Below are 72,089 nucleotides of genomic sequence, written 5' to 3' on the forward strand. Positions count from 1 at the left end.
GAAGCAGGTCAAAGACTGGGGCCCACAGCTGCCAAACAGCCGAACCTTCAAATCTTCTAACCTTCAAAAGTGGATTTAACCAAGGAGTCTTCAACTTTCACCTCTATAATGTTACTTGTTCCTCTTGTGAGGCAGGAAGCGGAGCTCTGGGCTGTTTACTGTCAAATGTTTCTCAGTTATTATCCCATTGTTGCTCCTAAAGCTTTTGCTTACTATACACTTTTCCTTTTAATGTTTAAATATTGTTTATTATTGTAAATTTACATAAACTGCCTTTTATTTAAGTAAATGACTTACTGGCTCTATTATGACTTAAATGGATTATCAGAACTGAATAGCAGAACAATTTCAGAGGCCATAAAGTGTGTAGAGCAAAGAATGAGGTTCCATATTCCCTGTTCAAATCTATTCATAGTAGCTCCCAGTTCCCTGGACAGATCAATTTCAGATTAAACAGTCAGATGGTATTTAGGTAAGCAGGTGTCTAAATTAGCATAACAAAACTACCTTCTCCCCTCCCTTCCCCTTTCTTAACACTATCCTTTAACCCCATGCCAAGATTGAACAGGGAAACAGCAATTTTTCTTCTGCTGACCTCCTTACCAATCACAGGGAAAAAAAAAAAATCAATGTCAACAACATTTGGCCTGAGAAGATTTTGACATTAATAAGCTCTAATATGTGAAAAGCTTTCCTATTATAGGAAAAGTGAATTCTTAACATTTTAAATATACCCACATATCATGCACACTTATAAAATATATAACATACATGAGAATTACAATACTAGTAGAAGGCCACAAAATTGTGTAAATTTTTCTAAAATAATACAAAATATTAATTAAAATTATTTAACATAATTAATTAACAAAAATCTAAAATAATACAAAATGACTATCTTTAAATCTGAGGTGTCCCCACAGGAATATATATATATTTTTTTCATTTTAAGAAGATTAATTGACCTGTACCCTTTTTCTCTATTAAATATTGTGTAAATCTTCTTGTTCCTTAGTGTATTAAAATAGCAATATAGCTAAAGCATAAAGTTTAACTTTGCACCCGGCCCTAAGGAGTGCTCAGAAACTCTGTTAGTCTCAGAATTTAGTGGCTTGGTAATTTTCATCAACCTTTTATTCACCAATGATATAAATATGAATATATCTGAGAATGTAAATCTTTGAAAAAGCCAAGTGCTCCACTAATGTTGTATAATGCCCATCTAATATTTATTCAAATTTCAGTCTTCCAACAGCCTGGTTTCTTTGGGGCCTAACCTAATTTCTTTCAGGCCTATGGACTTTACTAATTTGCATGGTTGTTTTAATGGCATATTTACAGATGAGTTTTTATTTGCACATAAGGACAAAAAGGTGAAGTGAAATTTAGTCCCAAGTGGAAACCTGTTAGGTTCCCTGAACATATGGCTCATTGGGCTGTTACTTCCTTTCTGAGATAATATTCCAAGATTTTTTAATATATACATCACTTTGACACCACTTATAAAGAAAGGATTTTGGCTTTGAAGATAGCTCCACCTGGGGCATATCTCTTAATAAAAAATCATGCAAACTCAAGCCTATGGCTTTATATATATTTCATGAATCTAGGAACAAGGCATAAACTGAAATCAATTGGTACAGAACTGGTACTTGGCTAACACTGTCCTAGGAACAGCTATTTCCGTTAGGTTTTGTAGATACTGCATTGAATGGTTAATTCACTCTAGAAGTGACTGTCTAAGCTCTTTTGCAAAAGATTGTGCATTTGGAACCTACTGAATTGCAATTATTTCTCTTGGTATATAAAGTGATGTTTGTCTCATTTGCTGAAAAGTGTGCAGTGCCAGTTTAAGACTTAAGGGGAAAATTGCAGTACTTTGAAAAAAAATGTAAATGCTCAAATGGTAGAAAGGGGGGAAAGGCTTGTTAAAATATGTGCCTATTTCCATTATGCTTAATTTACTATTCAAAACAAGTTTTTCCTAATAAGCTCTATTGTTTCTTTCTGTTTTGTAAAATTTAATATGTGTGAGACAAAAACCAGATTCAGAATGTGAATGAAGTCTGTTTAGTAATGGATCTTTATGTAGCTTATGGCTCAAGAAGAGACCCCAAAGCAAAACTATAGTTCAGAGAGAGATCCCAAAGCAAAATAAGATAGCAGTGGTCATTCTAAGAATATACTTTTGATTGAGCAGGATGCAATATCTCTTGCTCTTTCTTTCCTTTTTCTTTTTCCTTTTCTCTTTTTTCTAAAGGTAACTCACTTGGCAGCTTCCTCTCTAGGTCCAGTTCTGGTCACAAATCTATACAGTGAAGCATTGTGTCAGGTGTTTGAGGGTGTTGGGGGTTTTGGGGGGAGGGGAAGGTTTACTTAGGCTACATTATTTCCAGCTCTAGCTCTTTTTATCTTGGGATGTCACATAGGCCTCTCTACAACAGAAAGCCATGGCATTGTTTAAATTCCCAGGATTGTTATAATATTACCTCTTGCCCACAAAACAGTGCTTTCCTCAAGAGTTAGTATAGATTCTGGATTGCATGGTTATATAAGTTAAAAATGAAAGAAGACATCGCTAGAATATTGACTTGACTATGGGCCTTTTCTGACACCCAACCAATAACAAGAGAAAACTTTATTTTTTAGGAATCAACTTGGCCAAAATTCCAGGAGATCCCCATCCCCACTTTTCTTTGGTAATAATAAACAACAACAACAAAAAGTCACCACTTACTAAGCCAAGGAAAGCTATTGCTTGCTTTGAAAAATCCACCTGTAATCTTTTTGGATGTCTTTGTCCTTTCCCACATGGAGAGCTAAAATTATGATATTGAATATCTTGCAAGATATAGAGCCGGAAAGAATAAGTAAGAAATCCAGTTTTTCAATATGCCCCCCTAGTTAGAAATTTGGGGTTTTATAAAGGTCCCATACACCTATACTGAAAATGGGCAGGTGAATTATCTTTCTAATTGAGGGATAGCATATGAATGTCTTTAAGCACCTGGGGGCTATTTTCACCATTTATATTAAATATAAGAAAGATGTATTTAAATGCAGCAGGTCTGATAATATTTATCACACCAGTGGGTGCACAGACTTCTGGCACAGCCTCTATAATAAGAAGGCTACAGAAGAGAGAACCAGATCAGCACAAAAGGCAATTCATTCTAGGAATAGAAGGATATAGCTAATACTTTGAGCTGGAAATGAAAATAAAAAAGCAATAAGTAATCTCTAGAATTAGGGGATATTTAGTCAATGGAATATTGAGTCCCTTGCAGTTTTCCTTTTAAAATAATTGTTTTTAGCAAGCTGTGTCTGGTGAAGAATAAAACTTACTTTAACCATTTTACTTAGCTGTGAATATTTTCATTAAAATATTTGTCCTGTGTTGAGTGTGTTTTTCATAGAATGAAACAGGACACAGGAACTTGGGTAGGAGAAAAGACCAAAACTTAGAGCCTTAAAACTGAACTATTAGCCAGAATTCAGAACAAACTGCATGAATTTGCTAATCCCTGAACCATATCAAAATGGCATTTTTATAGAACTCCAAACTCAACCACCATTGCTTAAAATAAGTAACAAATAAATAAACCCATGGTGAATCAGTTCAAACATTAAATGAACATACATATTTCCTAAAACCATTGAACTAGAATAAAAATGTTCTCTGAACCAATCCATTTGATCTAAGTAATTGATGTAAAGTCATTTCATGATAGTCCTGTAGTTCAGGATAAGGTATGTCATTATGTCATCTACTTTCTTCACCAAACTATTTCTGAATAAATCTTATAAAAACTATTGTCTCTGGACAAACCAGTTTCTCCTTCTGCAGTTAAGTAGCATAAACAGCCAGTGATAAAGGGGCATCTTGTGTACCTAACTTTCAAGAATTTACTTAAAAGAGAGGCTAGCATGCTGGGATCCCAAAGTATCAATAAAGATGACAAAGCTTGTTTAATAAAAGTTTTGGGGTTGTTTTTTTTTGTTTTAAACCAAATCATAAGAAGCTCCAAAAGCATGATTCTTTCAAATGACAGCTTTGTGATTCCATTACAGACACACACACACACACACACACACACACCAGGGCCTATTGTATTGTTGTTGTTTTCTTTATGGCTTTACTATGGACATTTTGAAAGTTCTTTCTTTCCATGTCATTGAGATCTAGACAAAATCTGTTTCTATACCTCTGTATTGCTAGAGTTCAGGTAGGACAGTCAGCTTCCCTTATGGTTTTAAAGTCACAACTTATTTCATTTATTTCCAAATAAACTAAATATAAATTAGTATTGTGATTTCATAGTGAGTGCTCAGAACAGATATATTATGTTGACACGGAAATACTTGTTATAACTGATACTCTGTTTGCTGATGTGTTGTTGTAACACTCTGCTGTCAAGGAAAAAATAAAACCGCTTGTTTGATTCCTTTTGTTCCTTAAGGTCCAGTGAGCCATCAGAGGGTTCTCTAAAGCCTGGTCTATTTTCTAATGAAAAGTATAAATTCCATGCCACAAGATATATACTGTTGCCTAAAAATTATCAAGAAATTCCTATAGCTACTTCAGAAATTTTTTTTTCTGTAGCTTCCTTTCTGTTATATATGTATGTATCTCTTTACATATATCTTCACTTTTGATAGGGCTCATTAGAATTTTTTGTTTGTCCCAACTTGCTTTTATCATTTTTACATCAAGTGTTGTTTTGTTATGTCTTATAATCTTTTGGCTCACTGGCATGATGTCTTATACAACATGTTTTTTCCACATGCCTTCTCTCTTACCAGTATATGCTACCTTGTTTCTGTATCCCTAGCCAACAATGATGCTTCCCTCCTCTGAACTCTCCACAGCAAGGATTGTCACACAAGTATGACACTTAATCTATTGGGACCCTTCCTCCACCCTAAGTACCAGTGCCATTCCCTGGGAAAACACCTCGTGATTACTTTGTGTATGTTTTATCTATCTGCACATAAGTCCCCTCCCTTTACCTCCCCTCACCCCCCATATAATGAAAGCTCTGTGAGGGCAAGGATTGTTTTTTGTCATTGTATCTTCAGTGCACTGCACGGTGCCTTGGCATATGGTCAATATTTAATGTTTTTTGATTCATTGATTTCCTTTATGCTTGGGAGATAAGATAATCTTTTGACTCCAAAGTTTCCAACAATCCCAGTGTCAAGAAAGGTTGTCCTGTTTTCTTTTGGGGGAGGGGAATAGGGAGAAGCACACAGAAGATGGAAGAGTCTTAACCCAAGCCATTTATAAAGGCTTAACTGAAGGATCTAGAGAGAATGAGGAAATTCCACCTATAAAAGAAAATTGAAGGCATTGGAGATTGCAGTGGGAGAAGCTTTGTGTGTTACTTCTAGGAAGGGGAGTCCTTGACCCCTCCCATCTGTCCTGGCCCAGGTCCAATAAGCAGTGGTCATTTCCTCCTCGTTAACCTTTCACTGGGGTTCAGGGCTGGTCTCCAGGGTGAATGGAACTGTTGAAGACAAGGGACAGTTCTAGGAGGGAAGCGGGAGGCCCAGAGGGTGACTGGGGCCTGAAGCCACCCAGCTGGACTAGTCTCCGGACCTCTTCCACTGGCTCACTTCAATGTGGCGATTTTTCCCCCTCATTTGTTGCATTGTTTGCATTAATATGAATATCTTGTTCTGTTTGTTTTGTCTCCTGGGAGCCAATAAAGCTGTGAGGTTTTTCTTTACACCAAATGCAGCTCTACGGGCGATCAATCAATGGGTAGTCTTTGGATAATCTGTGAGAGTGAGAAGTCTAATAAAGCAGGCAACTAAAAAAGGAAAACAAAATCTATTTTCTGTTAGGTTAACTACGTCAGGATTAGTATGTTCCACTTCTGCTTTGGGGGTAAATATAAATGTTTTTACAAATGAAATTCAAATTTAAGAATCTAAGGGCCAGAAGATTAGAGAAAGGGGAACTGGAGTGATGTTGTTTAAAGGGTCTCTATAGTTATATATGTATCGAGCCTATACATACACATCCCATGTTTGTAATTGTTGTTTGGTTCTTGCATGAAAAGGAAATATAATGCTTGCTGGCCTCCCAAGCTTTTCTGGAATTTAAGATCATAATTAGATTCTCTTTGGCGGTAAGATTTTTTTCCTGCTCTTTTTCAGATAGTTTCCCAAGTTCCCAACCAGGAAAGGGAAAAACTAATAACAAGGCAAAAGAATGGTTTTAAACATTTAAAGTCATCGGTCCCCCTCACCCCACTCCAAATGACTTGTTTCCTTCAGCCGGAGGTGAAACTCTACCTTAGATATATAATATATTACTTCATATCATACCATATATATGCACATATATAAAAATGTGTGTATCCATATTTATGTGTGTATACATATATGTCTATGTATACACATATGAAACAAGGAGCTGCTGCTACTCCCTGAGCTGTATGTATGAGGGAGAAAGAAAAGAGGAGGATCCTTCCTAGCTCAGTACTGCAGGCAGCACTTCTCTTACCAGCACAATGCAGCCTAAATCATTTATAAACAGATCAAAATAACAATCTGAATTATCTAACATTAACAGCTGAACTGAAGAGCCTAAGATTATGTGATGAATTGTTAAATTGTAGTAGCATTGTTTTGGATTGCTAATTAAAAAAAAATAAGCAAACCCCATGACTCTGGATATGACAACTGAAAATACCCACAAATTATTTAATAAATGAAGCGTCTAACAACTTTAACACTTCCTGGTCGCCTTGTTAATAAATGTAATTTGAGGTAGATTTAAAAAATCTTCAATCTAAACAGTGAATTCATTACGCGCCATTCAGATCTCTAGATGCCTATGGACTTCTTGGAATTAGGTGTTAAATAGACAAAAGTGAACCAAACTGCCTTTAAAAGCACAGCATGACCATGTAATTCTTTTTCCAGTTTGTGGTAAAAAATGATGAAACTTCTTTCCAAGTAGCTATCACCCAGATTTAGTGTGAAAAGTAGTGTAATTGTAATTCACGCCATCAGGGTCTATCGCTGATAGACTATCAGCTGTTCTGTAGTTAGGAAGAGGCTTTCTTTTCAAATAGGAAAGCTGCCAAGTGCTCTGCGATACCTCCAGCAAGCTTATCGGATTGAGTTTGGAGCCAAAACAGCAGCTGCACACATATGCAAATTGGCAATTAATAGTATAACATTCTGCAAAAAAAAAATGTTTTTTTAAATTAAAAAAAATTTTTTTTTTTATTAAGGAAAATAGAGATAAGCTACCTGAACATTAACCTTAACAGTTAACAGGGAACTTCTCATCTGAATGACTGAGGATTAATTACCCTCTGGAGAGGACTTTGTCTTTATTACCTTCCCTCCTCCTACAGATCAAGTCTTTGTTGTGTGGTCCTGCCGAGTTTTCTCTGTTAAATAGAACATAACAATGAGATTTATAGGAGTGCAGAAAAAAAAAAAAAAGCACACCTTACGTTTTGTTTCCAAAAAAAGGTGGGGAGGTGGGGAGAGGGAAGAGGGAGAAAGATTATGTCATTTTCATTTATTGTACTTTTTATAAAGCAAAAGCTTCATTGCCTTTGAAAAAAAAAAAAAGGACATTTTGTACTAGATGTAATGATGTCTTTCCATTACAGCTCACATTATATACTCGATTAGTATCCCAAAGGCTACTGACTGTGTGTCTCTCCATCTCTCTCCAGAGCTATCTCTTTCTCTGTGTCTCTTATCTCCTCCCTCCCATTGACATAGATGCTGTTTGTGAGTTTCAGGCAGCAGTTTGCAGAAATTCAGCAAGGTTTATGTCGCCCAGCATGTATAAACACAGCACTCTCTGATGGGGGGTGGAGGGGAGGGTGAAGGGAAGGACCATAGGAATTTGTTAAATTCCATATCTTTTTCAAATCTTCTCCCTTATTCCCAGCTTCCACATGTATACACTCTACCTCATTGCTGCAACAGTGATATACAATAGTGCTTGGGATGGGTTTGAAAGCTTAAAGGCCCTGGGAAGGGCATTACGTTCTCTCAACTGTCTTTCCCCAATGCTTCGAGCTTTCACTCTCCCTCTCCCTTTTCCTCTCTCTCTCTAGCACGGGGGTGGGGTGATTAGCAAATGTTTCAGATAATCTGTGAATTCTTAATAGTCATATTTTCACGTATAAAGCTCTCCCTGTTTCTGGGATGTGGAAAAGCAGACAGATTCCAGAAACCATGTTGTTGATTTTTTGGTAGGTATTAATTTTCCTAGCCTACAGAAGTTTGAAATTTAGGTCATAACCTTTAGCCTCCATAGGGTAAGGGGATAAAAAAAGGTTTCTTTTCTTGGAAGTTTGACAAAAATTTTTGTTGTATGATGGCATGTGTTTCATCAGTGCGTAGTTTCTACTCTTATTTCTGCTCTTTCCCTTTGCTATTTGTGCTTCCAGTGGTTAATTTCCATTTTAGTACTCATTAATTGTATCTTTAGTTGAAAAACTTTCTTTTTCCTACACCCCAGTTACACTTCTTTTATAGTATGAGACATGATTTTGTTATGCTAACATTTCAGTTGAAAGACGATGTTATCTTGCCATCGATAATATAATAGGCTTGGAATCCTGTATGTCTCTAATAAGGGATCCAGTGGTTCCTTAAAATTAGAGTGATAATTCAAATATATTTATTTTTGTTTTCTGAAAAACACAAGGTCCTTGATGGTGATCCCTTAAATTTTTGCTGAAAAAAATTTTTCTTTATGATCCAGTCTCCATTTCCTGGCAAAGAATCCAAAGGCCTTGATTCCAAGAAAAAAGGTCTTTCCTGCATATAACTAACTTTAGGACAGCAGGTTGCATTTTCTAAATATTTATGATTCATGAAATTTTAGCAGAGAAGGGGGAAAATCTCCAGAAATACTTTCCTTATTGCTAAAATCTTATTTTCTTGGTCTGATTCCAATGGGAGCATCTTGTGTTTTCCTGAAGATTATAAAGGTATGGAAGAAAAAAAGTGTCAAGCCCTCACAAGATTTGAAGTTTTATTTACAATAAAAATATTCCCATTCTTGCCTTGCAATCCATCTTGTATACATTGTTAGCATTCCTCCCCTAGTTTCTAATTATGATATATATATGCATATATACACACATATGTATGTAGTGATATGGGATGATACAATCAGAAAATTGAAAAGTTTGGAGTCACACACACAAGAAATAGGAAAATATAACAATATTGTTATAAAAACTTTTATGGACAAACTTTAGGAAGTAAAAGTTAGAAATAAGTTTCATGTTATATCTACCTTTATAGTGAAATGGGACATTCCCCTTAGTTTGAGATGTCCTAAGGATCTTGGATTCCAACATGAAAATATAGTTATACTATGAAGCAAGGTTTCTGTTACATCTTTGTGCATAAACTAGGAATTATATTTAGTTTTCTAAAATTGTTAGCTGCTAAGGTTGAAAATTACAATTATATAATTATCTCCCTTAAAAGTCTTTCTGTCTTTAGATTATTTTGGTGCACTTTCAATTCCAGCACATTCAAAAATTCAAAAGCTCCTAAGTTTAAATTTTCACAATCTCAGGTTGGTTTAGATTAGCTATAATTATTGCATTACAGAGTTGATCTGGTACATACATATTAAAGCATGTAGGTGATACTTGAAAATATATAGCACTCCTCAACCTTACACATGTTGTTCACCCTAAAAATCTCTAAAGGAATAAGCTTTGCTTTATCTTTAGACTGTGAATCACCTTAAAACCTTCTGATGGATTTACAAGTACAGAATATTAAATTACTCTTGCACTACCCACCCTTCAATCTATCCCTTTATTCAAAAGTACAATAGTAATGCATTATGGAAACATTGTTGGTTTTGACTCATCACACACTATGTGTTGCCTGTCATGAGTGTTGTTAATAAGTTAAAATGAAGGATGATCAAAAGAGAGATTATTGTTTTCTTCACCATCTAGTATATGAAAGATTTTTTTTTTTAGCAATTTATATACTTCATAGACTCCTAAATGGGAGCAGTTATCTTAACTAATTAGACTAGTGCCAATACAGCCAAAATCAAGTGTTAGACTATCTATGGGGTTCAGTTACCTTACCCAGACAAAAACTCAGGTTCAAGTTTATATTCTTAAGCCTGCTATTCATCTCAAAAATTCTGCAGCTGCACACATAGAAGACTAAATTAAATGAGAATATGGATGGCAACACAAAATCATCAACACTACTGACAAAAAATTCAAAGCACATAATCAGTGGAGTATCTTACATATGCTGAGGATAGTGAATTCTTCTAGACAGGTAGGTATCAGAGTGGATATTGTGCTGGGCTTGGGGTCAAGAAGACCTGAGTTCAAATGCAGCCCGAGTCACTTAGTAGTATTTAACCTTGGACGTCATTTAGCCTTGGCCTTAATTTCCTCTTCTATAAAGTGTGGAATAACAATACTTCCCAATGTTGTTGTGATGTTTACAAACCTTAAAATGATATCTAGAAAGGCTGGCTATTATTATGGGGATTGTTATTATTCTAAAGCAAATATAATTGTCTTTTGGAAAGTACTTTTTATAAGATATCACAAGATAAAATGACTAAAATGCTTAAAGCTGGGGAAACCTGTACCCTGAACACCATTAACTATTTTACTCACTACAATACATGCAAATATCACAACACTTACCTAACAATAAGTATTATGTTTGTTTGACAATTTTTAATCCTAGTGTATTTCATGAACCCTAGAGTAGGTGTACTATCCTGAGGGGTAATGAGCAATGCCTTGAGAAGTCACTACAAGTGCTGAGAATTTTACATTTGCAGAAGGTGTGAGTTTTTAAAAGATTCATCTCAAAAATATAAATCCTAAATAAAATGAAACAGGTACTATCTAGAATAATAAATTCCAATCAGTATAGACCCTACTTTAAATACATTTTTTCATTATTTGCTAGAGATGGCAAAGTGCAAGGATATTTGGTTGCTCCATATTACAAAGGGGATGCCAAAATATAAATGAAGTTTACATAGGAGGGGAATGAAGAAAGATAAGAATACATCTTCCCCTTTTACAAACCTATTAACCTATTTGTCCCCTTCACCAAATTAAAAAGAGCAAGTTGAGTGATCCAGTAGATTAAAAATATTGCAAGGGCCCTTTTGAATTAGAAGTATGAGTTGGGGTGAGGGATATGGCTGATTGGAAACCAGGATGCTTCTGCAAAAACATATTCTCGATCCAGCTGTCCCCTGGGAGGGTAGGGTTAAGGAAGATTCAGTAAGTAGAGGATAATGATATTCAGGATATAATGTTGTGTGATGTATGTGTATGTATCATATATCTAAGACAAATCTTCTCACCCTGCCTTTGTTTTCTTCATCTAGAAACTTCAGAAAACCCATGGGATTCAGTGATTAAGTGGGGTTGACTGAACTCACTTTCATACATACAGATGCCAAAAGCTGCTCAGGCAAAACTGATAGCAAAAATAATTAAACTTTAAAACACAAATTCTTCCTTTGTAATAACATTTATAACTGTGAAATTGGATAAATGCAATTCAGACTTGTCTGGTGGCTAGTCACTGTAGAGAGTTAAGAACAAAATGTCTTCCTTAAATTTTAGCCACAGTACAAAATAAAGCTAAATTTTCTTTGTGACCTCCTTTAAAAAAGTGGTAAGATAAAATGCTTGCTATACCTTATTTTAGCACTTGAAAGAGAGTTAGTTTATATGGACAGTTTTATCTGCATTGCTAAATGCAGACCCAAAAACTGCATTTGCAAAAAAAGAGGAAACCCAGTTAAACTGGGCTGCAAATTTGGCCCTAATTTAGCGTAGCATTTGTGATACATATAGGTTAGAGTGACATTTCTATAATGGTGTGAAATATGAGAAAGTTCCAATGCTAGACACAAAGACTTTTTAAAACTGCTTTTGCTTACTTTGGTTGGTTTAAGAAACAGGAGGAGGAATTTGATTTTTCAAGTGATGGAAGCCTTTAAGGATGTTGGAACACTATTCGGTCCCCTGGGGTTCTGCCTGCTGTACAATTTTAAATGTCTTTTAGCTAAAAAATTGGCCAACAAGGGAAACATAAAGATGAAATTTCTCCTTCTTCTGGGCAATGAGGTGCCTAACAAATCTGCTTCTGATAGTTAGGGCCTCTGGCAGAGGGCAGAGAGCATTAAGCATTCCCTCTAGCTGCTGCTATAGTTCCATAAAACTAGAACACCTGCCTGTCAATTAGAATTCGCTATGGAAATTATCCTCTACCTACTCTTATAATGTTGCAGGTTTAGGTGTCAGCTTAAACAATAGCACCAAGAAAAGGAATAAATGAATTCAGTAATTGTGCACAAAAATACAGCCACGTGTTACACAGAGTTTGGCCAAATACTCGCAATCCAAAAAAAGACATGGAACCTGAAACTATTTTACTTTCTTAAGCGAAGACCACTGGAGGGCAGTATCTTTCCCTTTGGCAATGTTCCCTTATATTAGATGGTGAATGCACTGATATGTCAAAAATGTATCTCAGTTGTATGAAATGCATTACACTTCTTAACTCGGGCTGTGCTTGGAATTCATCATATCCTGTGTTACATGTGGCTCAGTTTGTTTTTACCACAATGACAGCCAAATTAGTAGTGTCTAAAATTAGATCCCTGATTTATAATCACCTACCATATTTGTCCCTTTGAGGCTAGGTAAAAAATATTTGTTAATTAAACTTCAAGGGATAGTATAAGAACTATAGTGTTGATATGTAGCTAAATTGAAAGAAAAGAATATTTGAGAATTATCTATTAATTATAATTCGTTATTTTGTGCTTCAAGAAAGGGAGAGTGCTTAATTACCCTTAAAATTAAAAGATTGCTCTGATTTTGCCCTTTTTTAACTTTAAAATTTTTTTCAGTTATGAACTAAATAATAGCCCCTATAGAAAACAACCAAAAGCAAAATCAAACAAAAACTTGTGAAGAAATATGTACATTTTTAAAGATTGTAGAGTTTAACAAATTAGCAGTAAAAAAAATTTACTTTGTATTACCCTCTGATCCCTTCATTCATACTCTTATGATTTTATAATGTCATATAATTGGAATCCACATTTTAAAATTTTATGTTTTACATACTACTTTAAAATTCAAAATAAATCATTCTCTTTTTTTCAAATATGAAATATTTTGCCATGGCAGAATAGACACTCTCAAAATAACTCCCAAAGAACCTACCTGCCAATGTATATTCCCTGAAAAACCATTGGTTTACCAGTTGTTAATACCAAGAAGGTATATACTCTCTATCTTTGAAGTTTGAGTATAAGTATGGCTCAACAAAGAGAGAGAAGTTTGAGATTAAAGCCACTGGAAGCATAATTAGTTTGTTGGGAGATGGTTAGATATGCTGAGTTTGAGGTGCTGGTAGAATATCCAGCAGACAACTAAAGGAGTATATCTGCAGTTACCAGTTTAGAGATGATCATTGATTCCATTGGAGATGATGTGATCACTGAGAGGGAGATTGTAGTAAGAAAAGAAGAGAACTCAGGTGAGAACCTTCAATATTCACATTCAGGGGAAAGAAAATGGATGGTGATTCAGTAAGGGAATTTAGAAGGAGCAGTGAAACAAGTAGAAGAGAGTTATATCATGGAAATCTTGGGAAAAAAAGACAATGTCTAGAAAGGAATTACTGACAGTGTCAAAAATCGCAAAAAAGAATAAGGACTGAGAAAAAAAATTTGTCTAGAAGATCAGTGTAAAACTTTGGGAGAGCAATTTGATATTGAAGGCAGAAGTCAGAATCAAAAGATGAAGAAGGATAATGAAATAGTAAAGGCAATGATTATAGACAAAGCTTTCTAGGAGTTTACCAATAAAAGAGGAGTTATAGGATGGCAACAAAAGTTGAATGACAATTTATTGGGTATGTTCTAGAGGTTTTCTTGTTTAGTTAATGGGTTATATTATGCAGTTTGTATTCTAACTCTCTATTTGACTAGGATTTTTTGCCTCTCAAAGTTTTATATCTATCTGTCTATCATCTCTTTTGTATTATCAGTTATTTTCTCACTAATTCAGATAAAGATCCATTTTCCTGGGAGATTACTTATACTTTTATGGTACTATGCTATACTACAAGATGGTACAAGAAATTTCAAGAGATCCACAGGGAAATGGAAAGACATTGTTGTAAGGAGGCTGCTGCCTCTTACCATTGCAGATTTATGTGCAAAGAATGGTTAAATGATATGTAATTATATGTAATGTAATATAATTATATGTAATATAAAAATTGATTAAAAAATAAATTGATCAGTCATGTTACTAAAAATGAGAGTAAGGGATAAGAGAACAACACGAGCATGGCTTTTCATGAAATCTGAAAGGGCCCAGAGGAAGGCTCCAAAATGTTGAAGTGAAGCTCTTAGTGAAGTGAAGGACTTATGGGAGGAAATGGACAAAAGTAGCAGAGGATGAGATAGAATTCCTGAGATGAAATATGTAGCACTGGAAGTTCTCGTATTATTGACATTATAGAACCATTCCTAAGTATTGCTGCAAAAGTATGACACTATGCAAATTTACATGTAGGAAAAATGATCTACTGTTGAATCAACTTATAAAAATGTTTTGTGCCACAGCCTCCCCCACCCTTCAGATGAAGATACTTTACTTCGTTGACTGAATGACCCATTTGAAAGAAGGCTCATTTAAAGCCATAAAAAATTAAGTAAGGCTTAAGTTAGGATTTTTTTTAACATTTAAGTCAATCAAAAATTTAAAAAAAATTTAAAGCACGAGGGGCAACTAGGTGGCCCAGTGGATAGATTACTGCCCCTGGAGTTAGGAGGACCTGAGTTTAAATCTGGCCTCAGACACAACACTAACTGTGTGACCCTGGGCAAGTCACTTAACCCTGATTTCCTTGCCAAAACAAAACAGTTAAAGCACAAGATGCTTTAATTGTGTAAGCTGTACTAATGTAGGATTATTATTTTGAGTGAAGTGGTAGATTAATTCAGTCAAATGACAAGTGATTTAAGAAAAACTAAAATGATTTGTTAGTTGTTTGACTAAGACTGTGTGGTGGATAAGCAGTACTAAAGCAATGAAAACTTCAGTACAAATGTCAAATTAGATATTTAACATGAAATGCATTAAGAAAACTTTAGGAATTTTACTGATATTGGGAATCAGCAAACACTTATGAAGCCCGTATGTAGACAATAGCAGTATGACACCATGGTCACCAATATGGCAGGCATGTACTATTCAACCTGGGCTCATGTTGCAGGGTCATAGGAAAACTTTACACAGTAATGAGGAATGACACAGGAGATGAAATACTGAGTTCAAGTTCAAGTAATAGATTCTGGGAAGGTCACTGGGAACCAGATCATAAAGGGCTTTAAATGGCAAGCTGAAGAGTTTGTATTTTATCCTAGAGGCAATAGGGAACCACTGAAGATTTTTAAACATAGTTATATTAGTGTTAGTATATTATTATTATAGTAAAAATTACGTTTTAGAAATATTAATTTTATAGGAGAGACAGAGAGGTATAATAAATGGAAGGATAGAGTTGGAGTCAGGAATTCAAGCCTTATCTGTGCTATACTGTAGTAGTTGAGTAAGCATGGGAAAAATAACTTAACCTCCTAACACCCAAGGCAACCCTTTAAGATGGCAAGTTATGGACAGACAGCTGATCTGCATTTGTGAGGAATTTTCCACATTACTTCCACATCTTTCCTCGTATAAATGAATCACTGGCTCAGACAAAAAAAAAGTAGCAGCTGTATGGAGGATAGATTGTAAAGGGTAGAGACTTGGAATAAGGCTAATCAATTAAAAGACTTATTTCAATAATTTAGGATTAGTCAATGAGGACCTTAACTAGGGCAATGGCAGTGTGAGTGGTGAGAAGGAAACAGATGTCAGGTATCTAGAGGAAATAGACTCAACAGAATGTGACAACAATTATAAATGGAGTAGAGTGAGGTTAAGAAGACTCTGAGGTTGGGAACATAAGGAACTAGATGGATCGTGGTGCTCTCAAAAATAGGAAAGTCTGGATGTGAGTTGGATTTAGGGAAGAAGATAATCGATACGTGAAGAGATAGTAAGACTGGATATATACTTACAAGATATTTGTATAGATAAAATAACTACCTCTTTGGGTATAGATGACATCACCAAGAGAGTCTAGGGAAGAGAAAAGGAAGAGTCTAGGGAAGAGGACAGAACTTTGGGGGATATCCATACTTAGTGGGTGGGAGATAGATAAAATTGTCAAACAGGTAGCTGAGAAACTGAGAATAAGAAGCTTCATGTAAATCAAGGTAGGAGGAAATAGCTTTTATATAGCTTTTTGTCTAGAAGATATTAATTTTTTATTTTTAAATTTTATTTTCCAATTCCAAATTCTCTCCTTCTTCCCCACCCACTGAGAAGAAAAGAAAAAGAAAACCCATTTTATATATATATAATCATGCAAAACAAATATCCTTATTGGCCATGTTCCCCCTGACTCCCCCCCCAAAAAAAATAAAAAAATATATACTTCAATTTGCATTCTGAGTTCACTAGTTTTCTATCTGGAGATGGATAGCATGTTCATCATAAGTCCTTTGGAACTGTAATTGATCATTGTGTTGATCAGAATTATTAAATTTTTAAAGTTACCTTCACAATGTTTCTGTTACTGTATAAATTGTTCTCCTGGTTCTGCTCACTTCACTTTGATAGAAGATATTAAATTCAAATTAAAACCCACTAAGCAAAAGAGGATACCTAGTGTCATTTGTTTTTTAAAAAAAAGTATAAACAAATTAGCAGTCAAAACATCAATTTTATCTATGATTAATGAATTAAAACTGAATTTGCCAATAAAAGGGAAGTCATAGATGCTCCTTCATGTACCCTAATGTTCCAGTTTCTCAGCTTACTTAAATTCCCATGAGCTACTCATCCATTCCACCTGAACTACACACAGAGATGGTCGTACTTTTGATCTTGTCATCAGTCAAAAGTATTCCACTTCCATGTTCATGAATTCCAAAATTGTTTTATTTAATCAGTCTTTTATCATTACATCTTTCCCTATGTCTTATGCTTCCTAATCCTGTTCTTCACCCTTACTGTTCTCCATTCTCTCTGTCAGTTCTTTCCCAGGTCATCACCCTTACACTGGATATAGCATCCTCCCTTTCATCTCTTGATGCATGGGTAAACTAGTTCAACTCTATATTATCCTTTACCCTTGACTCTCTTGCCTTCTCTATCATTAATTATTCTTTGTCAGACCCCAATCTTAGATTACTCCTATCATCCATCTACTTTGGAATACACATGCATGTGTGTGTGTGTTGGGATTTGACAAGGAATTAATTAATATGAGAAAAGTAGGTGAACGATCGTTTAGCTAACATAAATATGTAGTAGACTCAATCAGCACAATTTTGTGATTTTATCTCCTTTCAATAACATACTTCAGCAAGCAATCATTCTATTCTTCTCTGAGTCTCTGTTCCACTTGCAAACCTTTACATCTCTCTTCAAGCTTCCCATGGCATCAACTACCCTCACCCTCTCTGCCAAGAAATTGGGCCCATTTGCTTACAGTTTCCTTTCCTCCCCTCCTCATAATCCCACATTGCTCAGACACCTTCTCTCACTACTTCCCTAGTAGACACTGGCTCATTCTATGCTGCCTACAAACATATCCGTGTGTCCTTGAAAAAATTTTCGTATGGTGTGACCATTTTTGCAAGGTAAAGGTCTTACATCTTCTCCTTGGCTAAACCCCTTGTTTAAATTCGTTGTCTTCACATCCTTTCCTCTTACTCTTCTTACTCCTCTGCAGTTGGGCTTCAGAACTTATCATGCCACTGAAACTGCCTTCTGACCTTTTCTCAGTCCTCAGCCTTCTTGACGACATCACTGATTGATTTTGAATACTTGGGTATTCTCTCGTGATACTGCCCTCTGCTGGTTTGCTTTCTACTCACCTGACTCAGTCTCCTTTTCTGGATCTTCATCCATGTTTTGATGACCTTAGGTGTCTCCAAAACTCTTTCCTGGACATTATTCTCTTTTTTCTCTATACGACCTCCCTTGGTGATCTCAAGCTCTTATAGGTTCAATTATAACCTTTATGTAGACTATTCCCAGACATTTTATCCAGCCTTAAGTCATTCTTCTGAACTCCAAGCCTGCATCATCAGCTGCTTTTTTGACACCTTGAGCTAGGTGTCTGTAGGCATCTCAAACTCAACATATCCAAAAGAGAACATTAATCCCTCCCCCCAACTCTCCCCTCTTCTCATACTGTTAAGGACATCACTATCCTCCCAGTCACTCAAACTTTGGTGTCATCCTCAACTACTAACTTTCATTCATATTTCATGTCCAATCCATTTTCCAATATTGTCGTTTCTACCACAGCATGTCTTGTATAAAGCTCCTTCAATCCACTTCTTCAAGAAACTCTAATTTCATTGAAGTGGGAGAGCCCTTCAATGGAGGCCAAGTGAAATTTACCTGTAATTTTATATTCTTAGTTGTCTAAGTGTCATGGAGATTGTGACTTCCCAATGGTCATACAGCTGAGAAATGTCAGAAGTAGCATTTGAATCTAGGCCTTCTTAACTTCAGGGTCATCATTCTATCCATGACATCATACTGCCAATACTTAGGAATATAGTATCAAAAATAAAATTATGTTGAAGAACTTGGGAGGGGGAGGAAATGGGTTTACAAACAAAAAAGGGAATGAAATTCAGTAGGGCTAAATGGAGAAACTTTGGATCAACCTAACAATTCTTCCTTATCAGTATTCTATAGCTTTTTTCTATTTGTCTGTGATAGGTTTTTTCAGTTCTGAGAAATTTTATGTGACTATTTTCTGAAATATAGTATACATATTTCTTTGATTTGGGTTTTTTTTTTTTTGCTTTTTGGAGGGCAGTTGGGGTTAAGTGACTTGCCCAAGGTCACACGGCTAGTTTTTGTGTTGTGTCTAAGGCTGGATTTGAACTCAGGTCCTCCTGACTCCAGGGCCAGTGCTCTATTCACTGTGCCACCTAGCCACCCCTATTCCTTTGATTTTGGCATATTATTGAAAGGAGTCTAGGATGCAAGTATCAAGAAGGAACTTCCTCTTAAACTATGGATTAATTGAATCTTTATTATGTTGTGAACCCAAGCACTTTATTATACTTCAAAAAAACTGGAGAAATTGATGAGAGTTCAGGAGGAACAAAAAAATTACTTAAAATGATGAAAAATTTGTCCCACAAGTGATGATTTTAAAAATTAAGGATAAGAACTGGAAACAAAGTGCATACCCATCATCAAGGGCTATACACAATGTTACATGAATGTAATGGAATAGTATTGTGTTGTGAGAATTAACAAATATGAAGGATACAGAGAAGCATGGGAAATTTTAAATGAACTGATATAAAGTGATCAGACCTGGAAAAATCTACACACAATGACTACAACAACAAAAATAGAATGAACAAAAATAAGCAAACAATATATTTATAGTTGCTATGCTTGGCCCTGAAGAAGAGATGAGAAAATATCCCCCTAGGTGTGAAATATTACATATACTGTCAGCCTAGATTGATGTTTGGTAATTTCACTGAACTGCTTCCCCCAACCCCTTTCTTCTTTACTCTTTGTTATAAGTGATTCTTCTCTACATAAGGAGAGAGGTAAGTGATATATCTGGAAATGAAAGTAAATAAAAACAAAATATATAAATAAGAACTTTTATTTTTTGCTTTTTGGAGGGGGGAAGGAAGGGCAATTGTTAAATGACTTGCCTAAGGTCACATGGCTAGTAAGTGGTTAAGTGTCTGAGGCCACATTTGAACTCAGGTCCTTCAGACTCCAGGACTTGTGCTCTATTCACTGTGCCACCTAGCCGCCCCTATAAATAAAATTTTAAAAAAATAAAATGACATTTAAAAAAATGTGTGATGATTACTGACTTCAAATATGTGATGCCTTTTTAGGGATTTGTTTTGTCATTCTCCTTGTCCTCATAAGACTAAATTTTTAAAAATGAATAACTGACACAAATTTCTTTTTAACTAGAGTGACTGAACACTGAACTGTGTTATTAAGACAATTGTGGAGTAAATTCTTGGGACCTTTCATGAATTCAAAACAATAAAATAATTATAGGTGTGAGGTATCTAAAAGCTAGAGAAATATAGACGAAAAAGACTCAGCCGCTTCCCTCAATGACCTTACAGCCTAAAGGTCTACTTGTAGTGGAAAGAGCACTAGATTTAAAACTAAAGCATCCGGTTTGAAATACAACTCTGCCTTGTTCGACCTAGGGCAAGTCATTTAACCTCTTGGGTTTAGTTTCATCATTTGTAAAGTCAGGGAATTGGAATAAATGTTTGCTATGGTCCCTTCCATTTTTATGATTTTATGAAATCTCTTACCCAGGTGACCAAGGGGGTAATGCTTCATTTCTCTGGGTGCCAATTTTCTCCTCTGTAAAATAACAGATTTGTGCCAGGCGATGTCTCAGGTCCACTTTAGTTCTAAGTCTTTTTTTTTTTAAAGCAATTGGGGTTAAGTAACTTGCTCGAGGATACATGGCCAGTTATTTCTGGGTGTTGTGGTAAGTATCTGAGCCCAGATTCGATCCCAGGTCATCCTGACTCTGGGGCCTGTGCTCTTACTCACTGAGCCACCTGGCCACCCCTGGTTCTAAGTCTTTGACTATTTAACTTTGTCATGGGATCATGAAGAGGTGGACATGACTGAACAACACCACCACCACCACAAATACATGTGATATAGAGTAGAATTAGATAAGGGTAAAAGAGAGATCCAAACAGAACTTCCATGAGAAAATTTAAGGTGGGAGGGATACCTAAGTGGGAGGGGAAGGGATTGTATGGGGTCAGAGGATGTAGTAACATCACCTTATTTCAGTCTTATTTTTATTACATTTTGTTTTGGCAGAATATTCAATACAAAAAATCCTCTCTGCAATTCAGCAATGTGAACAAGCTGAAAACAGGTAAGCAAGATCACCTTGTGGCATAATTGAGACTGATCACAGGATCCTAGATTTAAAGGTGTAAGAAACAGTTCAGCCTTCTCATTTATACCAAGGAAAGTGACAAGCAGGGAAGTTAAGTTGATTGGCCCAAAATCACAAAGTTAATAAATATCAAAGGCAGGATTTGAACCCAGGGTTTTTTTTTCTTTTTGGAGGGCAATTGGGGTTAAGTGACTCACCCAAGGTCACACGGCTAGTTTTTGTGTTATGTGTCTGAGGTCAGATCCAAACCCAGGTCCTCCTGACTCCAGGGCTGGTGCTCTATTCACTGCACCACCTAGCCACCCCTGAACCCAGGTTTTTTTACTTCAGTCAGTGATCTTTTCTCACTACCATGCTACCTCCTTATATATACACTACATCACAATCTCCACCTCTGTAGTTTACTAATAGTTCACAGAAAAGAATATATGTTTTTAACTTTGAAAATGTGGTAGCAATATTAATGGTCTTACTTTTCCAGACTTCTCTTTCAGTGTTGTCTTTGTCTGTATCATTGAAGTTGTCCTGTACATTGTTCTATGACTCTCTTTTATTTAATTAATACATCTTCTAATGCTTCTCTGAATTCTTAATATTCTTCATTTCATACAATGAAGTAACATTCCTTTACATTCATGTGTTGTAGTTCAGTCATTCCCCAATAAATAAGTATATGGATTGTTTCTGTTTTTTTTGTTTTCATAAATAATACCGCTATGAAATTGTTTCTTTATATGGATCTTTACTTATGTGGTCAAAGAGTAATTGTCTTCCATATTTCCAAAATATTTTCCATAGTGGATGAACCAATCAAAAGCTCCACTAGGACTGAACTGTGAAGAATTACTGTCTTCCCAGACCTCCTCCAATATTTACTTTTCCCATCTTTTTAAATCAATTTTAGGAGTGTGAGGTGATATGTAAAAGTTGTTTAATTTGCACTTTTGTGATCATTAGCTATTTTGAACAATCTGCCAGATGATTGCTGATGGTTAACATTTTCTTTTGAAGACTATTTGAAATCTCTGATCATTTGTCTATTGGGAAACAACTGTTAGCCTTATAAATTCATGCCAATCACTATAAATTTTGTATTGCCAGAGTCCTGTTAGTTACTTTCATGATTGTGGTTGTTCAGTCATATATGACTCTTTGTGATCTAATCTAGGATTTTCTAGGCAAAAATGCTGGAATGGTTTGCCACTTTCTTTTCCAGTGGATTAAGGCAAATAGAGGGTAAGTGATTTACCCAGGTTTATATAGCTAGTGAGTATCTGAGACCAGATTTGAACTCAGAAATTCTTGACTTCAGGCCCAGTGCTTTATCCACTAAGCCGTTCCAGATGTCTCACTTTTGAGATTAGACCTGTTAAATTTGTCCTCTTTTTTTTAAATATAAGAATATGTTTATCTTTGCAGGATAAATTATCCTTTGATATAAGCAATTTTTCTAGACTTTTTAGTATATCATTCTAGATTATCTTAAATTTCTCATCATCAATGAGTTATCTTGGAAAAGCATAATTGACATTCTTTTATATGTAAATTGCTTCCTCCAGGCAGCCTGCATGACTGTTTTATCTAGTAGCTTTGGAACCTGACAACTATATTTTTGGAAGAATTAAACTTGAGGTATTCCCCTGATGGTGTCCTATGGATACTATTGATTTGAATCTTACTCTCCAATTTCATTCCTACATAGTTTCCTGAAACGTGGTATTCAGGCTCTCTGTTTCATTTTTTTTCCCCTGAGGTACCATTGATTCTCAGATTATCTAGCTCACTTCTTTGTTCAGTTCCTCTGGTTTGTAAAGAACAAATGTGTTATTTCAACATTGTTATATTTTAACTTGATCTTAACATTTCTAACTGCATCTCTTCACTTTCATGTTCTCTTTCTGCCATTTTATTTTTCAGATCAGAGCATTTACTGCTGTATAAGGCTTTTGTACCTACTGTTCTATGCTGTCAATTTTCATCTTTGTCTTTTCAAACTCCTCTACAAGAGCTCCGATTTCTCTTCATACATCTTCCATTGACAAGCAGAATGGCAGAGTGGATGGAAGGTTGGCCTTGGTGTTAGGACAACGTTCTTATGACAAACTAGCTGTGTAGCCATCAACAAGAGACTTAACCTCTCAGTGCTTTGGGCAAGTCTGACAGAGACAGACAGAGAAATTACAGAAAAGGTACTTATCTTTATATATGAAATGATTTTCCACCAACAATTCCCTATACTAATGAAATCACAGGTCTATATTTTTAAAAGAAATATTTTAATGTTTTTATAAAGTTTTTCAAGGATTCTGAGCATTCCATTTTTATTTCTGGAGGTTGAGTTGTCATTATTCCTTGCTTCTAGACACTTCTGCTTGCTACTTTCTTTTATTCTATAATATCTTCACTTCTGAGGAGCTCTTTTTTTGTTTACTCATTTATTCAGTCCCTCTGCTGGTTTTTCAGTGAAGTTTTCCTAGAAATGATTATTTTCCCTTTCTTCCTCTCACTTTTATTTATTTTTTTTTCACAATTCTATCTGCTTTGAGATGATGAAGGGAACTTGGCACTGATGGGGTCACTAATTCAGCCACCCTACCAGAAGTGATTTTTCAAGCTAAAGCAGGGATTCTTAACTGGGGGTCTACCAATGGGTCTGTGGATAAATTTCAGGGGGTCCATAAACTTTAATAGGAAAAAATACAACTTTATTTCAATATAATTAGATTCCTTTGTAATCCTATGCAGTTTATTTTATACAATTAAAAAAAAACATTATTCTAAGAAGGGATTCATGGGTTTCACTACACTGTCAAAGAGGCATATCACAGTAAAAAAGTTAAGACCCCTCTAACTAAAGCATCAGAAAAGGCTTCATGGAAGTGATGATATCTAACCTGAACCTTGAAATAAGAGGATTTCAATAGGCAGAAATATGGAGATAGTGTGTTATAGGCATTGGGGATGGCTATCCATTTTGTATAGTTTGGATCTTCACCTTCCTGAAAGCTAGATCATATGATATGCCTAGACCAAATTATCCTTCAATATCTCTCTAGTTCTGTGAATCATTACACCACAATTGTGCAATATTTTAAAGTAACCAAATACTAATTATTGTAAAATATCATCTCTAAACATATTAACATGCTTTATAAGCATGCAGGAATATTATAGCCTCTATAATTTACATGTAACCTATATATTGTATATATAATTAGGGATTATGTGTATATATGTAGTATGTATCTCACATTTAGTGAGAAATAGCCTGTTACACATATAGTCAAAAAAGTGTAAACCTGGTGTGAGAATCTTACCTCTGTCACTTAACTAGCTATGTGACCTTTATATTGTTTATTTTTTTAATTTATTTTAAACTTAAATACAAAATAAGAAAAGAAAAAATTTCCATGTATACAGCAGAACATGAGAGGATTTAATACAAAGCAATGAATGTCCATTTCAAAAAAACCTATATAATCAACACTACAGATTATTTTCAAAGCTGTCCATCTTTTCTTTTCTTCCTTCTATGTTTTCTTTTGTCCTATGCTATTTTGTGTGACCTTTAAACCAGTTAAAATCTCTGAACCTTAGTTTCCTCTTTTGTAGTATTCAGATTATAATATCTGCCCTACCTTGAAAGGTTTTTGTGAGGATTAAATGAGAAAATGTGAGAATGTTTTATAAATAGAATGTGTTGGGCAAATGTAAAGTATTATTATTAAAGCTTATTGCTTCAAAAGAAAGACCACAACATTTTGAATAGATTCCCTATGGCAGAGCTACAGAGGACATTGATGACCATTTTTAAGATGAGCAAATTGATTGGGAAATGGCAAAACAAATTGTCCCATGAATGTGATGGAATATTGCTGTACTATAGGAAACCAATGACTATGATAAAATGAAGGAGCATGAGAAGACCTACATGATCTGTGTAGTGCCAATGTAATATTTACACCACCAATCATAACTATAAATATTCCTGCATGGTGCTTGATCACAAAATATAACAAACTCGGGGCGGCCAGATGGCTCAGCAAGTAAGAGCACCGGCTCCAGTGTTGGGATGACCTGGGGATCAAATCTGGGCTCAGATACTTAGGACCACACCCAGAAATAACTGGCCGTGTAACCTTGAGCAAGTTACTTAACCCCGATTGCTTTTTAAAAAAATATAACAAATTCTCCATATAGAAGACAGAAGTGAAACATTTATTCAGATATAAAAAAAAATCAAATCCCAACATCAGCAAATCCAATCCATCAAAGCAGCATAGAAATTTATGCACCACAATGTAGCAGAGAGCCACACCATCCTTTAGCCTTCCCACAACCAACACAAGCCTAGCTGTCCCAGCAGGTGGTAAAAACCAACTTTTACTCACAAACCTCTCTATCTCCTTGCCTGAGCATCCTCCTTCTCCTACCATCTCTCTGGCTCTGACTCCCAACTTCCTGTGGGCTCTGCTCCACCCTTCAGCAAACTGCTCCCATCACAGGCTCCAAGTGACTACATTCAGCCTATTAGGGGGCAGAATTTATTTTCAAAGAAGGGAAGATCTTCAAATTACCATTACCATTACAATCTGATACAAAGTGAAATGAGTAGAGCCAAGAAAACAGCATACACAATGAGTACAATATAACAGGAAAGAACAGTCACAGAACACTTGAAAATGAATGTTGCAACATTTCGTGGAAAAGGCTTGGCTCCAAAGAAGACATATGAGAAGACATTTCTCCCCACTCCTTTGTAGAGACTTGGGAGGAAGTAAGGGGAGGTCCCATGAATGACATTACATATAATGCCCAATATTTTCATATTTGCCTCAATTTGTTGTCTCTTCTTACTCTTTTTCTTTTTTCTTTAAGAAAATCCTTACTTAACAAGGGAGTTTCTCTGGGAGGAGGGAAAAGGGAGGAATACAGGGTGAAATCTAGTTGGTGTAAAAACAAAAATTATCAATAAAAATCTATCTAAAAAGAAAACAATGGACAAATATAGGTTGTACTCTGGATCATTGGAGGAAATTTCCGTATTGATAAAATTGGTTTCATTGAAGTCATGAAGAACTATGATTAAATAATTATTTCATGTAAGTAATGATTGATACTTGTCAACTTCTTATGTGTGTATACATAAGTATACATATATATGATATAGCTATAGATATAAGGAGGACCTTATATTGAGGATCAATTCTCAAAATATTTATAAGAGGGGGATACCAAATGCTTGGATAAAACCATAAACATTATTACCAAAAAGATTGGTGATAAAATATTAATAATTTATCATCCATATGCATATTTTCCCATCTTTCATTTTTTAATGAGAAATAGCCCACATACCTTGAACAAATATAATTGATAGGGTTAGGAGAAGGACCAGGCAATTTTTTGCAAATGATATTTTCCAGCAGATCACATCTTAACAATAATACAATTAACTAAAAGGTACAGAGAATTACAAGATTCTAGTATGCTTGTTGATTATAAAAAAGATATTGATTTAAGGATAAAAAATGATGTGTTAGTCTGTCCTGCAACAGGTATCTCCCATGTCTATATTAAAATCATACAAAATTCCTTGAGCAAAACAAAACAAAACAGCTTTTCTTAGCTCTCTAAAAACTTGTCCATTATAGCCAGAAAATTATAAATTGGTCAAATGATCCTGCCTAAATTTAGAAAGGTATTGTGGACCACTCACTACCATGAGCAATACTGACTTCAGATAGGTAAGGTAAATGACTGCCTTTCAGTGCCTTCTTTACTTAAATAACTTTTCCCAAGTACCCTCTAATGAGTTTCTCTCTTTTGTCCATTGAACTTATACCAAATTGAGATAAGGTCATATTTGTTGTATTTGCTAACCAATCTTTTAAAACTGAGTGTGCAGACATTTTAGTTAATTTTAAAAGACCCTTCATAGGGCCACTACAAAGATGATCTAGCCATTAGAATATTGTAACTGAAAGCAATGGGTTCCATTTCCTAGTCATAAAATCATCAGATCACACAGAGAGGGAAAAATCATGGAGAATAATCTTAGTTGGTAAAAAAAGCGATTGTTTCAGAGAAACTTGGGGTGTCTTGTAGGAACTCATGTAGAATGAAGTGAACAAAACTAAGAGCACAATTTATAAAGTAACAACAGAAACATAAAGAAAAGACGTAAGAACTTGGATCTGTGCAATGACCAAACACAACTATAGCAGACTAGAGATGAAGCATGCTACCCACCACCTGAAAGAAAGGTGGGGGATTCAAGGTAAAGAATAGTAGGACATAAATTTTAGGACATTGTGTAATATATGGATTTGTTTTGCTTGCATAGGCCTATTTGGTACAAGGATTGCATTTTTTAGTTTCTGGAGTGGAGCCGGGGGGAGGGAGATGTGTGTGAAGAAAAACTGTTAGGGAGCTAGCAACAGTGTGGCAATTTTTATTTTTTTCTCTTCTACTTTGCATATTAAATGTTCATTTTTCTGTATTTGTGAAATCCAGAATTTTTATAATTAAAAAGGTAAGAAAAATTAATAACAGCATTTTTCTTTTTTGCTCAAAGGTTAATTTTACATATATATGTTTTTACATATAATACAATACATGTATCTGATGAATACTAGGGATAAGATATCAAACAAAAATAAGTATGTGTATTAATGAGTGGTCTTCCAGGGAATAAGGTATTTTGCTATATGACTTTACTACTTATTACTAAAAATAGCCTCGAAACATTCTCCTTGGTGTTTAAAACTTCTACATAACTTTATAATTATTTTATAATTTTTAAAAATGTTTTAAAATTTTTTTACAAAAAGAAACTGCCTCTTGCTGAACAATTCTGAAATACCATATAAAATATTTAGAATCGTCTCTGCTACCTCCCCATTCTTATAATTTTCCCTATTCTCTTCCCTTCACATCTCTCATGCCATCTGTTGCTACCAAAATGAATCAAAAGCAGAAATCAACATAAGAAACATTTTAAAACCTTTGATTCTGATACTACTTCTAGAAATACATTGTTGTATACATACTGTGTCTAATTTCTTTGGCCATTTCTAAATTAATTTTCTATCTAATCACTCAACATCTTGGCCCATTAAAATGAAAATGTGATTACCAGAGAACTCTGATAATATTGTTGCTACAGATGATAAATCCTACTTGAAGGTGATTTTAGCCTAGTTCTCAAATACTTCTGAATATGGAGATACTGACAATGCCAGTGCTGCCTCTGTTCATCTTAAAATGATTGCTGTTGAGTCAGTTGTATTTGACTCTTCGTGATCGTGTGGACCATAGCATGCTGGGTTTACTACTCAGCTTTCCTTATAGTCCAACTCTCACAGCCATACAAATTCTACTGGAAAGAACATAGCTTTGACTATTAGGACCTTTGTGATATCTCTGCCTTTTAGTATGCTGTCCAGATTTGTCATAGTTTTCTTTCCAAGGAGCAAGAATCTTTTAATTTCATGGCTCTAGTCCCCATCTGCAGTGATCTTTGAGCCTAAGAACGTAAAATCTAACACTGCTCCCATTTCTTCTCCCTTTATTTGTTAGGAAGTGATTAGGATCAGTTTCCAAGATCTTCATTTTTATATATGTATATGTTAATCTTCAAACCAGTTTTTACACTCTCCTCTTTCATCCTCATCAAGAGGCTTCTTAATTCTTTTCTACTTTCTGCCATCAAAATGATATTGCCTACATAATTGACATTTTTTATATTTGTCCTAGCAACCTTAATTCTGGCTTTTGATTGGTCCAGATTGGTATTTTGTATGATGTGCTCTGTGTATAAGTAAAATAAATGAGGCAACAATATACAGCCTTGTCGTAAAATAGGTCTTTATAATTTACTTTATACCTTTTTCCAGACAACATACTCTGCTATGCAGTTACCAAGTGTTCAATAAATATTCATTGATGATGACTTCATCTTCTCTGTTTCTTATTTAATATGTATTAATTGATTACTGTTTAAAGGGCTTTGTACAAGCTTTGAAAGTTCTATGTTTCTGTAAGCCAAAATTTAAAAACAACACAAGGTTTTATATACTTGTCATTATTTTTCTTTAAGTGAATCTGCAAAAATAAAATCCCAGAATCTTAGCTTTTTTTCTCCATTATTTATTTTCCTATTTGAAACCATACTCATTTACACCTCTCTTACCCCCATATGATTATAAAAAGGTAAATAATTTAATTTCCTGCATATATTTAAAATAATGTTAAATAAGGAAAATAAGTACAGATATGAAATGCAAAATAATTTTTTATTCAGAAGCCAGTGCCTCATAAATCCACTTTTTCTATCATTCTCCAATTATGTTTTAAAAATATTGTCAGACTTATTAACTCTTTGTTCCTAAATGTTTGAGCTCCACAAAATCTTCAAAGTCGAGACTATGGGGAACCAAGCCCATGCAGAGACCCCTGCCCTTCTGTGGCAGAGTCTGAGATAGTGGTAGAGAGGAGCCCTGCCAGCCAGCAGCAGAGCTGAGAAGGAAAAGTTAGGTGAAAAGATAGATAAAAAAAATTACTTACCCAGAGGCTGACAATCGTAAACGAGACAGGACTCCAGTATGCTGGAAAACAGAGTCAACTTTATTCAGCTAAGATGCCAGTATATATAGTGTAAAACTGCATAGTCATTATAAGCCACTACCTTTGGGATTATACCATTGCCCTAGTTCCCATTCACCTCATACGTGACGGCTGTGCACTCTTGTTATCAGGGTATGAGTACCAGGCAGGATGTTCCAAAGGTCCCAAAACCTCCCTAGAGCAGAATGGAGTTGTCCCAAGGCTTCTAGTTAATACTACATTGCAACATTATGCTAGTTTCCCCTGAGAACACTGCAAGTATCCTTGTTCCCAAGGTGGGAGCACATATCACACTTTTCATGGGGATATGAAGCCCATGCCTGTGAGCCTTCCTGGTGGATGGGGAACCGATCTGGGGGATGGGGAACCGATCTGGGCCTGTTTAGCAGGGTCTTATGCTGAAAGGGTTTATTCAGTCATCAGGGTCAGAGCCCCACTGGCCGTGGTCCTCAAAACAAGACCTTCCAATATATTCTTCTGTAAAGATTCATTCATCTAAAAACAATGTTATACCACTTCCCTGATAGGAGGAAAGACTTACATAATTGAGAGCCCCAGGATTTTATAGACATTGTCCATTTGATCTGAGTTACATCAGAATATTACAAAATAGTTATTGTATAGGTAATTTTGCCCTTCCTAGTCTCCACAGTTCATGATCCAGTCAGCTAGCAGCCCTATAAACTAGGGCCCTCTATTTTAACCTTCAAAGTCAGTCTTCCAACTCAGAAGACACTAGTAGAATTACTTCCTTTGACTTCAGTTTCTTGGAACAATAAATTATCTGTTGTGTAAACTCTAGGCCTCAGAGGATTTGATACCTGCCTATGATAAAGTAATAATGATTAAAGTATAATTAATTGTAAATGAGGTAAACTAATGCAAGCTAAATGTCAAACTGAGTAAGGGGGCAGTTTAACAAATATTATCCAGGAGGTAGGAAACCTGCACCTCTGGGTCCTTAAGTGTGGCCCTTTGACTGAATCCAAACTTCATGGGGATGGGGAACCTGCAGTCTCAAGGCTTCAGGTTCCCCACTCCCATTATAGAGAATACATTCCTTTTATTTTAAAATGGGAGAGCAGGTGATTTTTTTTCCTTGTAAGGTATTTCTTTTTTCTCATGTACTGTTACACTAAAATCTGTTAAAAATCACAAAAGATATAGCCTCTTGAAAACATGTAGTGGTCATCTTGTCTACGGGTGGAAAACTGCATCATAATTCAAATTTTAGTACCTTTGTATAAAAGTTAGTATCAAATTTGATATTCTTTAGTATCAAAATCAGCCCACTCCTTCAAAATCTACATTGCACAAACATAAAGTGTCAAGTGATCAAGCTAAAAGCAAGATCTCATTTCTTTATTTGGGACAAAAGAAATAAAATATCTATTTGTAGAAAAGGATATTTCAAGAAATAGTGCTAAATAATTGCAGAATATATGTAGATTAATGGAACTCATATAAAAATGAAGTCAAGAACAATCATACAAAATTAAATAATACTTTTTAATATTTAAGTTCTAGTTGGCATATAGTACCCTTAAAATGAAAAGATAATGCTAACTAAAGCCAGTGGCTTCACACTGCAAATACTGAAATACCACAAGTCTTCCAGGGGAAAATGTGGAGATCTTAGAACCAAGAAGAGTGTTCAAGAACATGCAATATTCCACTGATCTCTTTCAGAATCATCAACCTACAGATAATGCTAATTCAACTCAGGGATAACTTTCTAACAAAAGTTATAATGATAGTCAAGATATAGAGAAGAAATTTAATGAATACTCCTTATGAACTAGCAGAAAAATTAAATTCAAACTTGGAAATAGGCACATATTTGCCTAGGATGATAAATATTTTATGTTGAACAAGTAGAAAAAAAGTTAATTTCATTAATTTGTCTATAAATAGTAAAATTTCAAGATGAAAATCTTGACCTTAATTTTATTCCTTTTCCTTAACCTTGTAAATCTATTACCTGTTTTCTCCTGAGAACAGATCTATTTCAGCAGAGATGTTCTAGATGTCTAAATATTATACTGATTAATCAATAAAAATGTATATATTCAAGATGAAAGGAAAGCCACCATCTTTCCAATGTTATTTATACCAAAAAGTTATTTAGTTTCTATTAGGAAAACAGGGTCAAGTGTTATAGTGTCTCCAAACCTGTCACCATTACTGGTGGCATTATTATCACTATCTTCACACCATTATCATCATTGCAACCAGTGCTGCCATCATCATTAACAAACCTTTATCTACCATGACACTTTGCTAGGTTCCGTAGGATTTTTCAAAATTGAGTCAAGCATAGTCCTTGTCCTCAAGGTCTTCCTAATCTAATAGAGGAGACAACATGGCCAAATGTGGATTCAGTATTAAGGTGAACCAAGATTTTATAGAAATATATATCACTGCATATGACCACATGTTCATGAAAGTGTTTGGGTATTAAGTGGTTAAACATGAATTAGCCAAGGCTTCTTGGGGAACTTAGGCTTTGAGTATAGAATAGAAGAGTGTGCAGATAATGTATCATATTCATCATTCTTTCTTGGCTTGATTTCCTTAAGATGAAAAAATATTATATTTTAAAATTTTGTGTAAACCTAATTTCAAAAAAAATTTTAATGAATAGCCCTTAAGCAAAAGAAGACATTTTTTGTTTCATTTTTCATTTCTATACACAGTGTGATAACTGACTTTTACTTTAGAAGAACAAAAATTTAAAGAACACATACTGAAAGCAATATGCTGTCAGCAGGAAGGTATAGTTTAAATTGCTCTACAAGAAACACAACAAATGGTCCATAGTGCCTTCATACCAAAGAACCAATAATGAGCTTGATCCTTCCTATTTCCCAAGACTACTAGTCTTCCTTTAAATGTGATGCATTCTGTAAGGTCATGCTTTTTTAAACTTATCATCTGTGTAGTAAGTAGAACAGCTGGGAACATAAAATGAACTTGACTTATTGGTTAGTGATCTCATGCTTCTATAGAAATCCTACAACATTTGTGAATTTGATGCTAATGAATTAGGCCTAATCTTTCATAGAAGGAATTGGCCTACCTTTTTTGCTTACTAGCATGGAGATATTTTTATAATATTTCAAGGCCTAAAATTATGAGATAATCTTAAAGGGCCCAACTAGTCCTGTTTCATTTAAAAATGTATTGGCTCTTTCCATCAACTTATAAGTTTAAACATGATTGATACTAACAGTCACAGTGTTCTATTGAGTTGCAAACTGACAAAACCATTCTAAGTTCAATTTGAAACTCACTTTATCTTTCTTTGCAATGAGTGGATGACTTTTAGACATCCTGGATACCTTTTCTTTAAAAGGTTCATTTTCCAACTAAAAGGGATTTTAATAATAAAACATGCCAAACAAGTGCTTTATTCCCAAGACATGAAAGTTTAAGGAGAAGGATTCCTATGACTACAGTCAGTACTTTCCTGGTAGGTCAATGCAAGGTCAATGACTTGGCTCTATATGAGACTTTTAGCACCTTTTCTAGCTTCATTTTATGTACTTCATTGTGGTAAAGGGTCTACTACTTCCCTCAGAAGACAATTCTCCAATCTAACATCTTTAATTAAGTACAGTGAACCCATAATTCTTTAAAATAGCTGAGTTATTCAAGTTTGAAAAACAGCTACTGTGTAAGCAGCCTGACTTAAACTGACAAAAGCAAGGAAATTCTGAATCCATAATTCACCTTCCACCCCTTGACCTCACAACCCGCCATATTAGTGTGATCACACCAAAATACCAGCTTGTGTTTACAGTTTCAGTTCTCCTGATGGCGGATGGGCGCGTGTACACGAGCACTCGCTCTGTGTGCACTGAATAGGATCACGATCTGGAGAGCTGAAAATGTAAACACAAGCTGGTATTATGGTGTGACTGGCGGTTTGTGGTTCTTTGTTTGAATACTTTAAAAATGGGCACCCTGGCAAGAACAAAAGATGCAGAAAGCAGAACTGCTCTCAAATGGCTCTTCTCGCCTTCCCCCCTCTTCAGGTAGATCCAAAATAACCTTATCCACTCAATAGGGTACCCCTCCAACCATTTGTTTTTACTTAGTTGGCTACACTTCAATATAACAGTTTTGTTTTCAAATTCAGGCCGTTAATACTTTGCCTTTAGTTTTACTATTTTTTTTAATATGTTCGTAAGAACCATGTTCTTCCAGTTATCATTATTTTTTAACAAAATATTCTACATGACAAACATATTAAATTGTTTAACACATGTAAACAAGAACTTAACCACCCTGACATGGCCCTGTTTCAATATTTGCAAATTAGGCGTCATCTTTAAAAAAAAAATACCACAGACAAAACAACTAACCATAATGTTGTTAGAAAGTGAATTTATCTACCTTAATCTAATTTGTAATAGTTTAGTAATTTATTTTTAAGTATTGTAAAAGGAATTACTAAAAAAAGAAGGCAACCTATTTGTTTTATGGTATATTATCATTTGAATAGTCCCTTGTTTCCTTTTCATTCCCTATTACTTATCATTATCTTGAATGACATCAATCATTTACTCTTTCGTTGTAGACTTTGATTCTGAAATAGATTTACTAACAGTGTAAATCAATGATTATGCTGTTTAGAGTGTTTACTAAGTCATTTGATATTATAAGTAGAAGACAGATTACAAATGAAATTGATGATGTTTCCAGGCAGTTCATATATCTCATGGATCCATAGCTCTGCAACGTTGGAAAAGTCTGATTTCTTTTAAAGATTTCAGTGTGGCACACTATGTGCTTGACATTATAAGTTTCATTGAGTTATTTTGCTTAAAGAACAAACTTTTCCTCATGAAAGCTGATATACTCTTGCTAGCAAAAATCAATAACCAAAATAACAGTGGGTAGTTTGGCAGATCCCTTTTCTTAAACAGAAGTTACAAATTGATTTTACACCTACTGAAGCAACCAGTCACCACTATAAACTTATTTTTGACATCTGTTTCTTTTAGAATCCAAGAAGCAATTGAAAAAACTCAAAGTGATTTTCTCAATGCAATTGAAAAGTAGTTCATTGGAAGACATAAATACAAACAACAGTTTTGATATGGACTATAGTTCTTAATAAAGAAATAAAAGTGGGGTTTTAGTCTGGGATTCTTTAATGAAATGCCACTCAAAAAGGAGCAAGTGATTTCAGAATTGTCAGTCACTTTAGACTGAAAAGAAATAACAAAGAATATTGCATAATTTGCACCAAAATACCACAGTATAGCACTTATCTTTAGAACAGTTCCACAACTTCTCTTGAATGTTTGAAACCTACCATACTTGATCACTTCTTGATGGTACACAACAACTTAAGTGCATTTTGCCATCTTGCTGCCTTATCATCTTGTTCTTGGTAAGATCCCACCAAGGCAGCTTGAGAGCTTTTCACAAATTATAATAAAGGAACTTACATGTACATCAGAACTGACAGATAAGGATCATCTTATTTTCACCTGAGATAAGTTCAAACTCAATTGAAAACTAAATTATGGGTGAAAGAGATGTACCAGAAGAGTAAACTTGGCCTCATTTTATATGAGCATTTTGAGAACAAATGCTTACAGTTTTTTTGAGTTTCAATAGCTGTGATGACATGTTCAGAAAGATAAATAATGCATAGACCTGATTTTTCCTAAGAAGGCATTAGTGCAGGGCCATATCTTGTGTGCCACAGTCTATCCCCTAGAAGAAAATAAAATCTATCTTAACATACGACAAGAATCCATAGGTTTAGCTTCTCCTCTTGAAAAGAGTCTTCTTTAGACTTCATCTTAAATATTTGTATGTCTGTTTATATATTTATGTGTATGGTATACATCACAATACACAGTTATACAGAGAAGTTCAAAGCATCTTTGAGAAACCACTATGCTAAATTTGTTTGGGTACCATTCTCTAATGCCACATCTTGTCAGAACCATAAATAGACCAGGTGAATGGGGCTTTGTCCCAGGGTGCTGGATTGAGAAGACCTTTGACAGCATTTATAGAACCCTTAAAAGCTTAGAAACAACTGAACTTAGCACCTGGTTATTAATTAGGTAAAATAGGAAAATTTTGTAGCTGAATCCAAGATGTGTGCCATCCAAATGGATCTCCACAAAACATGGCAGCCTCCCCAGCTGTGTTTGAGGGTACATTTTGTTGCATTTACCCCAGGTACAAAAATATTAGTTGCTATTCTTCCCTAAAGGACATAATTTTTTCTCTATGCAAAATACACAGCCATGTCTTTTTGTCTTACAAGATCCCTGGCATGAATCATGGATAGAGGCATGGAAAATTAGAAGAACTATGTTTACAACTTACTACTTATGTAATTCCCATTAGCAGGTGCCCTCAGTAATGTGAAATCAGAAGCTAAGGGGTACAAAAGACACCAAAAGAGAGAGAATTATCTATTACTACCAGAGAGAGAGAGACAGGGATAACTGACCGATTAGAATGGAAAACTAAAAATCTATTTGTCCTAACCAATACATGTGGTTACTTGCCCATGTGAAATTCTCTCAAATCCAAATTACCACGAAACTAATATACAAGTGAAACAATGTTTATGAAAAGATTTGTCTCACTGATAGCAACTTTAACCTGCTTTGCTCTAGGCCTATTTCCTCATCCAAAAAATAATGGGGTTTTTTTTATACTAGATAATCTCTAAAACACTGGCAAGTTCGGATATCTTTCTGTAATACTATGAATCAATATGCTTCTATGCACAGAAATATATGTGAATTTACATGGCTGTTCATAAATAATCTATTTTTTTTAAAGCAATTGGGGTTAAGTAACTTGCTCAAGGTTACACGGCCAGCTATATCTGGGTGTGGTGCTGAGTATCTGAGCCCGGATTTGATCCAGGTCATCCCAACACTGGAGCCAGTGCTCTTACTTGCTGAGCCACCTGGCTGCCCCTAAGCAATTGGGGTTAAGTAACTTGCTCAAGGTTACATGGCCAGGTGTTTGCTGTGCTACCTGGCCGCCCCTAAATAATCTATTTTAATTGATTATTTGTGAATAAAGTTAAAGGAGTAAAAAAAGATCAAATGAAAATAAGTAAAAAATAATTCTGTCCTAAATGCAGATTAATACTAAGAAAACTAAAAAGTTTTTAATTTAAACTCCAAACCATGCAATAAGACCTATTTTCCTATTTTTAATAGCTTTCTAAAAAAACTCAAACTTTGAAATGCATGCAGTTAAATACACGCAACAGTGTATGGTTTGCCTTAGTCATAGCCCTATTTTGATGCAGACATCCTATTTTTGGTGTCTCACAGAGAAAGAGAATTAGAATTTTTAACCTCTGTTCCCTATATAGGTAAAATTCTAAGGGTATATGTGTGTATACATATATGTATATATATATATATATTATACACATATATATATATGTTTGTGTGTGTATACACACACTTTTTTTTTTTTTAACAAAATAGACCTTTATATATAACCATAATTTTATCTGTCTGGAGAACTCCCACTTAGGAAACTCACTCTACCAAACCATATCATCAATTTATCTGTAGTTCATAATCTTAAAAAGTTTCCTAAAGCCCTGAGATTGCCTTAAAGATTTAAAGAGTCTGGGGGCGGCTAGGTGGCACAGTGAGTAGAATGCTGGCCCTGGAGTCAGGATGACCTGAGTTCGCATCTGACCTCAGACACTTAACACACACAAACAAAAAACCTAGCCGTGTGACCTTGGGCAAGTTACTTAAACCCAATTGCCCTCCAAAAATCAAAAAAAGTAAATTAAAAAAAAAAAGCTCTAAGAGTCTGAAGGACTTGCCCAATACCACACAGCTACTACAGGGATAGTCAGAGGGCAGATTTTGGAGATTTTTCTCTAAAGCTGGCTCTCTATCCACTAAACCATTCTACCTTTTAAAATATAGATATATACATATATTCCTCTACATGTAACTCCACTTCCATCTAAGCCAGGGATGGTTTTTCTGAGAGCCAATCCTGTGACCTTTGTGCTGTATAAATGGAGGGAGATGTGACTCCTGATTATCTGAGAGAATGTTGAGTAGTACAACTGTATACTCTTGAAAAGGGATTTCTTTTTTGGAGATAGTTGGAGGACTTTGAAAGAGTTAGCATAAGCTTTTGATTGGCTGCCCAGCACCCTCAGAGCCACAGACCATGAGAAGCCAGTCCCCAACATGCTCTTTACCTTCTAATGATAGCAAACCTAGAGACTACTAAGAGAAGACTCTCCTTGGCAAGACTGTACCCTTTTTTCTTGGTTAAGCTTAGTTTTTTAAACACCCAGCTAAAGAGTTCCTTTATTCTTGTGTAATTGTGGGGAGGAGGGATATTCTGATCTGTATAAATTACCTGACTGTTTAGTGTTTAATTTAATAAAGAGGTATATTAGCTATTGATGATGTTCATCTATTTGAGTAGGTTAGTGGGAGGAAGCTAAACCAGCAGTGTTCACATTGATCTTGGGCTCCCAAAAGTACTGTACTTTTTACAGTATTAAAATTACCAACAATTACAGTATTACCAAAATTAAAATGACCAAAAAAATTAAAATTACAGTATTAAAATTACCAACATTTGAGCTGTGGTGGATGGATATAATTCTAGCTTAATACCCATCTTGGAGATAGGTAAGGAAAGGAGAAAGTGCCAACCATGGCCCTCCTACTTTCCCCCATAAAGACAGACATTTCAGTTTCCCTTGGAGAGAAGTGGACTAGATCCCAAATCAGATATCTATCTGTGCCACATGCAAGCCAAATTATCTTTATACTAGTTAGCCGAACCACATATACCTTATATACAGAAACGTCATTCTAATAAATCGAATAAATATGTATACTCACTACAATCTTCAATATATTCAGCAATCTTCAATTTACTTTTGTTAACCTATACACATGGTCTAAACAATAGAGAACATTTTGCTAACTCTACTTACCTCATAACTCTCTGCTACAATAGTTGTACATGATAAAACAATACCTTAAGGTACTTTTTAACCAGGCACCTGGTTATCTATTGTTAAATTCAGGTTCAGGTTACTAATGATTAATGAGTCACATATAGTAATAAATATTACACATGTGATATGGATAAAGGAGAGGGAAAAAAAGAGATTTCCTAACATACACTATATTTTTGTGGAGTTAAGGCTATGGCTGTGGCATGATAAATTTATATAAATATTTACCTGTTCATTCACTCACCTTCCCACTCATTCACTCATATGCCAAAATCTCAGTCACAAACAGACTGTGATTGAGGAAATTCAGGAGAAATTTTGTAGTTTTACAATGTTCTCAGCAAATGCTGAGCTTTATGACTCTAAAGAATCTACTTCATCCCAACCTCCCTTCCCAGATTATTATATATGTATACATATGCATGTGTGTATGTATATACTTATATATACATATATACACATATATACATACCCACACACACATGACTATGCTTCACACACTCTAGTCAAACTAGCCTTCTTCCTGTTTCTCAAAGACAACATTCTATCTCCCATCTCCATACCTCTGCTTAGGCTACTCTCTGTATGCCTAGAATTCATTCCCTCCTCACTTTTACCTTTTAGAATTTCTAATTTCCTTCAAAGATCAACTCTAATGCTACCTTCCTGCTTTGCCAATTCACCTAGCTGCTAATGCCTTTACCCCCAACTAAACTATAATTATATTGCAACTACTTTGTACATATGTATTTATGTACATGTTATCTTCCCCAAAGAATATAAACAGAAACTACTTTTTGTCTCTATATCTCAAGGGCCAGCACAGTGTCTCCCATAGAGTAGTTGCTTAATAAATGTGTGTTGATTGTCTGGTTCATTAATTCATTTGTTACTTTCTATTTGGTAGGTCCAGTAGAAGAGTGCAAATATTTTTTAAGGAGACCCATTGCTTTTAACATAGAATCAGCTCCTATGTATAGTTTTCATTCTAGAACATGGGTGACAAAGAAAAAAAAACCTTCTTTCTGGAATAAATGTGTGTATCTATCTAGTAGATGCTTGAAACCATTTTTAAAAAATGTTTTTAAAGGTTCCTGGCTTTTTTCTTTTTAGCCTAATGACAGCTTGAGCATTAGCAATTTTGTTGAGGTAAATGAATTCATATTGTGAACGTCTGACCTAGATTTTTGAACATAATTAGCAGCTCTAGTTTACCTAAAAGATGAAGCTAAGAGCAGTAGATAGCTTTATATAAGCACATCTCGAATATCGATGTTATTTAAAGCCATACATTAAGAGTCATAAGCATCTGTAGTGACAAAAGAAAAATGCAACAAAGGACTATAGAACTGGCAGAGAATTAATTGGTTTTGGACTACCCACCTCAAATTAGAAAATAGTAACAAAAATTAAGCAAAATATGTTCATTAGTTAGGATCAGCAATCATGCTGCCCACACATGATCTAGATATAATTTGTAAATAAGAAGATTCATCACCTGGAGGATAATAACTGCAACCTAATAACCACTAAAGACCAGACAAACAGAAAACTATTAATGAAGCTATGCTGTAAACACCAGGGCCAGGTAAATATATTTGGTTGGGTAAATGAGAATAGTGATATTCAATGTTGCATTATTAAAATAGGAACAAAATATACACCAGGCATTATTTAAAGTTTTCTAACCTATTGATACTACTCAAAATGAGTTTGCTTTTAAAAAGGCATGAAAAATATTACCACAAGGTAGACAGAACCTAAGTTTATTTTTGGGCAGAAACATTATGCCAGAGAAAAGGGCCCATGTCAAAAAAATATTAATAGATGTTTTAATTATTTTAAACTTATTTAAATCACCTCCAGAGAAGTACAAATCTCTGCTTCCTCACTGTTATTACACAGTTGAACCTGGATGCTTGGGGGCTATGCTTGCAAAGCACAAGTTCCAACTAGTCCTACCAACCTAGAATGTCTTTGAGTACAAGGTTATAAATAGCTAATTTCTAGCTAAAACCATTCTAGACAAAATATGTAAGGGCTGATTAACAGTAGGTTGGCAATAATAGATCCTTTGACCAAAGCCACCCATGAAATAAAGGCATGTGCTAACTGCCCCTCAGTCCAATTTAGTCCCTTTCTGCTTCTTCAAGAATATAGCAGGAGTGACAGAAAAGGGGACAGAGAGGGCTTAGACTCACAGTTTTTAAACCATCTGTAAAAATTTCACTCTTGGTACTCTAAATGCAAAATCCTTTTCCAACAACAATAATTGAACAGAGACAATTCACATCCTATTGAAAGAACTAAACCAGATTGATATTAACATTTTTGCAATAAATGAAACAAAAAAAAAACCAGACATAGGGAAATTGTAGAAAAATGGAAGAATGGATTACAGGTTCTTTTTGGAAAGGTAAATAAAAGATTTGATGGAATTGATTTCATCCTATGCCCAAAGTCAACAAGAAATACCATTTCATAGGATACATGATCATTTTGCTTTGTAGATCTTATGAAAATAAACAAAATGATAGCCATGAAAATCATTACAGATTATCTCCAATATATGTTGCAGAGGATGAAGAGGTAGAAAAACTTTGCCAAGAAACTGAAAAGATCCTTCAAACTATGTTTGAAAAATATATATATATACACATATTTATATATGTGTATATTTACATACATAGAGACAGACAGAGATAGAGAGACAGGGAAAGAGAAACAGAGACAGAGACAGAAAGAGACAGAGAGACACACAGAGAGAGAAATTCAGTGACTAATGCAAAGCTGAGCATAGGGTAGAATGGCAAAAACTCTTAGGGAAAAAAATATCACAAATTTATTGCATTTCAGAGTTGGAAGGGACCTAAAAGGCTATCTAGTGCAACCTATATCCAAAAAAGGATGCCTACTCTAACATACTGGAGAAATATTCAACCAAACTTTACAGGGAAGGGGAACACACATTCCTTTCTACTTTTAGATAGCTCTAATGGTTAGGCAGTTCAGGGTTTCATTGTTTTGTTTCAGGTTTAGGAAGTGAAAGAATTAAAAGTTTATAGCCTACTCAGAAGTCTGATGCCTATAAGTCATTAATTCTTTTTTTTCTCAATAAGAAAGTCAGAAAGTGCTAGACAAATAAGCACCTAACAAAATCATTTAAAAATGGAATTGATCCAGCAAGAAATAGATGGTTTTAAAAAAAGGAAATGGTTGTTACTAATTTAATTTAATGGTTGTTACATATTTTAGAATCAGCCTTCTATGGCTAATCAGAACATCATCTTATTTAAGCAAATCAAAATCAACACCAGTTTAGAAGAAAGGATAAAGTTAAAAGGTATTATATGTACTCGCAATACCTCTAACCCACTCTTCTGTAAGAATGAGTGGAGTGATCACAGAGCATTGCCCCAGGTCACCAAATTTAGAGACTGATATCATTGTATGTTAGCAGCAGAGAAACCACTAAATTTAGCAGCTAGTTAGCTTCTCCCTTGCCTTTGTCTCCCCTATCCCCATGCAGTAGCCTTCCCAGCAATGACCTCACATCATTGTCCCAGGATTTCAGTCTTCTCCCACCCTTAGTCAGGCAGTGCTCTACCCATTTCCCCTTAAACTGAAGATGTATTTTTTCCCATTTGTCCTAAACATAAATAAATAGATAAATAGATAGATAAATGAATGGATAAATAAATAAACAAATATTTCTAGTTAGGGCTCTGCCCCAACTTGATCTTTACAAGCAGACTATTTATTGAAGTTAGATAATGAGTAAAGGGAGGGGGGGACACACACAAACTCACATTATCATAATTTCTTGTGGAAATTTACTAATGTGAAACAATTTCAACAATGAGAAAGCCAAAAGAAGCCAAAACAACTAAAAACCATTTTATTTCTTGGTCAAACAGTAAGCATTAGTGAGGATTATTGTGGGCAGGCAGCTAAGTAGAACAACAAATGGGAGTGCTGTAGCGGGAGTCAGGAATACCTGAGTTCAAATCTCACCTCAGACACTTACCAGCTGTGTGACCCCAGGTAAGTCACTTAATTTCTGTTTGTCTCAGTTTTCTCATCTATAAAATGAGGATAATAATAGCATCTACCTCCCAGGGGTGTAGTGAGGATCAAATGAGATATTTGTAAAGGACTTAACAAAACCCCTGGCACATAAGAAGCACTATATAAAAATTAGCTATTAGCTATATGTTAACTGTGATAATAATGATGATGATGATGATGATGATGATGATGAAAGTATTACCTCACACAATTGCTAGATAGCAGTTCATCTGAAAAAAGATCTGGAAGTTTTAGTGAATTGAGAGGTGACTATGAGTTAATAGTGTGACACAATAGCTAAGAATTAAATCTTAGATTGCATTAAAATGAACATACCAAGCAATACTAGGGAAGTGATATTTTGGAGGTAGCAAGGTGATGCAGTGGATATGGTACTATTTGCCTCAGACACTACCTGTGTGACCCTGGACGTCACTTAATTCAGTTTGCCTCAGTTCTCTCATCTGTAAAAATGAGTTGGAAAAGGAAATGGCAAACCACTTTCAGCATCTTTTCTAGGAAAACCCCAAATGGAATCACAAAGTGTTGGACACAACTAAAAAATGACAACAACAACAAAATTAATGCTCTATTCTGCCCTGGTCAGATCACAACTGGAGAACTGGGTGCAGTTCTAGAGGTCACATTTTAGGAAGAATATTGAACATGCAGAGCATATTGTTCATGAAGAAGCATAAAAATGGCCAAAGAAGGGCAACCAGGGTTAACCTTGAGTTCATGTTATATTAAGATCATTTGAAGTGATTGACAGTACTTACCTGGGAAAAAAAGAAATAATAAGAGGAACATGAGAGTTCTCTTCCAATATTTGAAGGGATTTGCTTTGTTTAGTCCTAAAGGACAAAATTGGAAGTGTTGGCTTAAAGTTGCAAAGCAGCAAATATAGACTTGTAGCAAGGGAAAAGTCCTAAAAATTAAAGCTATCTTGAAGTAGATTGGGCTGTCTTGTAAGATAATCTATTCCTCTCATTGGAGACCTTCAAGAAAAGGCTAGCTGACCATTTGTCTGGTATAGGGTATGAGGGAATTCTTGTTCAAGTACAAGTTGAATTATATGGCCTGAGGTCCCTTCCAACTCCAAGATTCTGTGATTTATCAATTAGCTAGCCAGCCGGAGATTATTGCCTTCTGCTTCTTATCTTTTGAGCATTTAGCTACTTTTTGTATCACCAAAAAGTTCACAGGGGAAGATAGGAAATGTGAAATTAAATTTCATTTGTACTAATGATAACTTCTCTTTAGAGATATTAAGCATGGAATAATTCACTGGAAGATGTAAAAAAGAATCCCACAGTTCTTCTTTGTTGAAAATAAGAAAGTAATTTGATAGAGCAAAATTCCACTTTCAAGGCTCTCCTCTGACAAGGTATCTCCCATGTATTATATAAAAGTTATAAGATTATTTGAAAGAAACAGAAATAGCTTTATGGGATGATAAGGTTTTCCTGATGTTCTTGATTTTGAAGGACTTCATACTGTCAAGCCACAGAACACCAATAAGACTTTGAATGAACTCCATAAGAATTGGTTTATATATACAGGAAAAACCAAATGAATGAAGAATATTCATTGACAGACTATAATATGTAGTTTGGTGTACAATCAACAGAATGCATCTATCATAGACAAGCACAGCAAATGGTCAATGAGCTGAACCCAGAATTGAAAGGGGGGAAAAGAAGGGTGGAATTGACTTTGAGAAAGTGCCAATTAAAAAAAATATCCCATCATTCCTTGAAACAAAGACCTATCTTTTAAACATCAATATTCTTCCAGTGATGTTCCAGTGATGGGAGTCATGTCAATCTACAATCTTAGGAGAATTGTATCTGAGGATTATTTGAAGCCAAATGAGGGAAAACATGGAGAGTCTGTGCAGGCTGCAACACAGGAGAAACAAGGAATTGTGCAGGAGAAGTGATAGAAAAAAAAATGCCACCATAAATGTATCAATGCATTGGTATGTATCAGTGTATCAATGGATTGGTCACATGGTAAGAGGGAGGGACTCTGTGGACAGTTCAACTACACAAGTATTTATTTGATGCCAACAGCACCGAAGGAATGCTCCCAACATTTTGGGTGAACCTCTGGTGGCAAATTTACTGGAAGATATGGACAAGAGTTCCATAGTCTGTGTATTAAGGGATGGGCTGCACTCTGTATCTTTGTAAGGAATGCTGTCATCAAAGAGATCACATATTCATTAGAATATTAGAGTCGGAGGCTCTAAAAGGCTGACTTGATAAGGAAGTTCCAACTATTAAAATTTGGTATGGAAGTTACTTGTGAATATCATTTATTCTTTTTTTTTTAATATTTTTTTTTCTTTAAGCAATCGGGGTTAAGTAACTTGCTCAAGGTTACACGGCCAGGTGTTTCTGGGTGGGTGCTAAGTGTCTGAGCCCGGGATTCGATCTCCAGGTGTTCTCAACACTGGAGCCGGTGCTCTTACTCGCTGTACTACCTGGCCGCCCCTCATTTATTCTTTTAATCTTAAAAAGAAAAGATTTAATTATCATGAAAATTCTCTTTTGATACCTAAGTGGAAGACAAAATTTCTTTCCAAGTAGCTTATCTTCAAGAACAATAAGATTCATTGAATTCATTCATGAGTGGCATCTAGTGGTGAAAGACAGTAACTGTGGTAACTATTTTGTCATTACAAAATATCCTGGGATTGGGTAAATCCAGAAACTGAAGTTCAAGAGTTAAGAAATACTGAATTTAAAATTCCATGAACAAAATGAAAGCTGACTTCTTTGATTTTAAAGAAGAAATTGAATATACTGAAGGCAGTAAAGGTAAAACTGAATTTGAAAATAGCAAAAGAATAAAAGGGTAGACAAATAATAAATATTTTTATATGGTAATAAGAAAATTGTGTAATATCATGGAAAGTTTGTCTTTATATTGTATCCTGACAACAGATTATTAAGAGTGTCTTATATAACCTTTTTAAAGGGAATTATCTTAATTTAGGGTCATTTTCCATTCTAGTTAGTAGTCTTCTTCACCAATAATAGCAGATTAATGAGGTCTTAATAGTCGTTACCACAATTTACTGAATGATTCAGTCCCTAAACCCTGATAATTCTGAAAAACCATGGGTTTAGACAAGAATTATTATCAGTAGACCTACATCTTAAATCACAAAAGCTAGAAAATTCCAACTGGATAATAAATCTAAATATTGTAAGACCTTTTAAAGAAGTCTTCTTAAAGAATAAAATAAAATAAAATATTTCTTCAAATCATGAAGAGATTTTTTTTGTTTTATTAAAAAAAACAAATTCTTAGAGATCATACTGATATGCTTGACTAGATTAAAATTAAAAATTTCTGTATAATACAACTGGTAAATGAGATATACAGGCAATGGGGTATAGAAATCTATCTTGCCCTACAAGAAAGTAAGGGGGAAGGAGATAAGGGAGGAGGTGACAGAAGGAAGGGCACACTGGGGGAAGGGGTAATCAGAATGCATACCATCTTGGGGTGGGGGGAGGGGAGAGATGGGAAGAAAATTTGGAACTCAAAATTTTGTGGAAATTTTTGAAAGCTAAAAATTAATAATGAAGAAGGAAAAATTCTGTATAACAAAAAATAATTTAATTAAAAGGAAAATAGGGAAAATAGTTATAACAAATAATACAGATAAAAATTTGACATCTAAAATATATAAGAAACTGTTAAACATTCAAAGTGTTCATTCCTTGCCCATAATTGATACATGATCAAAGGAGATGAACAATTTTCAAAAGAGGATACAAAATTTGTTAATAATCACTTGAAAAAATGTTCAAATTCACTGAGTATCAAAAGAGATGCAAATCAAAACAACTTCAATGTAACCTCTCCTACTAAAATGCAAAAATAATTAAAAGTAATGAAAAGATGATGGTGGGCTTGGGGAGAAACAGGTATATTCATTTATTGCTTATGGAATTGCAAACTTATAAAATCTTATTTGGAAAACAATGTTATTGAACAGAACACATTACAAAATTAATCACATCCTTTGATACAATCAATAATTCCATTGTTGGGAATATATTCGGGAAGTCTTATCAAAAGCAAATAAGAAAAGAGCTACCAGCTTAAAGACTTTTGTAGCAGTATTATATATCATTTCAAGGAAGAAGCAACCTAAACTTCAGGAAATTGGAGAATGTTTAAATAAATTGTATTCCATAACACTAGTGTTATGGAATACTTTCATGCAATTAAAACTAATATATTTTAAAATGATAAAGTGACCTAGAAAAAACCTCTATAAAATAATTCAAAAAAATGGAAGAGTACACAGTAAGTATAACCATATTAGAGAAAAAGTAACCAATATACTTTATATTTTACAATACTTTATAAATTTTGATATTATAGTTTGGTTATGTTTTGTCATCATACATATTTTGACATATTTATGATACTTTATATTTTGAAATTACTTAACTTAAATGCAACTGGTTACCAAGGAAATTTAGTCAAATGCACTGATGTTCAATATACTTTTAAATAAAATATTTAACTATTTAAAAAGATTTATAGTCTAATAGCAAGCATTTGAGTAGCTCATGCACAAAGGACCATGGAATAGTGTCTATGGATGAATACACATTTGAGAAGAGACACTATTGTAGAAGACACATAGGGAATGGTTAAAGAACAATTACAAAGGAAAATGTTAGCAAATGAGAAATGACAGTGACAGTAAATCTCAATTATCTTCAGTGTGTTTATTGGGGAGATCTTTTAAGTTTATTGATAACAAATAAAACACTCTAATTATATTACCTACTTCTTTGACATCTTCCCCATGGACAACTCTTAATTTGCTTAATTACATGACTGTTGACATCTATGCTCCCTTTAACTTTTATTTTGAATAAAGACAATTCCAATAGATAAATCCCTTCAAATTTAAACTTTTAACCAAAGAGTGGTACAGTAAAGGAAGTTTGATTCAGCTCATTTGATTAATGGTCAAATAAGAAAATTACTTTTGAACAAGCCATTAATGAGCTCCCTAAGAAAAAATCACCAAGACTAGATGGATTCACAAATGAATTTTACCAAACATTTAAAGAACAATTAATTCCAATACAATATAAGCTATTCTAAAAAACCAGAAAATTACTTAACTCTGAGCTAGATATTCAGAGCGTGGTTTTATTATTTTGACAAAAATTCTTTTAACATCAGAAACTGACATTGGAAAGTGGCTTTACATGTCCATTTGAATAAAGCAATATCTCAAAGACCAGCTATTTCTTTGCTGTGAAAACTTCCTTCACCAATTCAGATCAATCATTAATCAAAAATGTTGATTTAGAATCTACTATAGTAGTGCCATGTATTGTGCTAACATCTGGGAATACAAAGACAAAAGTAATATAGTCTCTGCCCTAATGAAGCTTACATTCTCATGTGAAAAACAAGAAAATCACAATTCATGGATAATATATAGTCTTACGGAGTTGCCTGACATTTGAAGATATTGAATAAAAATTACTTCTTAAATATCTACTATTATGGATTGTACATACCTTTGAACTCTTCAATTAGTGTAGGTAAACAGGAACTGAATATGGTAATAAATGAATAAATGATAAGAGGCTAATGGGTTGTGATTAGTTATGTAAGGGTTTTCTAAGATTTTAAACCAGGCATTGAGGACATGATTAACATGGGAATGCAACAAAATGTGAGATAGCATGAGGGAAAGTTTGTAAGATGGGAATTAATGTATTTACATGTAAACACAACTCCACTAAATTCTTACATAGAAATCCCAATGCCATTTACACCTTGGGTTCTCAAAGGACATGTGAATGGAGTTCAAGCTCTGGTAAGTCCATCAAGCGGGAAATTAAACTTCTTGTTTGCTGTCCAAGTACACAAATCTAAGTTTGGAGGCTCATCACTAGAAAGTTAGGACAGCCAAGTGACACACTGGATAGACTGCCAGGCCTGGAATCAGAAAGACCTGAATTCAAATCTGGTCTCAGACACTTCCTAGCTATGTGACCATGGGCAAGTCACTTATTTTGGTTTGCCTCAATTTCCTCATCTGTAAAATGGAGATAATAATAACACCTACCTTCCAGGGTTGTTATGAAGATCAAATGAGATAATGTTTGTACAGTGCTTAGCATAGTGCCTGGGACATAGTAAGTGCTATTTAAATTGTTAGCTGTCATTAACACTTTTTTTTGCTACACTGATCACAGAAAAGGGTACTAAAGTATGGTAGGATTATAGTCAGCATTAATGAAGGGACTAATCACACCCATAAAATTACAGATCTCTTCAAGTAATGCAAACAGGAAAAGAGCAAACAATGTTTTGGCTAAAGTAGCAAACAATATGAGAAATAAAAAGATTAATAAGAATGGGATAAAGGAGCATTTAAAGAATTCATGAAGATCAGAAGCTTTTATTTGATATGATAACTGACTGGTTGGGTTTGAGCAAGATACAATATAAAACCAATTTCATACAGTTATAAAATTGCCAGCTATTGCAATAAAAAATATAAATACATTGAGGGGATCAATAAGACTAAAGAAAAAACAAAACTGTCACTTTTACAGATGATGGTCCACTTGAATAACCCCAAAGATTATATTAAATATTAACTGAAACAAAAACCTCAAAAAAGTAGCAGGTTATAGAATAAAACCACAAAAATTACCAGTCTTTCCATATATTAACAACAAGATAAAGCAGGAAGAGATATAAAAAATTCAAAATAACCACAAGGTGTATAAAATATTTTGGAATCTACCTATCAAGAAACATATAGGAATTCTACAAGTACAATTACCAAATACTCTTTAAAGAAATAAAGACTTAATGATGGAAGAAATATTAACTGCTCATGGTTTGGTCATGCTGATATCATACAAATGACAGCACCACCTAAATCAATGTATAGTTTTGTTGCTATGCTAATCAAACTATCAAAGAGTTATTTTATATAACTAGAAATAATAATAACAAAATTAATATGGAGAAACAAAAGCTGAAAATTAATGAGCAAAATAATGAAAAAGTGGGAATGAAGGGGGCCTAAGAGTGCCAGACCTCATTCTGTGCAACAAAACTGTAATTATAAAAATTATCTGGTATGATTAAATAGTACAAAAGTTATCAGTAGAATGAATTTAAGTATACAAGATCCTGAAACAAATGAACAAATTAATATAAGGTTAAACCTAAACATAGCTACTAAGATAATGATTCATTACTTGACAATCACACCACACTAAACAATAAATATGGATATATGACCTAGATATAAAAGGTCACATGGTAAATAAATTAGAGGAAACAGAAAGAAAACTGTGAACAAAAGAAAAATTCTTGACCATATAAGAGACATATATAATCACATAAAATAAAAAGAATAATTTTGATTACCTAAAATATTGTTTTTTTTCTTTTTGGAGGGCAATTGGGGTTAAGTGACTTGCCAAAAGTCACACGACTAGTTTTTGTGTTAAGTATCTGAGGCCGGATTTGAACTCAGGTCCTCCTGACTCCAGGGCCAGTGCTCTATTCACTCTGCCACCTAGCCACCCTACCTAAAATATTTTACATGAATAAAATCAATGTAGTTAGAATTAGAAGAGAAAACTGTTAACTGGAGGGGATAACTGCAGTAAGTTTTTCTGATAAAAGAATGATATCCAGGATCTATAAGGAATTGCTACTACTATATAAGAACAAAAGTCATTCCCCAATACATAAATGATGAAAGAATATGAACAAGCTGTTCTCAAAGGAAGAAATGCAAACTATCAATAATATGAAAGCATCCTGTAAATCACTAATAGTAAGGAAAATACAAATTAAAGCATCTTTGAGGTCTACTTTATATTCCTCATATTAGTAAAGTTGACAAAAAAGGAAAATAACAATTGTTTAAGGAGTTTTGTGAGGGCAGACAACAATACTTCAGTGTGTATCATTGACAGAGTTATAAAGCAGTCCAACCATTCTGGAAAATGATTTTGAATTGTACTTAGAATATCAATAAAATATGCATAGCTTTTGTCCTTCCAGATGAATGTACTATTTTTTCTAGTTCTATATGAGAATTCTTTGGTGGTTTAATTAGTATGGTACTGAACAAGTTAATTTAGATGTTATTGTCATTTTCTTATATTGGCTCAGCAATTAATAGATATACAATTATTTAGGCCTATCTTTATTTCTATAAGAAGCATTTTGTAGTTATGTTCATATAGTTCCTATAGGGGTCTTGGAAGGCAGACTCACAGGCATTTCATAATCTCTGTGATTATTTTAAATGACATTTCTCTTTCTCTCTCCTCCTTCTGGGCTTTGTTGGCAATACATAGAAATGCTAATGACATAAGCAGATATGTTTTATATCCTAAAACATCACTGAAGTGATCAAATCTTTAAATTAATATTTTAGATGACTCTAGGGTTTTCTAAGCAAACCATATCATATTAAAAAAGCAATCTCCCTCTTAGTCTTTATATGTTCCTCTCAATTCATTTTTCTTGTTTTATTTCTTTAGCAAGCATTTCTATCACTACTTAAAATAGTGATAATGGATATCTCTGCTTTATCCACAATTTTACTGGAAAGGCCTCATGTTTATCCCCATTATATACAATACTGGCTCTTAGTTTAAGATAAATACTACTTAGCATTTATTCCTATTTTCTAGTGTTTTTTTAAAAACAGAAATGACTAAAAACCTTCCCTGAAAACCCTTTTTCTGCATCTAGTGATACAGTCATGTAATTTTGTTGTTCCTACTATGAATGATGACGATTATGTTTATGGTATTCCTAATATATGAAACAACTCTGCATTCCTGATAACTCAACTTGGTCATAGTATATGATCTTGCTGATATATTGCTATAGCCTCTAAAATATTGCTAATATTTTACTTAAAAGATTTACATCCATAATTATTAGGGATATTGATTTACAAGAAGGACCATACCCCATATCCCAGGGGTAGAGGTAATTACAAAAATTATTACTACAAAAAAATGCATGGGCAAAGGAACAAGAATCCAACCATAAACAGTTATCATGGGAATAGAGAAGACAGGGATTCATCTTCAGAGGAGGATATTGAAGCAAAGAAATCCCCTTCTACCTCAAAAGAGTAATGTCAAATGGTCAAAGGAGCTAGAATTACAAAAAGTTACAAAAGTTCCTAATTAAAATTTACATTATATAATTTAAATTATATAATGTATAATTTAAATTATACATAAATTATATTAAATTAAATTATACATATAACTCTAATATATAAGTTACAAATTGTAAAATAATTACAAATATTTTAGTGGAATATTTTGAAAGAATTAACAGAAATTCAGGAAGACCTTATATGCTAGTTATTGTCCATAAGACTTCATGTAAAATTTCATTATGTTACAAATTTTCTTGAACATAAATAATATTTTAATGAAATAAATTACAACTTGGAAGGTGTTTACAATACAATAGTAACATGTAAATTTAATTTTGATGCTGGACTTCTTTATTTGGAAAAAAATTTTGTAATACTTGGTTCAACACTAGACAAACAGTCTTAAATGTGATTCTACACAGTTTATTTCTTTATTTTGATTTAAAACAAGAATAAAATGAAAATGTTCACTCACAAACATGGAGAAAAATGGATGGAAAATTTTACAAGCTCTCTTGCTGACGCATAAAAATTAATTTATTTTTATTTTTTTCTATCGAATTAATGAATAAACTATATAGTTAATTACAACATAAAATATTTATTCCTCTATGTATTGGGCCATATTAAACAAGAAATGTACTTCAAGTTCAATTATAAATATTATACATAGATATATATGTATTGTTTAATTTTTTAAACATTTATATAATATTTTTTAAGGAAAAAAAAAACTTCAATTTTTTTTCTCTTCTACCATTGGCACAGTGGCTACATTCTCACAGAAACTCTACTGAATGAATGACCAGTGTTTCCAACCAGTTCATTTGAAAATTTACCAGATTTAAGAAAAGTAATATAAACAGAGGATATTAAATGATTGGAAAAGAGCCTTAATGCTGCAGTGAGAGACAATATAAGGTTTTTTTCCTGGAGAATATTTATATTCATTCTTGATGATTTAAAGGATTGTTTATAAGGTAATATGCCCAACAATCATAGTTTTCATACAGCTTGAAATCTGTGCTGTAAGAACATAAACAACTGTAACATCTTGATCACCTGATTATGTAGCTGATTAGCATAATTACATAGGAACAGAGAGGAATAAGGGAGCTATTCTGGCACAGTGCAATGCATATATGAGCATGCATGTGGCCATGCACTGGGAATCAGTTTATATTCAAATGTGAAACCCTTGTGGAAGTTTGGAAACAATTTGATGGCAGATTGAGAAATTGCAAGTACATATTGCTCTTAGTCAGAAGCAGTCAGAGTTTGATGTGACTGCTACATGAACACCAAAATCATTGTGTACATGATCATGATAATTTTGAAATACTGCAGAAAAAACCTACAATTCTTCAAACAGGCAGATACTTGTTGTCACAGAGGGAAAATATAATTGTAATATAAGTAAGCAATTATTTACTTCATAGGCAACATTAAACAATTTTTTTAACACAACTGCCTAGACCATTGTCATAAACCCCTAAGGAATTTGTAAAAAATTAAATGGAAACCACTGATATGAGATATACTTAGCACTGATTTTGAGAGACATTTATACTAGACCTTAGTCCTTGTAAGACTTGTAGTTCAACAGTTTATGATCTTTGTGATATTTAACATAATATTACTTTCTCTGTTTTGACAGAGAAAACTGTAGGTCAATAGTTAGGTATCAAGATGATATTTGTGTTATAGAAGTAACGTGGTAGAATCCCTTCCTTTCTTTCTTATTCCATTTTTTAAATTTGATAAATTTGATTTTATTTTTGTTTTCAGTTCCAAAGTTTCTCCCTCATTCTAGTGTCTCCCTTCCCCATTGAAAAAGCAAGAAATACAATATCCATTATAAATATTAAGTCATACAAAACATTTCTACATTAGCCATGTTCTTTAGGAAAAACAAGAAAAAAACAACATATGCTTCAATTTTCATTGAATCCATAGCATTTTTCATCATGAGTCCAATGGAATTGTGGTGGAACCTTGTTACTAAAGCTTCCATAGTTGTTCATAATTATATGTTTGTTACTGTGCAAATTGTTCTGCTCACTTCAGTTTGCTGTACATATAAGTCTTCATAAATTTTTATGAACCATCCCCTTGTAAATTCAAGCATGAGCAGCTTTCCAGAGGACTGCTGCTGTGAACAGATTTCAGGTTCTGATCACATAGTATAGCGACTGAACTCTATTCAGCAGTAAATTAAAGAAAAATATTCACAGAAGCCAAAGTACAGCATTCACAATTTTATAACATAACATATCACTAAAGTGGCCACATAGTTTTAAGCAAAAGATAGCATTCAGTAAGTCCTTAACTCAATAATCCTTAAGGAGCAAGCCTCCTTAATAAGAGACACAAAGTACAAAGGTCAAAGTTCTCCACCTCTACATTGCATTGTCTTAATCTCTCAGTCAAAAAGTCTTCTTTCTTCTTGATTGCAGATTAGTTTCTAATCATCCTTAAGAGGCACAAGGTACAAAGTACAAGGTTCTCCCACCCCTAAGCCACAGTAAATCATGATCTTCTCAGTCAGCATTAAGTACCCAAGGAGAGGTCTTTTCATCTTGACTGGATACTGGCTTTCAGATTCCATGGTTCCTCTTCCATGGTCCCAGGTTTTGCCTGAATTTACCCAACCGTCACTTGGATTCAAAGGTAGGCAACTCTCAGCTCCTCATCCAGCTCCTTGTCCAGTTCCCATTCCATACTGAAGCTCACAATGTCCAGTTCACCTCAAGTCCTTCACAGTTTCTGTTTCTGGGAAGACAAAGCTTAAGAGAGCTAAAACAACATTCATGCACATTGCTGGCACCATCATCACTTCACTTTCTGCCTGTGAAATCAACACAAACCCACAAAGTCTGAGAACTCAACACAACTTGTCAGTATACTCCCAGGACCTCTGAAACTTTCCTCCTGGACTTCTGTAAACAGACAACAAGAAAATCCTTTTTCAGGGCTTCCAGTAAGGTCCCAGGGCTTCTGTACAAAGTATTACAAACACAAATCAACACAGACAGAACAGACAAACAGAGTGCTGGGAGACCACAAGTTTTCTCCTTCTCAACTCTGCCACCACAAGTGTTCTCTTCTTAGCTCTGCTCTCTCCCAGCTTGGGCTTCTCCTTATATATGGTCATTAGCTCCTCCCTGTACCACCCCTTCCTGTTGCATCAGCAAGTTCCTCCTACTGTGGGTTTCACAAGTTCGTTCCTTAACAAAGACTTGATACAATCAGGGAAAGACTCAAAAGAAACTTGAACTGAAACAAGAGGCTAATTAAATAGTTGAAACAAGGTGCCAAGTACTTCTTTGCTTGCTGTTACACCCCTCCATTATTTCTTAAAGCACAATTATAGTCCATCACATTTACATAACATAACTTGCCTATTTTGTGCCACAACAAAAAAGAACTGTTATAAATATGTTGTAAGTAATGGATCTTTTCTTCCTTTTCTTTGATTTTTTTATATAGACCTAGTATGACTATTGGTGAGTCAAACGGTATGCACAGTTTTATACATGCACACTTTAAGCATAGTTCCAAATTGCTCTCCAGAATGGTTAGACTAGTTTACAATTTCACCAATTGTGCAATAACACTAAATTATTGTTGTTGTTCAGTCATTTCCAACTCTTTGTGACCCTGTGGACCAAAGTGAGCCAACATTGTACATAGGTTTTCTTGGCAAGAATACTGGAATGATTTGCCATTTCCTTCTCCAGAGGCAAACAGAAGTTAAGTAACTTAGTCACAGTCATTTAACTAGTAAGCATCTGAGGGTGGACGTGAACTCAGGTGTTCCTGACTCCAGGCCCACCCATTCATCCACTGAGTCATTTAGCTTGCCAACACTAAAATAATGTACCTATTTTCCCATATGACCTCCATATCTTATATTCTGTAATTATGTTAAAGTTGATCATTATTTCAGCTGGTTTTTTAGTTTACTTTCTATAGTTTTCTAAGTATATCAACATAATATCTGCAAAAAGTGATAGTTTTTTTTCCCCTCATTACCTGTGTTTATTTTCCCAATTCTTTTGCTTATCTTATTGTCATAGCTAGCATTTCTAGTATAATACTGAATAAAAATGTTGTTAATGGATATCCTTGCTTCATCCCTAATCTTACTGGAAAAGCTTTTAGTTTATTCCCATTATAGATAATATTTGCTCTTGGTTTTAGAAAGATAATGCTTAACATTTTAAGAAAAGTTCCATTTGTTCCCATGTTTTCTTGTGTTTTTAATAGGAATGGGTGTTGTATTTTATTCTATTTCCTCTTCTATTAATCTAGACAATTTATATTTTTGAAAATATCTATATACTTCATTTAGACTGTCAGTTTTGCTGGCAGAAAAATGGGTAAAGTAGATCCTAATAATTGCTTTTATTGCCTTTTCATTGATTGTGAGTTCACTTTTTTCATTTTTGATACTGGTAACTTTATTTTCTTCTTCTTTTAATCAAATTAACCTGTTAATCTATTTATTATTTGTTTTCCTAAAACCAGCTCCTGGTTTTATTTATTAGTCCAATATTTTGTTTTGTTTACTTACAATCCTATTAATCTCTCCTTTGATTTTTAGGATTTCTATTTTGGTGTCTAGTTGAAGATGTTAAATTTATTTTTCTAGTTTTTTTTAGCTGCATGCCATTGCTATGCTTTCTCTCTTTTATTGATGTAAGAACTGAGAGATATACATTTTCTCCTAAGTACTGTTTTGGTTGCATCCCCAAAATTTTTGTATTTTGTCTCATTGTTATCATTGTCTTGTTTTTTCTATGATTTGTTCTTTGACCCACTCATTCTTTAGGATTAGGTTATTGAGTTTCCAATTAATTTTTAACATATGCTTCAAAAGTCTTTTAATGAATATAATTTTTATTGTAATATGATCAGGAAAAGATGCATTTAATATATCTTCTCTTCTGAATTTTTTGTGAAGTTTCTATACCCTAATACATGCTTGATTTTTTCCTGAGGTTGTCTGAGAAACAGATATAATCCTTATTTTTTCCACTCAATATCATCCAGAAGTCTATCATATCTAAATTTTGGTGTATATATGTTCAGCATTGATATTAATTCATTGTTTAGCATAACTTTCAGCAAACTATTTCTCTGATTTTCTCTTTTAGTTAAAGCTAGTTTAGCTTTTGCTTTGTCTGAGATCATGATTCCTACCCCTGCATTTTTTACTTCAGCTGAAGCATAATAGACGCTATTCCAGCCTCTTACTTTAACCCTGTGTGCATCTTTCTGTTGCAGATCTGTTTCTTTCAAACAACATATTGTTAGATTCTAATTCGTTATCCATTTGACTATCCTTTTTTGATTTTGTAGGTTAGTTTATCCCATGCACATTCACCATCATGACTGCTGTGTGTTTCCCTCCATTCTATTGTCTTATATTTATTCTTCACTTTTATACCCTGTCTCTTTTTACTAGTTTTTTGCTTCTGACCATTGCCTCCCTTAACCTACTATCCCTAATATTTTGTATCCCCCTTGGCCCTTTCCCCTCCTACTAACCTGTTGGGTAACATGGATATCTGTACCAAACTGGGTATTTGTATTTTCTCCCTGCCTTGAACCAGTTCAGAAGAGAGAAAGGTTTAAGCATTGTTTGCTCCCTGCCCCATTCTTTTCTCCATTGTATTGCTCCTTGCTTGCCTCATTTATGTGAGATGATTTTCCCCATTTTCTTCTCCTCCCTTGTTCCTTCTCCCAGTGCATCCCCTTTTCTTACCTTTTCACTCTCCTTTTGAGATCATCCCAATAAATCAGACCCATAAGATGTCCTCTGTAGAAGTAAATTCCTTCTCATGTTGTAGTGATGATAAAGTATTTAGGGGTTACATGTACTATCATCTACTCATATAGAAAACCTGTAAAGACTCACATGAACTGATGCTGAGTGAAGTGAGCAGAACCAGAAGAACTTTGTACACAGTAATACCAACACTGTGAGATGGTCAACTATGATTGACTTAGGTCTTCTCAACAACACAGTGATCCAAGACAGTTCCAAAAGATTCATGACAGAAAATGCTATCCACATCCAGAGGAGAACTATGGAGTTTGAGTGCAGATTGAGGCACACTATTTTCACTATTTTTGTTTTGTTTTTGTTTTTTGTGGCTTTTCCCTTTTGTTCTGTTTCTTCTTTTACAACATGACTAATGTGGAAATATATTTAATATGATGCACAAGAATAATCTATATCAGATTGTTTGCCATCTTGGGAAGGGGAGAAGGGAGGGAGAAAAATTTGAAACTAAAAATCTTATTTTAAAAAAATTAATGTTGAAAACTATTTACATGTAACTGGAAAAAATAAAACATTATTTACTCAAAAAGAATTTGTCTATTTTCATTGTTACTTTGAGTCATGATTGTTACTCCTACCTTAGTTAACTTCATCTGAAGCATAACTGATTTTGATTCAGCCCCTTATTTTAACTCTGTGTGAACTTTTATATTTCAAGTGTATTTTATGAACAAGATAGTATTATTGGATTCTGATTTTTAATCTGTACTGCTGCCCTCTTCTATTTTATGGGTGAGTTTCTTTCATTCACATTCACAATAATGATTGGTTGTGTATTTCCTTCTATCCTTTTTTGCTTTTCCTTCTTTTTGTTTCCCATCCTCTCTTTAAGAATTTGTTTTGCTGGGGGTGGCTAGGTGGCTTAGTGAGTAAAGCACCAGCCCCAGAGTCAGGAGGACCTGAGTTTGGTTCTGTCCTTAGACACTTAACACGCACACACACACACACACTCACACAAAAACTAGCCATGTAAGCTTGGGCAAGTTACTTCACCCCAATTGCCCTCCAAAAGGCAAAAAATTAAAAATTAAAAAATAAAAGAATTTGTTTTGATTTTAACTTATACCTCCTTTAATTTGCTCTCCATGTTATTCCTCTCCTCTCAACCCCATTCCCTCCCATTTGCTGGTTGGATAAAACCTGTGCATGTTTCTTCCTTACTTTGACCAATTCAGATTGAGGTACAAGTGTCATCCTCTGTTCTCTCCTACTCCTTCTTCCTTGTTACATAGACTTCTACTTGCATATCCCATTTATGTGGGGTAATTTCCTGCATCCTTCCTCTCCCTTACCATCTTTCCAGTGTTTTACTCTTCCCTTCCCTTTCTATTATCATTTAAGACCATCAAAATGTAACAGAGTCACTGCCAGGCTTTCTGTCTAAATAAGACTCCCTATACAACCTGAGGGGATACATGCATCATCTCCCTATATAAGGATGTGAATTGTTTAACCTTGTTTAGTCCCTTATGATTGCTTGCTTATGTTTTTATGTTTCTTTTTATGTTTCTCTTGACTCCTGCGTTTTTATTTCAATTTTTTTACTCAGTACTGGTTATACATAAGGAATGTTTAAAAGTCCTCTCTTTACATTAAAAGTCCTTTTCCCCCCTGCAGAATTATATCGAAATTTTCTGGATATATTATTCTTGGTTGTAAGCCTAAATCTATTTCCTTCTGGAAAAATTTCATTCCTTTATAGTGGTGGCCACTAAATTACATGTGATCCTGACTGTGACTCCTCAGCATATGAATTCTTTCTTTGGGGCTGCCTGCAGCATTTTATTTTATTTGATCTGAGTGCTCTATATATTCTCTATGTTCCTATGAGTTTTTATTCTGGGTTTTATTTCAGGATCTGATCAGTGGATTCTTTCCATTTTTAATCTGGGCAGTTTTCTCTTCTGGTGTTTTTGAAGTATATCTAGCCTTATTTTCTTTTTGGTCATGGCTTTCAGGTCATCAAATCTAAAAACTTTTTCCCTTGATTTGTTTCCCAAGTCAGTTGTTTTTGCTAAGAGATAATTTACGTTTTCTTTTTTAATTTTTTTACTTAAAAAAAAACATTATGCATTGTTTCATGGAGTTATTAGCTTCTGTTTGGTCAGCTCTAATTTTCCATTTGACTGATTCTAATTTTTAGTGAATTATTCTTTTCAGTTAGTTTTTGAAGGTCCTTTTTAGGGAGGCATTTTCTCCAATTCATTCACTAATTTTACTTTTTAAGGATTTGCTTTCTTCAGTGAGACTTTTTTCCAGTTTGGTCAGTGTAGATTTAAATTTATCTTCTACTTCCTTAATTTGGCTTTTAAAATCTTTCTTGAGCTCCTCCAAGAATGCTTTTTGGGCTTGAGATCAGTTGATATTTCCATCTGTGGTCTCAGGTGTGGACACAGAGTCCATAGTGTTTCCAGAAAGTGGAAATAATAGGATATTCATTCAGAATGATAGGATTCTATTGTCTTTGGTCCTGCCTTTGCAAGTTGCCTCCAGCCCATTGTAATTGCCTATTTCCTGTCCTTTAAAGTGTATTTCTGCTCCTAGAGTACAGAGGGCTCTGATCCAAGCTTCTCAGGCTGGGAGCTAGGTGGCTGGTTGTTGGCTTTGTGTGCTGTAGCCTCTGGGTGTCTAGAATGAGGCCAAGGCCAGGATTCTCAGTGTTTCCCCTGAGGGTGGGGTGGCCTGGTCACTTCAGATTTCTGCCTCTATGGCCCTGGGCTACAGCTCAGGCAGGTTTTTGCTGGTCAGGTGAGGTGGGGCTTGTTGGGACCCCTCCTGCTCTTCTCTTCAGACTCCTTACTGCCTCAGTTACACCCTTTCTCTGTGACTCCTAAGCCTGAGGCTATTTCTGTTATTTCAGGATTTTACTCTGGATGGGACATTTATCTCTGGGTTTTCTTGGTCAGCGAGAGGGAATCAGAGCAGCCAGAGTTTACTTTGCCATCCTAGCCCCTGGAAAATCAGGCAGGTGATTTTTAAACTTCCGGGCTGGGGGCTGAGAGCCCCAGGAGAAGCTGCTGTCTCTGCTGTAGCCCTGAGCTTTTTCCTACCCAGCTCCAAGGGATCCTCCCATTCCAAGGTAAGATGCTGGTGCGACAGCTGCAAATCACCTTTGGGGTGGGAAAGTCTGCTGGCTGGGGCTCCTTCTCTCTCTGCTGTAGTCTACTCTCCAGTCTGTGCTGCTGCAGTCCTCGCATGCTCTGCATTCCCCGTGCCCCAACCCATGTGGGCACTTTCCTGGGCTGGATTCTGCCCGCTCAGTCTCCCAGTGGATTCTGACACTCTAAAATCCATTCGGTTTCACTTTTTAAAATTTAGTGATGGGATTCATGGAGGAGCTTAGAAAAGTTACTGCTTCTGTTCTGCTATCTTGGCTCCACCCCAAGCCATATTTTTCTAAAGCAGAGAACAGCTCTAATTTTCAAGGAGCTATTTTCTTGGATAAAGTTTTGTACTTTTTGTTACAAGCTGTTAATACTCATCTATATATTTCTTCCATAGTTTTTAGTTGTTTTCCCATTTTTTCCTTTTCATTTGGTTTTTAAAATAATTTTTAGTATTTAAAAGTTTGTTTTCTTGCTTATAGGAATTCTGGTTGGACTTATGCCCAAACTAATTTTTCTTTGAGGCTTTGCTCTGTAAATTTTTTGTGTTATTCTCTTCTTCTGTGTTTGTGTCTTGAACTTCTCTGTCACCAACTGTCACAGCCCTCTATGATGGAGAAAAAAAGAATTTTGCTAGACTTATCTGTGTTAGAAAAGTGATTTTTAACAATTATGGTAAGATCACATTGTGGTTTCTAATATCACAAGGTGAAATCATGTTTGAAATAGTTTTGACTCTGAATGTAAATATAGTGGTATGTGAATTGCACACACCATATGGTTAGCGCTGGCTCAGGCAAGAAACTGAACCAGTTCTGGTTGGCAGGACCAAGAACTAAACTAGTCCAGCTTCACATCATGGACTCATTATTTGAGCCTACTTTTTTTTTTTATTATGAACTATATGTTAGAATTAGCCTCTGCACAATTTGGGGTTGAGTTTTTGTCATCTTAGGCCCTTCTGCTACTTTTTTGGAGTGTTGAGTTTTGCATTATTCCAAGATCTCAGGGACAGCCCAGACCTGCAAATTTTTAGTACTTCCAAATTGATATGGTTAAGTATGAAGTCTGCTCACTGATCTTCAGTTTTGAGCTCTGCAAGTTCTTGAACCAGTTTTGATACTGAACAAGATCTCTGTTGTCTTGTCCCTGGTTGGAAGTTTTGATGGACTGCTGCTAAATCCAGCCAATATCTGCCCATTTGGAGGCTCTGCAAGTTCAGTGACTGAATTGCAAGATCCTATTTGACCTGGGATTCCTATGCTTATTATATCACTTATAGGCTTCAGACTATATAGGCTAAAACTGAGTCCCCACTCTCTGTCCCAGGAATAAGAACCACATAGTTGCTTTTTTATTTTGAACTTTTTTCTTCCTCAGCACACAGCTAGCTCTCATGAACATGACCTCTCTTCTCCACCACTGCTAGGTACAGGTCTCCTCCTCAGTTTATTCTAGATCTGTTATCTGGAACTAAGTAGAGAGCAATAGCTACAAGAGGGCGCTCATGACTGCAACCTTAACTAATTCAAGGATTCCCTAGAATCTCTTCCTGTACTGGCTTTTCCTGCCCCAATACCAACTATCAGTCACTGGACACTAAAATGTTTCATGTGATTCCACAGTCCTGACCAGAGTGTCTGCAGACCTATCTCCCTATGTCAACCTGAGCTGGAAAAATGACTCACTGTGATTTTTTTTCCTTGTATTTCTTAATCAGAATTTGGTCAAGTGTATTTTCCAGATATTTGTGGAGAATATGTAGAGACAGAGCAGGGTTGTACTTCTTTCTCCTACCCACCAGCATGCCTCTCTTTATTACTATACCTGGGCTCAAAACATAGCTTTTATCCTTGATTCCTCAGTCTCCCAACCCCTATATACAATCTGTTATGAAAGCCTGCAAATTTTATCTTACTCTATTAGATAAGCCCTCTTTTATCTTCTAACTTTGCCATCACTCTGGAACAGATCCTTATCATATCATGCTTAGACTAATGCAATGGCTTGCTAGTTTGGCAAGTCTCTCCATACTCCAGTCCATCCTCTACTCTATCAGGCTATCAAAATACTCTTCCTAAAGAGCAGATCTAATTATGTCATAATCCTATTTAATAAAATCCAGTGGCTCCCTGTAACTTCCAGGATCAAATATAAAATCCTCTGTTTTATATCCAAAGTCCTTTGTAACCTGGCCCCTCCTATCTTTAAATTTTCTTATACCTTATTTCCCCCATGTAAAGTCCCACCCCTCAATCTATCCCTGAGTTTTCTCACCTCTCTAGAAGTTCAGAAGGCTTCTAAACTTCTTCAAATGTATACTTTGTTTACTCTTCAACCCAGATGAGAGAGTAAGGTTCCAACATTACCAGCCCTTCACCCCAACTTGTTTCTTCTATATTAGTTCTTTCACACACCATTTTTGTGAGATAATTGCTTCTTTTTACCTTTTCCTACCCAATTTTGTTTTCTAGAATCACCCCCATGATACACAACTCAGCCACCACCTTTCTTTCAAACTACCTTAATAATGATAATTTTTTTTAAGAATACTGATAACATTTTCACATATGATAAGTAAACGGCTTAACCTTTAACAGTGCTTTATAATTAGTCTTTAATGATTTCCTTATATTCCTTCTGGGTCTTTTATATTTAATTTTCCATTGAGTTTCTGGTCTTTTTGTTACAAATACCTGAAAGTCTTTCAGTTCATCAAATACTCAATCGCTTTTCATTCAAGATTATACTCAACTTTGCTGAATAAATTATTCATGAATGCAATGCCAACTCCTTTGCTCTTTGAAATATAATGTTCCAAGACTTGCAGTCTACCAGAAGCTAGTAGTTCTTGTGAAATCCTGATTATTAGTCTGCAGTATTTAAATTTTTGTTTTTCCTGCTTGCAATACAGCTATGACATACCTGTAAGTTTTCTTCCTAGGATCTCTTTCAGGTGGTGATTAATGGATTCTTTCTATTTCTTCTTTACCTTCTTGTTTTAGAATTTCAGGTCAATTTTCTGTAATAATTTCTTGTAATATTGTATCCAGATTCTTTTTATGATCATAACTTTCAGGTAGTCTGATAGTTCTTACTATCTCTCCTCAATCTGTTCTCCAGATAAGTTGTTTTTCTAATGAGTTGTTTCAAATTCTTTTCTACTTTTTCTAGTTTTATTGTATCTTGGTATCTAATAACATCATTTTATTCTACTTGGTCAATTCTAGTTTTTAAGGAGTTATTTTCTTCCCTAAGATTTTTTATCTCCTTTTCTAATTGGTTAACTTTCCAAAATTTTCTTCAATTGCTTTTATTTTTTTTTTCTAATTTTTCCTTGTTCTCTCTTATTTAATTTTTAAATTCCTTTTAAATTCTTTCAAGATTTCTTTGGGGGCTTGTGACCACTTAATATTACTGTTTAGGGGTAAGAGGATCTTTTTCTTAACCTCACTATCTTCCTCTGAATATGAACCCAAATCTTCTTTTATATCAAAGCAGCTATCAATGGTTGGGTTCTTTTTCCTTTGCTTACTCCTTTTTATTTTTAATTTGTCTTACTTTACTTTTAGCAGCTTAATATTATTATCAAATTTTAATCCCAAATTCTGGGTAATGTTGTCCTAGGTCTTAGATCCTTTAATTGTTGTTGTCTGAATTCTGCCCGGGGGCTCAACTTCAGAGATTGCACTCTTCCTCCCCTTATCCCCAGTCATGCTGTTCAGAAAATGTTCTTTCTCCCTGCAGTGCCATACTCACCAGGCTTGTGCTTGCTCCTCCTTGCCCACAGTCACAGCCCAGGATCATGTCTGGTCAGCACTATTAGGCCTGGCTTCCAGAAACAGTTGGGTGTACTTCAAGCTTCACTCACTCAGTCTCTGCTGTACTTTAGATGAAAGTTTGTGAGGTAAAAGTTCCTGAGATGAAATTTCTTTAATCCATGAATGATGTAAGAGTTGATGTGAAATTTCTTGAGGTCTAGTCTGCTTCCTTCAGGGCCTATGGTTTGTTGCTTCAATATATATATATAAAACTGTGTAAAATCTATAAGAATATGAGTTATTCCCCAATAGATAAATGGTCTAAGGATATGAAAAAGCAGTTTGCTGATGAAATCAAAACAATTTATAGTCATATAAAAATGCTCTAAATAATTATTGACTAGATAAATGTAAATTAAAACAAACCTGAGATAGCATTTTACACCTATCAGATTGGCTAAAACTACTGATGGAGAAACCAACATTATGTTGAAGGGAATTGGGACACTAATTCACTCTTGGTGGAACTGTGAACTAATCACTTTGGAGAACAATCTGGAAGTAAGCCCAAAGACTTATTAAGCTGCCTATACCCTTTCACCTAGCAATACCACTACTTGGTCTATTTCCAAAGAAGATTAGGAACAAAAATAAAAGAACCTATATGTTCTAGAATATTTATAGCCGCTCTATTTGTGGTGACAAAGAACTGGAAATTGTGGATATACCTGTCAATTGGGGAATGGCTGAACAAGTTGTGGTATGTGATTATGATGGAATATTGCTGTTCTATAAGAAATGATGAACTTGATTATTTTAGAAAAAACATGAATAGGCTTGCATGAAATAATGAAGAGCAAAGTGAGCAGAACCAAGAGAACATTGTATACAGCAACAATGATATTGTTTTAAGAACAACTTTGAGGGACTAAGTCAATATGACAACTATATCTACCCAAATTAGCTACAAAGGACATATGAAGAAGACTCTATCTACATATATGCAGAGTGGTTTTACATATACACACAGATACATATACATTCATACATACATATACACATACACATACACACATACTTGTGTCTAATGGTATCCATCTATAAGGTGGAGGGGGAGGAAAGAAAAAAAGGGAAAAATTTACATGAAGACTTTTTTATATGTTTAAAAGGAATAGCAAGTTATACATCATAGATCTGCAGTTTCATGTACAATTTTTTTCTATTCTACTATGTTATGTAAATGCTTATTTTATTTCTTAAGTTCAGAATAAAATAAGTAAAAATTTTTTTTTAAGTATGATGCTGGGGTAAGAGAACAGCTGTAGGGGATAGGAATAAGGGAGTAGGCAGTAAGTGATGGAGAATGGATCTGTATAATGACAACTTGGAGTTCTAACTAGGATGGGGAAGGTATGACTAGGTGGAAATCTGTTAATCATTGCTGAATGAGTTCATGGTGGATTATTAGCTTCACTAGGGATTTGGCCTCAACATGGTAGGAGCTCAGGACATTAGGCAGCTCAGGTTAGGAAACTAGAGGGAGAGCTGAAGGAAGTGTTTTTCTCTTATCACTACAAGCAGACTAAGCATAAGAGATAAGTGGAGAGTGCAAGAAGAAATGATGTCTCTCTGTCCTCTGAAGGAAGGAAGAGTCCTCTGTGACTGGAAAGATGCCAGTCAGGAGACCATCAGCTAATGGAATGGCCTCTCTCTCTCTGATCTCCTATTGAAAGAAAGAGATGGTAAGAAAGAGACTGATATGGGAAGAAATGACTTCTCTCTGAAGTCCTGTCATGTCATGGAATTTGTTTATCAGAGACCAAATAGAAGAAGGTTATACTATATAGCATTGTAGATGATGCCTCCCATACGTCCTGTTTGCAGATTATAAGATAATTTCATTAGGTTCTAGAAGATTGTAAAGTCTCCTAAATAAGATCTATAATCATTCAAAAGAATTTGGCATAACTATCCATACAAAAAAATAAAGATGAAACATGACAATTAAAAAAAAAACCCGTGTCTGGTGCTTTCATTTTTCTTTCTGGTTAGAAAATTTTGCTTGTGGGATTTCCAAATGATACTTGCTTAATGTTACAAACATGCCTAGTAGTGACATTGTTGGTTAAAGGGTACACAGAGTTTAGATATTTTTTGAGGAATAGTTTCAAATTCCTTTCCAGAATGGTTGGACCAGTTCAGTTTCACCAACAATATTAGTGTGCCTGTCTTTGCAGAGTCCTTCCAAGAATTATCAATTACCTATTTTGTGATCTTTGAAAATCTGAGGGGCACAAGGTGGAACCACAAAGTTTTTTTTCATTTTACATTTCTCTAATTATTGAGTATATGGAGCATTTTTTCATGTGATTGTTCGTAGTTTGAATTTATTGCCTTGGGAACACATTTTCATATCCTTTGGGGAATGACTCTTACTCATATATTCAAACCAATTTCCTTATATATCTTGAACATCAGGCTTTTATCAGAGAAAATTCCTGCAAAGATGTTTTCCCCTAGGTAACCATTTACCATTTAATTTTAACTTCATTGATTTTTCTTGTACAGAAACTTTTCGATTTTATATAATCAAAACTATCTATTTTAGCTTCTGTGACATTTTCAATTCTTTGGTGACTCACTCATCTGCTATATATAGTTGTGAAATGTATGTGCATCCTTGCTCCTCTGTCACCACCCTGGTATAGTTCCTCATCACCTCACAACTATTATAATAGCCTGCTGGTTGGTCTCTCTGCCCCACAAGTATCTCCCCACTGCACTCCATCTTCCACTCAGTCACCAAAATGGTCTTTCTAAAGGCAAATCTGTGAAATGTTACTCTGCTTTTCAATAAACTCCACTGGCTATCACCTGCATGATCAAATATAAAATCCTCTGGCATCCAAAGTCCTTCATAATACGGCTCCCTGCTACCTTTCTTTTCTGCTTACACCTTACACTGCCACCCTATCTGGCAGTCCAATGACATTGGCCTCCCTGGTGATCTTTGAACATGACATCCCATCTCCAGACTCTGGCTATTTTTACTGGATGTCTTTCATGCACAGAATTGTCTTCCATTTCATCTCTATCTCCTAGCTTCTCTCAAGTCCCAGCTAAAATCTCACCTACAAGAAAACTTTCTTAAGCCCACTTAATACTAGTGCATTCCCTATGTAAATTATCTCCAATTTACCCTGTACATATCTTACTTATCAATTTTTTTTGCAAGTTGCCTCCCTCAGTAGATAGCAAGCTCTATACAAATTGTCTTCTGCCTTACTTTGCATCATCCCAGCACTTAATATAGTGCCTGGTACATGGTTTATAGACTCTAATTTTTCATGATGTGACTTTTTATATTTACTTCATGTATTCATTTGTAATTTATTGTAGTATATGGTTAGGATGTTAGTCAAAACCTACTTTCTATCAGACTGCATTCTAAGTTTTTATTTTAATCAAAATGTGAGTTCTTACCCCAGTAAGTAGGACCTTGGGGTTTATAAAATATTACACTACTATGCTCATTTGTTACTATTCCGTAGCAAAGTTTGAGATCTGGTGTTGCCTTTTCTTCTCAACAAACTTTTAATATTACTTCCTTTGGGATTCTTTCATTCTTATTCTTCCAGATAAATTTTTAAATCATTCTTTCTAGTTCTATGGCATACCACTAAATCTGTACATTAATTTGGGTGATATTATCATTTTCATTATGCCCCCCAAATGAACAATTAATATCTCTCAAATTGTTTTTCTTCCTTTCTCTAAAAAATGTTTTGAAAGGGTATTCATATTATTTTTGTGTATCTTCCTAAGTGGATTGCCAAATGTTTTATATATTTTGTAGCTATTTTCAGTGAATTTCTCTTTATAAGTCTTTTTCCTGGATTTTGTTTGTAACATAGAACAGCTGATGAATTATGTAAGTTTATTTTATATGTTGCTACTTTGCTAAAGTTAATGAGTCAATCTTTATACGAATCTTTAGTATTAAGGTAGACTATCATATCTGCAAAAATCAATAATTTTCTTTCTTTGCCTATGCTTATTCCCTCAATTTCTTTTTCTTGCCTTATTGATATAGCTAGAATTTTTGGATCTATCTAAAATGATAGTGGTGACAATGGATTTCTTACTTTAACCCTGATCTTTTTAGAATACTCTCTAATGGTTTTTCTATCATAGATAGGGCTATAGACAGATAATGTTTATCACATTAAGGAAAGGTATATTTATTTTTTGCTTTTTAATATTTTAAAATAAAGTAGTAAGAAGCCTATTCTGTATCTACTGATATAATCATGTAATATTTTGTGGCAAATGTGTTGTATTAGGTTTAAAATTTTTCAACTAAACAAATTTTTTTTTTGCTTTTTGGAGGGCAATTGGGGTTAATTGACTTGCCCAAGATCACAGGGCAAGTATTAAGTGTCTGTGGCTGGATTTGAACTCAGGTCCTCCTGACTCCAGAACTGGTGCTCTATCCCCTGTGTCACCTAACTGCCCTCAAATAATATATTTTTAATATAAATCCAAACTGTAACCATATGTCGTTATAATCTCTTTGATAATATATTCTATCTATTATGTTAATACTGATTTAAGGTATTGGTCAATAATTTTAAAGTCTGATTTTTCTCTCTCTGGTTAAGATATTTGTTGCATAGAATGAAATTAATAGGATCTTTTCCTTGACTATGTTTTAAACAGTTTTGTAATATTGGAATCAATTTTTCTCTGAATACTTGCTAGAAGTTATTTGTAAATCCATCTGATCCCTGGGTTTTGTTTTCCCTTTGAGAGTTAATTTACAGATTGTTCAATTTCTTTTTATTAACTTAAGTTATTTAAATTCCAAATTTTTTGTTCTTTTAATGAGTATTTTATATTTTTGTGAATATTCAACCATTTCATTTAAATTATCAATGTTTTGGCATATAATTGGGTAAAACAGTTTCTAATAATTTCCTTTACTTTCTCTTTTTTTCTGTTGCAAATGCCCCTTTTTAATTTTTTGTACTAAAATTTTGGTTTTCCTTACTTTAAGATATCTATTAGCCAAGAATTTATTCTGTTGTTAAAAAGGTCCTACTTCTATTTATGTTTATTTTTTTTATTTCAAAATTATTTATCTGTTCTTTGATTTTCAGAAGTTTTATTACTGTAGTTAGTTGGGGGTTTTTGCTTGTAACTATTAGATTTATAGTTGCATGCCCAATTTCTTCTTCTTCTCTTTCTCCTTCTTCTCCTCCTCCTCCTTCTTCTTCTTCTTCTTCTTCTTCTTCTTCTTCTTCTTCTTCTTCTTCTTCTTCTTCTTCTTCTTCTTCTTCTTCTTCTTCTTCTTCTTCTTCTTTCAGTTAACAAGAACATGTTAAACGCTTACTGTGTATCAGGAACTATACTTAATGCTGGAAATACAAACAGAATTAGGAAAAAAAAAAGAGATTGTATCTGTCCTACAAGAGTTTACATTCCAATGGAAAAAGGCAACACATAAAAGGAAGCTGAACAAGGATGGGGCAGGGGAGACATGGGAATACTACTGGGGGGACAGAAGAGAAAGTGTTATATGCAGCCTGGAAATGAGTAAGACCTGGTTGGCCTGCTGCCTTCCTTAAATACAGGTTCTGGAGGGGCCATTCAGTCAGAAGTAAAGACCACAGCAAAGAAATATTCTTCCAATGTGTGAATTCCAGGGTTGCAGTAAGGTATCAGGATTAAGAACTAGGGATTTAAGAACTAGAGGAAATCCAGAGTATAGGCTGAGGAAGTAGTATACCCTTGAAAGGCCTTTTAAAAAACATTTAGACAATTTATAGGCTTTATAGTTTGAACCAAATGAGATTCTTTAAATGTCACCCAATATATCCTTGCTCTAGAGAGATAATTAAGATTAAGTTTGGGGCCGAAATATTACCAACCTTGTAGCAGCAATGCCTCAGTTTCAATGTGTCTGTTATATCTTGCAGCAATTCCACACTGGGCTTCTGGCACTTATGCTCTAGTTCTGGAATCATTTCCTTCAGGTCTCTGATTTTGGGGGCATTTTGGCCTCCCAATCCTTCCTTTTCTTGAAACTCTTGCAGACCTCCTTGTCTTCCTTCTTTTCCAATAGCTGGAATATCTCCTTTACTTGCTTCCCCAGTATCTGCAGACCATGGTCTACAAATACACAGAAAGTGTTTAGAGATGTACATTTTGTCCTAAGGATTTATTTTGTTGAATCTTCAAAGTTTTTATATGTTATCTTACTGTTGTAATTTTCTTTGATGAAATTATCAAGGATCCTTAAAAGTTATCAATTCCATTATAGTTCATTTTCCCCCAATGAATTATGTGAAAAATTTATAAAATACCTAGCACATGCCTAGCACTTAGTAAGCCCTTAATAAATGGCTATTCCCTTCCCACTTTTGCCTTTTAGAATACTGAATTATAAGATTTTTCTGTCCTTTATGTAATTGCTGCCAAGTTTAATATGATCCTGACTGTGGATTCTTGGTGCTTAAACTACTTTTTTTCTGATTATTTGCTATACTTTTTCCTTGACCTGAAGTTCTGGATTTTAGCTATGACAATCCTGGGGATTTTCCATTTTTCTGCTTGTACTTATTTTGGGTTTACTTCTTGAGCATCTCATTATTCATAGTATTTTTAATGTGTTCAGTGTTTTCTTCTATTTATTCATTTCTTCAGCTTTAATTTCTAAACTCTGTGCCATGGTCAAGGTTTTCTCTTTTCCTACACTTTTCAGTGGGATGATAAGACCCTCTTTGTTCCTGACCATGATTTCCTGGGTTCCTGCTAAAAACTTGTCTTTTCTCTAGTTTGCCTCCATTCAGAATACTAGCAGATTTAAGTGCTCCCTTTCCCCACTGGGTTTTCATAATCAAAACACTTACAGTGTTTAGACCTCCCAGGACACCCCAGGCTATGGAATTTCACCCTCCAAAACCCTGGAGAATCTTAGATCAGAGCACTATGGTTAATGACTCTACCTGGAGTTTCCCCATAAGAGTACTCCAAGAGTGTTCCTGATCATAGAACTGGTAGGTTTCCATCCTGTTTGCCTGTGCAAGTGCTAGTTCACTTAGTAGGATCTCTCTCTCTGAATGACCACAGCCTTCTGTCTTTGTGCGCAGCTCTGAGTTGAATGGAGATGCTTATCATTGTTTCTCTTTTGATTTTTTTTTATCATTATGTTATATGTTATAAACCTAGGTTTCTCTCTGACTTTTCATGTTATCAGCTTAACTTAGAAGTTCTTTGTAAAAGCTTCAAACTTGAGTTTGGTAAAAGAAAGAGAGAGAGAGAGAAAGAAAGAAAGAAAGAAAGAAAGAAAGAAAGAAAGAAA

The sequence above is a fragment of the Petaurus breviceps genome, unplaced genomic scaffold (assembly GCF_028583685.1).
Source record: "Petaurus breviceps papuanus isolate PSGF00001 unplaced genomic scaffold, PetGlider_PUasm1.0 91133, whole genome shotgun sequence".
NCBI lineage: Eukaryota > Metazoa > Chordata > Mammalia > Diprotodontia > Petauridae > Petaurus > Petaurus breviceps.